At 32.4% G+C, this 72,089-nt stretch overlaps 1 protein-coding gene and 2 long non-coding RNA genes across 3 annotated transcripts; 1 reads left to right on the top strand and 2 right to left on the bottom strand.

The window, feature by feature from the left end:
• Positions 1 to 20,227: 20,227 nt before the first annotated feature.
• LOC145334900 (uncharacterized) lies at positions 20,228 to 26,764 on the top strand. Its single transcript, XR_013885044.1, has 4 exons — positions 20,228 to 21,138; positions 21,451 to 21,506; positions 25,320 to 25,376; positions 26,706 to 26,764. It is a non-coding gene; the product is annotated as an uncharacterized LOC145334900 (long non-coding RNA).
• Positions 26,765 to 36,401: 9,637 nt separating this feature from the next.
• LOC145304414 (uncharacterized) lies at positions 36,402 to 36,957 on the bottom strand. The gene is made up of 2 exons (XR_013874081.1): positions 36,933 to 36,957; positions 36,402 to 36,684 (listed from the first exon to the last, which is right to left on the bottom strand). It is a non-coding gene; the product is annotated as an uncharacterized LOC145304414 (long non-coding RNA).
• An 8,380-nt stretch (positions 36,958 to 45,337) lies between these two features.
• LOC145303782 (uncharacterized) lies at positions 45,338 to 50,452 on the bottom strand. The gene is made up of 4 exons (XM_080145393.1): positions 50,141 to 50,452; positions 49,507 to 49,647; positions 46,427 to 46,637; positions 45,338 to 46,228 (listed from the first exon to the last, which is right to left on the bottom strand). The coding sequence occupies exons 1-4, from the start codon at positions 50,198 to 50,200 to the stop codon at positions 45,414 to 45,416; spliced, it is 1,227 nt and encodes a 408-aa protein (XP_080001519.1). The 5' UTR covers positions 50,201 to 50,452; the 3' UTR covers positions 45,338 to 45,413.
• Positions 50,453 to 72,089: the final 21,637 nt, after the last annotated feature.

Here is a 72,089-nt window from a genome sequence, read left to right as displayed (position 1 = left end):
ATGAATCGCTTTGCGCTAATCTTCCAATTATAATCAAAAGTAAAGCATAACTGTTTTTCAATATTTTTTTAAGAACCGGACTTTAGAAATATGAATGTGATGGGTCATTTTACACTCAATAATTTGAAAGTATATTAGTTTAAATAACTTGAAAGGTGTTTAATCAATTTCGCTACAAAATAACTTACCAAATATTATGCAATTTTAATAACGAGCTAGTGACTTCGCCCATAACCTCTAGGGGCTTCATTCCATAAGAGGATAATTCAAGGAAAGTTGCACCATATATGTTTTGTTTAACAAAAAATTGTGGGGTTTAACTGTTTTCTTGGGGGGGAGAGGTGTAGGATGTTTCACCTACCAAGAGAATAGCCTAAAACCACTACAAGACAAGTATCTATTTCTCTGAAGAGTAGCTGTTTAATACACTAGTCCCCAAAGTTTTATAATAACGTTCTCTTATTCGTTGGCTTAACAACTTAGGGGACTTTGATAAATTTTGATTGGTTAGTTCATTAGGTTGAATGTCCAAACGTTTCAAACACTAATTTTCATCTACAGAAGGGGTAATTTTGTGTATTATCATTTAGTTTGTACAACAAATTATTGGGCATTGTCTTATCCCTTCCTGTATTTTATTACTAATTTAATGTCTCAATGTCTTATGATAATGTGGAAACATGTGGTTGTGATAGGACAACTTTGAAAATATATTAGTTTAAATATTATCCCATAAATTAGTTTATTAGTTTATGTGTGGTACTAGCGGCTACGCCCTTAGAGGCCTCTAGTGGCATTTAAATGTTTTTTTTTTTTTATCTTAAATATCTAATTTGAGAAATAATTTGTCTATGGTCAATCAGCTGTTAAATTCATGTATCTACGCAGCGCCACTACGCTACGTAGAGACATTCTTACGCTAGCGACACTATGCGGCAGGAATATTTCAATTTTTTCGATTTTATTGTGATTTCTCTTGGGAGGGTGGTGGTACCCTCCCCCAAAATAGTTTTAAACCTTCCTCAGGACCTATTAGAATCTACCCTGTTAAGGAGAACCCGATCGGTTCAGCGGTTAGCGAGATCCTTCGGTACAGACACACAGATACACAGACACATAGACACGAGACAAACAAACATCCTGTTACTTTAGTATAAGGATATGAAGGATAGAGGAATAGGGCAATAGAAGATAAATTCATTCTTTCCCTCTTTAAATCTTCTTTAATCATTGCCTAAATGCATGGAGGGAGAAGGCATTGGGCTGTTTATTATACAGTGTGTTTTTTTATGAGAACTTTTTTGAAAGCAATTTTATCCTTCTTATAGTTATCAGAATTTAATGATTAATGCCTTATTTTCTTCGTTTTTTAATGCAATTTATAGAACCACAAAAAAATATTTCAGTTTTTATTTAAAAAGTACAGTAAAATCTAAAATTCAAAACTTAGGTGTCAACATCTAAAAATGGTTTTAGCGCATTTTTCTTATTCTCAAATATTCAACCTTTTGCAAGAATGGCTGCTAAACACTTCAAAGTTAAGATATAGAGCTAAAAATGTATACAGATACTATTAGGGACATGTACTAGAACATATCAAAGTTTAAAGGTCATATCTCAAACAGTGAGGTAGTACTGGCCCCCCAAAGTCGACTACAGAAAATCTAATTTTTTTCTTGCAAAGGGTAGAAGATTTAGGCATAAGAAAAATACGCTAAAACCATTTTTAAATGTTGACACCTATGTTTTGAATTTTAGATTTTACTGTACTTTTTAAATAAAAACTGAAATATTTTTTTGGTGTTCTATTAATTGCATTAAAAAACGAAGAAAATAAGCCATTAATCATTAAATTCTGATAACTATAAATGGGGTAAAATTGCTTTCAAAAAAGTTCTTATAAAAAAAACACATTGTACTAGTCCCACATTTAGAAAAAAAAGTTTTCTTATTTGTTGCCCTGACAACTTTGGCTATTTTTATTGTTTCAATCATAAATTGTGATTTACATAAGGGATAATTTTGCATCGTATTATATACAGTTTTCCACGAATATAAAACTAGTTTTAATCTTATAATTGATTATTTTATATCCGAGGAAAGCTTTTTATAATACGATGTGAGAAATAACTATTATCTGATTGGGGATGTACATCAATTCATCCGCCATTGTCTTATCCCTTTAGATTCCTGGCCTAAGGCCCTTTTTTAAACATCAACCTTTGTTAGCTGTTTTATTTTTATATGATGGAATTGTCCTATCAACATTCAACTTGATTTATAAAAATGGTAAATCTAGGACGATTAGGAACAATGTAATATCTTCCATTTTTAGCATATTGGATTTTAATCAATTAGACATCAATTGACAGATTGACATCACGTTTTTATTAGACTTATGTTTAATTAGAAAGGGTGGGGATAACAGAAAAATAGCTAAAATCCATCCCAAGACTTATATTTTTTTTTTATCAAAATCGCACAACCATCCCCAGAACTATATGTTGTGAAGATTCCATAAAATGGAGAATTTAATCGGTTACGTAATAAAAATCTTAAGGCTCAAGCAACAGACAAAAAAATCCTTACTACTTTTTATAATAGGATATTTCGTTTGTCTCCTAGCCTACTTTGGGGACTTAAGTGAATTTTGATTTGATTTTGAATGGTTGATTCAGTTGAGTGTCCAAACGTTTCAACCGCGAATTTTGATCTAAAGAAAGAAGGTGTAATTTTGTGTATCCTTAGAGAAGTACATCAATTTATCGGCCATTGTCTTTTCCCTTTAGATCGCTGCAAATTGCAATCTATTTCCAAAAAATATGAGAAAATTTCAACTACATAATTGAAAAATTTCATCTCGATATTTGAGTAAAATAAATGATAATATTTTATCTTTACAGTATTATTGAAATAAATCATCTCTAAAGAAAAAGGAAATTAATACATGTTTTTTGTCTTCATGTTTAATTAAATTTGAGAATCTCTTTTTCCTTATCTTTACTGCATCCAAAACGACAACTCTATTTACTATCAAGCACAAACATTTTATCTCCAAATTTTATAAAATTGAAATACAAATTTTGTAAGTTTAAATCGATAGGACAATTCTGACATTCCTAAAATAAAATAAAAAAATAACTACAGCTATTTATGGCGTCAAAAATGTTTGATTGTTTCTTTAAAAAATACCCCAAAACCTAGCTCGTCCTTGATAGTCACTAAAATGGTAGTGAATTTAAGAATTCGATATTAAGGAATTTGAAATAGAATATTCAATAGTTTGTTCATTGGCCATTGTGTATGTGTATGTGTGTGTGCCATTATGTGTTAGTATGTCCTACTCATTTTTTTTTGTGAATGAAGCTACTCTACAAAACACCCTAATAGCATATTATTTTACAAGTGTTTTGGTCTTTCATATTTTATCATTTTTTTTATAATTTTTAATATCTAATCTTTCTTATCAATCTTTATTCTCTATCTATCCCATTCTTTCTCTCGACTTATTTTACTTAAATGTCTGTCCAATAGATTAGAACCGGTTCTGAGCCATGTTGAAAAATTATATATCGTAGTATTAGCTTACTTTTGCTTTTTGTATTCATTAGTTTTTCTTTCGTTTACCTCTTTATTTGGTACTAGCGGCTACGCCCCCAGAGGCCTCTAGTGGCATTAAAATGTTTTTTTTTATTTTAAAAATCTAATTTGAGAAATAATTTGTCTATGTTAAATCAGCTGTTAAATTCATGTCTCTACGCAGCACCACTACGCTAGCGACACTATGCGGCAGGAATATTATTTTTTTTCGATTTTATTGTAATTCCTCTTGGGAGGGTGGTGGTACCCTCCCCCAAAATAGTTATAAACCTTCCCGGGACCTATGAGAAGCTACCCTGTTAAGGAGAACCCGATCGGTTCAGCGGTTAGCGAGATCCTTCGGTACAAACAAACAGACATCCTGTTACTTTAGTATAAGGATCAACATAATATTGAGCATACCTAATAGGTGCTTATTTGATTAGCCTATAGAAAAGACACTGACTTTTATATTTACTACGAACTTTTGGACGTTTCTGTCTTTGTTTTATTTATTTTTCTCTAAACAACCAACCTTCATCCTTTCATTTTCCTATTGTGTATAACTAATGCAGGGAGGGAGGGGACATTGGACTACAAATTAAAACAGTACCCAGAACATTATATATACGTTTTCTCATTAGTAAAAAACTTGTAGTTGAATCTAAACTTTTGAAGCAATAATTTAATTCTACATAAGGTGTTTATCATCATTGGTGATGTTAATCAATTTTATCATGCATTGTCTTATCCCTTAATATCCCTGATCTAATGGGTGCTAATTTGAATGGCCCGTAGCTACGGCACTGTCTTTGCTATTCTCTTCTCGACCATTCACTGAATCAATCATATCAAATACAAATTATAATGCTCATACAGTACCGCCAATAACACCGGTTGCCAAGCTTTCACAATTCTTAATGCTAATAAGCAAGAAAAGGAAGCAGCTTATAGTGCTTAATAAAAAATGACGTCATACAATACAAATGACCAATAATAGGCCATTATACATTTATATTGACTAATAATAAAATGTATACTGGCCTATCATTGGTCATCTGTATTAAATGGCGCCATTTTGTATTAAACACTATAAGCTGCTTTAAGAAAAGTAATACTTGTTGTTGGGGAGGGGCTCGGCAAAACACTGCATTATATCTAAAGACATAAAAAGTGGTTGCTACAGCTGCTATGTAAGGTAAGTGACATTATTGTAAGAATAAGGGGGTCGGATACTTTTTTCAGCGTTATAATACCATCAATGAACTAAAACCTTTCATTATTGAAAGAGATGTAACTATAATAACAAAACGCTTACAAATGTTTTTTTTTTTTTTTGGGGGGGGGGGTAGTTTTGGTTATAATGTAGTGACACCGTTTTGTATATTAGTATATGATGATAATGGTTAATACGATTCCCACACACGATGCGAGATTAAACAATGGTCAGTCAACAATAGTTCCAATAACATTTTTTTCTTTTTTTCAACCCCCAACCATTAAGGGTTAAAAAAAATTAAAAAAAAATAATTGGATCATGGAAAGAAAACGAAGTAGCGGGTTTCGTTGTATTTTCACAGTAGCTTTTGATAGGTTATTTGAGGTTCATGAATGCCCCGCAGGTGCTAGAAAGAGGAGAATACGACAAAATCCGTTACATTGTTTTCTTTCCATGATTTGCTGATGATTAAAGATCATCCATATTAAATAATCCAAAGTAAGGCAGTTAATATGTTTTAGATAATTTATATTATACTTAAGTTTAGTTTGAATGACAATTAAACCGATAAGACAATAAATTGATGTACATCTCTAATTATGATACAAAAATAACCCTTCAGTAGTTTAAGGATGTTGAGCCAATGAATAAGATAACGTTATTATAAAATTTAGGGACTAGCGCAATAATTAGCCCATTGTCCCCTCTCTCTCTTTCTGCAATTAAACAACCTAATTATGACAAGTTAGGAAATAAAAAATCTCTATTTAGATATACATCAAAACACACGGTTTTTTCAAACAACCTAATATATCTAATGGATGGGTTGATGATATCATTTGTAATTGAAGATTTTTGCAACAATAAATAAATTGTAGTCACACCCTATAGAAGGCCCGAGTTCGGCAAATAGGCCCCAAATTATTTCTCACATAATCTATATTATCATGGAATTGCGTCCATACAGTGGAGCCAAAATTGCTGACAATTGCACAGATTGAGTTATTTCATTTATAGGAAGCTTTATTTAAGTTCAAATTCTTAAACTTAAGTCTTAAGTTTACAGTCCCCGATTTTCTAGAACTAAAAATTGATTTAGATAGAAAAAAGTACTAATTCATATTTCTGGAGTTAAAAGAATTTATTTCATTTTTAGATAAATCTTTTTATAACTGTACATTAGATTAAACAATAGAAGGGGAAGAGGTTAAACAACTGTATGTCCCCATCCATAGCACCCCAATTGAAAATCAACCAATAGTGTCAGAAATATCAACAAAGCCAATGAGCAGAAAACAATTTGCTAGCAGACGAAAAATGCTCTTGGAAAAGTGGGGCAGGTAATTATCTGTATATGCATCTATACTGTAGATCTGTTGACTGCACAATGCTTTAAAAATTGGCTCATTAAGCTTTTTACTTTTTTTCTATTCTGTGTTACATTAAATGAACATCAAAAGTTTATTATATCGGAATTTACTCAAATTGGACGCTATTACCATATTTCTATTATTTACTTCCAATTGCCCTGCGATATAGATCGATGTTTATTTATTTATGTATTGTTATTAAAATCAAAGCTTTTCTATATATATTACGGTCATTTCATCCGTCACGAACATTTAGCTTGTTTCGTTAATTTGGACAAGTTCCTATCGATTTAAAACTTTGCATGTAGATAACTTTAACAATTTAGGTACGATTTAGAAAGCGTAGCAACTGTATAATCGTTACTAGAAAGTCCGTACGTCCATTTAAAACATGTTGATGTTTTACCTTTTTGACAACAATTTTTATGTTATATAATTATCCTATTCATCTGATTTTTGTAATATTAATTCCTATTACAAGGTACAATGATAAAAGCAAAGTATATCTATAATCAAGTCCTATAAATATAAGTACGTCCTTAAACAGTGCTTTTTTATTTAGTTTTGCAACATTTACTTACAATTTTGTTTCGACTTATACATGTGTATTCTACTTATACAGTTCTGACACTCAAGTGTTAATGTTCGTTTGTCTACAATTTCAGAGCTCCGCTTTTATGGATGTTTTCATCCTTGTTTTTCTATGTATTGTTATTTAGCTAGGGTTTAATGATATACAAATAATCTTGGAATTTGCAGCGAATCTTCTCTATAGATCGGCATAATTCTTAGTTGGAAGGAGGTAGGGATAAGATAATGGACGATAAACTAATTTACACCCCGAATTATAATCATTATTATTGGTGAAAAAGCTTAAACACTACTAGTTTGTAAGACCTAATCAAAATTTAGTAAGCGGCTATAAAGTTTTTAAGCCATAAAATGAGAGAACGTCTTTATAATAATTTGGGAATATTTATTTTTTTATATTATTTTTAAAGTTTTGATGTTTTTTGTCTGTAATATTATTTTTTAATTTCTATTGAGTTGTCATCTAAGAGAAGCTTCACATGAGTCCATGAAAGGTTTTAAGCTATTTTATTTGTAGAATTCATTAGTTGGGATGGTTTTAGGCTTTTTTTCTGCCCTTATCTATCCTAGATGCTAGGGGCTTCTCAAAGTCCCCTCTAGAGCCCCTGGGTGTTAGGGGCACAGCCGCTTGTTCCTTACAGCATGGAACTTTATTTAAAACAAGCTAAACTTACTTATGTCTTAGTGCCTGATGAATAGATACTCTATTATTTAAATTTGAATTTAAATTAAAGGTTTACTTTTCTATTATTTATTGTTCAAATAGATTTTGTTCAAATTTTTGAGGTTTCATTTATATTATGCAGTTTATATAAGGGGATGGATGTATATGAAAGTTAATTATATTAAAAGATGTTATTATCAGACATACAATTACCATTAAGGGAGGGGACAACCTATATATAGAAAAATAGTTTTAAGTTTTTTTAATTAGTTTCAATAACTTTGAGTTAATAGTGTCATTGAAATAATAGGTTTGAATCTCATAACACCCATACTTAGTTAAGGTCCTGGAGTTAAAGGATTTGCTGTTTGCATTTATTTTTTACAGTGAAGCTACTTATAGTTTCAGGGGAGGTTTGAACTATTTTTGAGGAGGGTACCTCTAACCTCCAAAGAGAAAAAATGAACCCTCCCCTCCCAAAAAAAATCTAAAATTGAAAATGTGGGGCGTGGTTCACTTCCCCTCCTACCAATTTAAATGCCTCTGAAGGCCTCTAGTGGTGTAGCCTCTACTTATTGTATAAAGTACTATGTTTGTTTAGTGGAAAGTTTTTTTTATGACTTTGCTAACCATTATTGCTAATTGAAGTTAATAAATTAATATTTCTGCATTTGATTTATTTTTGCAAAAATAAATTAACTATTTATATTTGATTTTCATTAAGATTATTTATAAAGTATTCATATATTTAAAGAATTCAATTTATTTCAGAGATCTAAAGGGACAAGGCAATGGCCGATAGATTGATGTACATCCCCAATGATAAAATACAAAATACCCCTTTTATAGATTAAAATTAGTGGTTGAAACGTTTAAACACTCAATTTTATGAATCAACCAATCAAAATTCACTTAAAGTCACTAAAGTTGTTAAGGCAACGAATAAGAAAATGCTGTGATAAAACTTTGGGGACTAGTGTAATAAACAGCCCATTGTTCCCTCTCTCTCTCAGCATTTATTAATTTTTTATGAAACACCCCTTTGAATATTTCCATCATTACCTGTGTTGTCAGAGAGAGAGGGATATATGTATATATTGTATTTTTAAAAGCGAAGCCTTTCTATAATTAGGGTTGGTCCGTCCGTACGTCCGTATGTTCGTCCTTAACGGTTAGCTCTTTTCGTTAATTTAGGCGTGTTAGAATTGTCCTATAAATTGCAAACTTTGCAGGATGATTTCTAAAACAGTTAGTGCAAGTAAGAAAGCGAAGCAACTCTATAATTGTTACCAGAAAGTCCGTATGTCCATTTAAAACATGTTGATTATGATCTGTAATAAAACTGTTAATAATCTCATGATTTATATTTTATTCTTCGTGGAAAATTGTCTATAATACTATGCTGTACAAGTTTTTTTTCAGTAGGGATGATAACTGGTTCTAATCCAGCGGATATTAAACGGTTTATAAGCCCTACTCAAAAATCCTTTAACCGTGAATTATGGGATAAATATTTTTCCCAAGCTACAAATGATATATTTATGCAATATTTTCTATAATAAGCGGTGATAAATGATTTATTTTTGATAGCGAAGCTACTCTACAATTATGCTATGTCCGTACGTATGTCATTCAATTACAATTTAACAGGAAAACTATGGAACATCATGGATCTAAAGGGACAAGACAATTGCCGATAAGTTGATCTACCTCCCCAATGATGATGCTCAAAATTGCCCCTTCTGTAGATTACAATTAGTGGTTGAAACTATTGGGTACTCACTCAACTTAATGAAAATTGAATAAAAGTCCCCAGGGTGGTTAAGCCAACGAACAAGAAAACTTTTCTATAAAACTTTGGGGACTAATATGATAAACAGCCCAATGTCCCCTCCCTACCTGCTGAAATATTATATTCACTATATAAAAAAATATGATTTCTGTATATAAAGCTTTTGCTTCGCTTCTTATGTTCATAACTATTCTTGTTATACTTTTATTTTGAATAATATTTTGTCTTTTTTTTCTAGCTCTGAAATTCTTTCATAACAAAGGTATTTCCACACTAGTCGCCGGAAGGAAAAAGCAGTTTTTTGAAACAGGCTCTCTGAGATTATTACAGATTCTGATATATACATTATACATATATAGACTAATGAAAAATGCAAAAAACGAAATCAAAAGCGTTCCTTCTTGGGAGAAAATCCGGGAAAAAGATTTTAGCTAATTTTAACCTAAAATTTACATTGGCAAGCCTGCAAAAAATATACAGACATTTTAAACATGTCATTGCTCAGCATCTAGAAGTGGTAGAAAAATGCTACGCATACCATTGAAAAGCTTATAACCTCTAGTTTTCATATTGGTATATAACGTTTTTGTACAATGATAAGTTTTTGAGCTATCCTCTGAAGTATACACTAGTTTTAAAAATGCAGTTTTTTATGAATTTTAAGTTTGATACTTGTTACACAAACCTTTTAAAAAATCTTATTGCTTAGCTCCTAGAAGTCATATGATTATTATTTCATTAATTTATTCAAATATAACAATTATTAAATTAAAATTAGTATAAATAATAGCATAATTATTCTTAAAAATGTGTTGCAGAGCACTAGCAATGTACTAATTCTGGTAATAAAAACTTTTTAAAAAATGGCATTTACTAAAAACTGTTCACATTTTAAATACAATTTTTAAGTAAGCTAAAATTAAAAGTACCTAAAATTTAAACTAAATATACAGCAAAAAAATTACTTGGTGTTTTAATAACTGATTCATTTATTTATTAATATATGTATTATCAGATTAGGCAGCTATGATATCAAATTTTGGTATAAGCAAAAACATTAAACTCTTTCAAATGTTATTTTGAATTCTAGATATAAACAAAAATCTTTAATTATGAAAGCTTTAATCAACACAAGAACAGACAAAGAACAGACAAATCTATATCCTCATACTTGAGTAAGGGGGGGGGGGGAAAGTTCTGACACATTTGCGTAAACCTGGTATATAGGCTTTATCTTTGGACTGAGAGGATAGGTTATAAAAGGTAAAATCATTCTTATATGATGAATTTTCACAAGTTTTAAGATTTTTTGGATAGGCCTCCAGGTTCTAGAGCTCCAGGCCTCCAGGTGGTACAGGTAAAAATGAAAAAAAAATTTATGAATCAAAATATGTATGTTTTTTCTTCAAATATGTGAATAACAATTAAAAAGATGCATATTTTGTTTTATAAGTTTATAATTGTTATTCACATATTTGAAGAAAAAACATACATATTTTGTTTCATAAGCTGACTCTTCAAAACAATTTTTTTTAAAGTTTTACCTGTACAGAGACCACCTGGAGGCCTGGAGTTCCAGAACCTGGAGGCCTGGAACCTGGAGGCCTATCCAAAAAATCTTAAAACTTGGGAAAATTCATCATATAAGAATTACTCCAGTTTGAGGATATAGATTTGTCTATTCTTATTGTGTTGATTAAAGATAATTAAAGATTTTTGTTTATATCTAAAATTCAAAATAACATTTGAAAGAGTTTTATGTTTTTGCTTATACCAAAATTTGATATCAAAGCTGCCTAATCTGATAATACATATATTAATAAATAATGAATCAGTTATTAAAACACCAAGTAATTTTTTTCTGTCTATTTAGTTTAAATTTTGGGTACTTTTAATTTTAGCTTACTTAAAAATTGTATTTAAAATGTGAACAGTTTTTAGTAAATGCCATTTTTAAAAGCGAAGCTTTTCTACAATTAGGGTCAGTTGGTCGGTCCGTACATCTGTCCATCTGTAACAGATAGCTTTTGTCATTAATTTAGGCATGTTAGAATTGTCCTATCGATTTCAACTTAGCATGCTGATTCCTGTAGTAGTAAGGTACAATTTAGAAAGCTTAGCAACTCTATAATTGTTACCAGAATGTCCATTTTAAACATGTTTGCTTTTTGGAATACTGATTCCTAGGACAACAAAGTACAATGTTATAAGTGAATCATCTCTATAAAAAAGTCCTAAAAATGTAAGTATGTCCTAAAACATTATCCTGTATTTAAGCAATTTTTCAACAAATTTAATGAAAATTTTGATTTGACATTTATTATTACGTTCTGATTTTTCAGTTCTGACACACTACAAGTATAAATATTTGTTTGTCCTAACGTTTCAGAGCTTCGCTTATATGGATGTTGTCATCCTTGTTTAAATCGTTGTATTACCAAAATTAGAACATTGCTAGTGCTCTGCAACACATTTTTAAGAATAATTATGCTATTATTTATACTAATTTTAATTTAAAAATTGTTATTCTTAAATAAATTAATCAAATAATAATCATATAACTTCTAGAAGCTAAGCAATAAGGCTTTTAAAAAGGTTTGTCTAACAAGTATCAAACTTAAAATTCATGAAAACACTGCATTTTTAAAACTTGTGTATACTTTAGAGGATAGCTCAAAAACTAATAATAGTACAAAAACGTTATATAACAATATGAAAACTAGAGGTTGTAAGCTTTTCAATGGTATGCGTAGCATTTTTCTACCACTTCTAGATACTGAGCAATGACATGGTTAAAATGTCTGTATATTTTTTTGCAGGATTGCCAATGTGAATTATAGGTCAAAAATAGCTAAAATCTTTTTCCCGGATTTTCTCCCAAGAAGGAACGCTTTTGATTTCGTTTTTTGCATTTTTCATTAGTCTATATATGTATATATCAGAATCTGTAATAATCTCAGAGAGCCTGTTTCAAAAAACTGCTTTTTCCTTCCGGCGACTAGTGTCCAGAGAAGAAAATATAAGACAATAGCCGAAAAATTTGTGTACATCCCCAATGATGATACACAAAATTAACCCAATTGTGATTGAAACGTTTGGACACGTGGCTTAATAAAAAAACAATCAAAATTCAATAAAAGACCCCAAAGATGTTAAAAACACTAATAAAAGGTTATTATAAAATTTTGGGGACCAGTGTAATAAACAGCCCAATGTCCCTTGACTCCCTGGGTATTTCTAAGTAGTAAAAAAAGATTGATGAAAAAAACAAGGATAATCATATCCATAGATAGCAAATTATTGTTAAATTAAAATTCATCAAGATGAGTGTTCAAACGTTTCAATAACTAATTTAAATTTACATATTTTGTGTATCATCATTAGGGGTGGACATCAATTTATCGGTCATTGTCTTATCCTTTTAGATCCCTGAGAAATAATAGAACCTAATAACAATATAAATGTGATTTGGGAATTAAAACTTTAAGAGAAAAACGGTATATTATCCATTAGAGTAAGACAATAGAGGAAAAAGGGGTTATATAACTATATGTCCCCATCCCGTGGACCCTGTGCCGACTTTTAATTAGGTCTTTGAATATCAACCAATAGCTTCGTGAATATTAACACAGCCACGACGCTACAAAAGAACAAAACGCAATTTGAGAGCAGACGATAAAAGGTTCACAAAAAGTAGATCCAGGTAGCTGTCTGTTTATATTATAGATTTTATTTATTTTCTTCTCTTATTACATACTAAACTACGTTATTGCCCCAACTGCACTGGCTGAGGCTGCATATTATATTAATCATATTGTCAGATAAAACATTTCAGATGTATTTAGTACAGTCAAGGTAGTGTTTTCATATACTTTGAAATAAATGGAAGAGGCTTTCTTTAGGTAAAGCGACTCTTTTCTTTATTTAGGGTGTGTAAATTGATAAAATTTGGCTATGTTAAAGTCTTCTATTGTTTTTAAACCTTTCATGTAATTTTTATAGTAGCGAAGCTACTCTATAAATCACTTTGTCCGTCCGTCCGTCAGTCAGTCAGTCCGTCCGTAACGCTATGGGGGAAATGGGATTTACTCAGCTCCTATAAAAGATAGAATGCTAAAAATTTTTGACAACATTCCCATTATTAAAGAGCACAATTGACTATAAAAACATCATTGGCGTTCGGACCGATTTTTAGCAGGTTTTAGGCTATTTTTATATTTTTCACATTTTTCTCCATATCTTCAGTGTTTATGGTCCGATTTTCAAAATTTTTTCAGTTACAGATATCAAAATTAAATTTCCCGTCGTTTCAAGGAACAACCATGAAGGCCAGACTGCCTTTTTAGCAGGTTTTAGGCTATTTTTATATTTTTCACATTTTTCTCCATATCTTCAGTGTTTATGGTCCGATTTTCAAAATTTTTTCAGTTATAGATATCAAAATTAAATTTCCCGTCTTTTAAAGAAAACAATCATGACGGCCAGACTGCCTTTTTAGCAGGTTTTAGGCTGTTTTTATATATTTAACATTTTTCTCCATATCTTCAGTGTTTATAGTCCGATTTTCAAAATTTTTCAGTTATAGATATTAAAATTAAATTTCCCGTCTTTTAAACAAAGTAAACATGACGGCCAGACTGCCTTTTTGGCAGGTTTTAGGCTATTTTTATATATTTAACACTTTTTTCCATATCTTCAGTGTATATGGTCCGATTTTCCAAATTTTTTAAGTTAAGGATTAAAAAATTAAATTTTTTGTCGTTTTAATAAAACAACCATGACGGCCAGACTGCCTTTTATCAGGTTTTTGGCTATTTTTATATGTTTTACATATTTCCCCATATCTTTGTTTATTTTGATGCAATTTTCAAACTTTTATGGAATATCAGTATCAAAATAATTTTTCCCATTGTTATGAGCATCTTTATTATAATTTACTTTGACCATCGTCATCATGCAAAATAAAACAAGGTTTCATGTTTATTTTATCCAATAAATCTATTCTTGATTTTAGTAAAAACCTTTTAAATCTACCTGTACGTATTCCCATCGACGATTTTTTGTGCTTCGCTACTTATGGATGTTGTCATCCTTGTTTTATAATGATCGTACAATTGTTTTAGTGTTTTAAGTTTGAAACAGCTTATAGTGCCTAATACAAAATGACGTCAAACAATACAAATGACCAATGACCGTAGCCGCTAGTTAAAAGTATAAAAGAGAATAAAAATTTTTAGAAGTCTTGACAAAAATGTATTGATTTACTTGCATTTAAGATTTGATTTTATTGACCTTCGCTTACAACATTATATCTAGGGACAATTAGTTTTAATTTAATTTAGTTTTAATTTTTTTGGTGTTTTTTTTTGGGGGGGGGGGTGCAGTGGTGAGACATTTTTTCTAGGGGCGATTTCTTAGGAAGGTGGAAATACAAAATTGATATAAACTATCCTTGGACAGATAAAAAGCTTCACTGCAAAGAAGAACCATATCGGTTCAGCGGTTAGCGAGATCCTTTGCTACAGACAAAAAAGCGTACAACTTTTATAATAGGAGATCTGTCAATGTATAATGGTCTCTTATGTTTGTTTCTTATTTTTTCTCATTGGTTGGGCTTGGCTTTTGTCAGACAATGATGATAAAAAAAGGAATATGCCTTTTGTTGATTACAATCATTGGTTGAAAAGTTTGGACTCCATATTAGGAACCAACTTATTAAAATTAAAGCAACGAATAAAATAAAACTTTGGGAACCAGCATAATTTATAGTCTAATGTCCCCTCCATCCTTTGCGTTAGTAGATATTGTCATCCTTGTTATTACTATTTCATATTGGAGTAAAACACTAGAGGGAGAAGGGGTTAAATAACTGTATTTCTCAATCAAAGTCACCTTGTCTTTGAAAATCAACCAATGATGTCGGGAATATTAACACAGCCAGGTAGCAGAAAAAAATTTGCTTGCACACAAAAATGGTCATTGGAAAAGGATCTGTTTTATTATTGATAGAAAACAGCGGAGTTTACTTACGGTAACCCAACCATTTGAACCATGGTCAACCATTTTCAAATCTTATCAACATGGAGATACTGCGTTGCAAATAAAGGTATAAATAGATAGATAGATAGATAGATAGATAGATAGATAGATAGATAGATAGATAGATAGATAGATAGATAGATAGATAGATAGATAGATAGATAGATAGATAGATAGATAGATAGATAGATAGATAGATAGATAGATAGATAGATAGATAGATAGATAGATAGATAGATAGATAGATAGATAGATAGATAGATAGATAGATCGATCGATACATAGATACATAGATAAATTGAAAAATTGATAGATTGATAGATTGAAAGATTGATAGATTGATAGATTGATAGATTGATAGATTGATAGATTGATAGATTGATAGATTGATAGATTGATAGATTGATAGATTGATAGATTGATAGATTGATAGATTGATAGATTGATAGATAGATAGATAGATAGATAGATAGATAGATAGATAGATAGATAGATAGATAGATAGATAGATAGATTGATAGATTGATAGATTGATAGATAGATAGATAGATAGATAGATAGATAGATAGATAGATAGATAGATAGATAGATAGATAGATAGATAGATAGATAGATAGATAGATAGATAGATATATAGATAGATAGATAGATAGATAGATAGATAGATAGATAGATAGATGGATATTGATTTATAAATAGACAGACATAATAAAACTAAAGATTTGTTTTTATTCAGAATCTAACCTTAGCATTCTTGAATTTTGTTTCCGGAGGCGAGCCCATACTTCTCTTACAGGTTTAGTAACAATTTTAAAATATTGAACTTTATTTTTAAAAGGCACGTTTTTAGCATGTTAGAATTGTACAAAAATTTTCAAAATTGACAAAAAATCCAAAGACGATAATACCGCAACTTTTTCAAGCTGGTTTTATATGTTTAATAATCTTTAATCTACCTATACATATTAACATAAGTATTAGTAAAGAATCAATGGAAAGTGTCATGTGTGACATCATAAAAATACGTCTAATTTCATCTCTTTTTTAGGGGGTTTTCTTTCCCACATCTCGTCTCATCCCTACTTTTTAAACGCATTTTTATGACGTCACATTATGGCACTTTCCAGCGTTTCAATAATCTACCAAGATGATTATAATTAAGATGTGCCTGACAGAAGAAGAAAAAAAGAATTTGCTGTCTGCTGATTCAGGAAAGAAAAGGTGACCACTATTTTTGGGAAGCGCCGGAAAGTGTCATGTGTGACGTCATAAAAATTTGTCTAAAAAGAAGGGATGAGACGAGAAGTGGTAAAGGAAACACCTAAAAGAGATGGATAATAGACGTATTTTTATGACGTCACACATGAAACTTTCCAGCGCTTTTTTTGTCTAGATGCTACTCTACACAGTTTATCTTCTTCTACAGACAAACAAAAAGGAATAATCAGTACTTACATAAGGTTTAGTAAATGTCTAGTGGACAATACCCATGTATTTTTTTTCTTTATAAATCAAAAAATAAGGTGGTTGAAAACGAGGAAGAGTAGCTATTTATAGTGCCCTAGCAAAATGGAGATAAATGTCACTTTTTTGGCCTACCTTTTAAATTAACGTCAGGAAGTACCCTACACCCCATCTATTTTCCTGGTTTTTTCTCCTCCTTCCCTTTCTCTTACCCTCTTCAATGACGTCAATAGAATATGTAGGCCAAAAGTGGTGACATTTCCTAGGGCACTAAACACAGCTACCGAGGAAGGGGGCTTGGGTGGTCCAGAATTAGATTTGAGTGTAATCAAATTCTTATATTTACATTATCCTGGGTTATTTATAACAATGCAAACAATACATATTTTTCAACTCGGTGCAGAACCGGTTCTTATCCAGCGGAAATCATCAATTGAATAAAATATAATGTTCAGCATACTTTATTTTAGGTTGCAAAAGATAAATAATGTGATATCAAAGTGTCTCCCAATGAAACCATGGACAATGAGGTACTATTTCTTATAGTTTCTTATTTCTTATTTCTTTATAAAAGCAAAACTTTTCTATAATTAGGGTAGGTCCGTCCATATGTACGTCTGTAACTGTTCGTAATTACATGTTAGAATTGTCCCGTCGATTTCAAACTTTCCTACCATTTGGAGCTTCACTTTTATGGATGTTGTCATCCTTGTTTAAAAGTAAATCTACTCTATAATTAAAATTGTCTGTTTATTCGCCAGTCCGCAAGGCTATTGAGAATATTTATTTTTTTTGTCTGGTGTTAAAGGCATGTTGCTGATTTTTCTGAAGAAATATGAAACTTCGTTCGTCCATCCATGATTTATTGAATCTTTGCTGTCATCCTTGTTTATTTTATTATAGCAGCTGCACCCCCTAGAGGCCTCTAGGGACACTTGAGGAGGGTGGAGTTGAATTCGATTACCCATTTTTTTTTGTAGATTTAAAATAGTTATAAACCTTCCCAAGATTTATTAGAAGCTACCCTGTAAAGGAGAACCATGTTCAGCAGTTAGCCAGATCATTCGTTACAGACAGACAGACACATAAAGATCCTGTTACTTTATTTTAACCCTTAACGGTCGGGGGGGGGGGGGCGTTGAACGCCCCCCCATCCGGTTTTTTCTATCTCATTTTCTGTGTGTGAAAGATAAAGAGCCCAAACTGCTTGACTTTTTAAGTATGGGTATGACACATAACTGAGAGTTGGAATTTTTTGAATATCTCCATCCTGGCGGGCACAGGATGCCAGCAAACCTGGCAGGGTCATCCAGGTAAAGAGCAAAATATTTTTTTGACTAAAACAAAGCATTTTATCAAACCGAAATACTAAAAAATCCTCTAGTAGTACATCCTTAAATGAAATACAGGTGTTCAAGTCACTTCCAGGTTCCAGGTATGATCCTGCAGGTCCTGATCCTCCAGGTCTCCAGAAATCTTTAAAAGGCTCCTGTGGCCGCAATTTTTGACTTAGAGACTTCAAATTTTAAACTTAAGCTTTTCTTACATGTCTACATAACGTATTAAAATTTCATGAAGATCCGCCGCCGTTTTCCCGCCGACCGCCGACTGCGGCGGCTGGCAGCTGCCAAGTACAGCTGCGGCCGCTGAAATTTGTATTTTGATATTTCTAATGTAAAATTTACAAAAAAAAATTTCTTCTAGCTTCAAAAATAAGAAAATTACAGCCGTTTGAAATTTTTAAATAAAAAAACCTAAAAACCTAAAGGTTGTTAAATAAAAGGGTGAAGGAAGCGAAAATTGACTTAGACTTATAAAAGGTCGGAAATTCATTATCAAACAGGGGACTTGCACAAAAAATTTAACCCTCTAGCTCTAATAGGAACTGAGATAATTAGGGGGGGCGTTGAACTTCCCCCCCCCCCCCGACCGATTAAGGTGCGGCAAGGGGCCCGACTGTAAAGGGTTAAGGATTTAATTTTAGAAAAGAAGATAAAGTTAGCATGGAGATAGAACTCACTACCAGGAGGACACTTTCTTTTTTGTCAGGTAAATATGTTCAATATAGATATATAATAGTTAAAACTAATTGTCCAACTATATACTTTGGAAGCCATTATATTATGTTATTGTATTTATTGATTTATACTGGTAGCTACGCCCCTAGAGGCACCTAAATGAAAGGGAGGAGGATAAAGCCTGCATCTTTTTTTCAAGTTTTACTTTTAAAAAGAATTTTAAAAAAATTTGGAGGTTAGGTATTTTTTCTAGGGGCGATTTATCTTGTTAGAATGGAGGTACCATACCCCAAAATAGTTATGCACATTTCATGGACCTTTAAAAAGCTTTATTGAAAAAAGGAGAACTTTGTCGGTTCAGTGGCTTGCTTGCGAGATCCTTTGCAACACAAAGACTGACAGACAGACAGATATATAGAAATCCGGTATCTTTTATATTAACCCCTTACAGTCGGGCCCCTTGCCGCACCTTAATCAGTGGGGGGGGGGGGGCGTTCAACGCCCCCCCATGTTATCTCAGTTCCTTTTAGAGCTTGAGGGCTAAAAAAAATTTGTGTAAGTCCCCTGTGTTATGATGAATTTCCGACCTTAGGTAAGTCAAGGTCAATTTTCGCTTCCTTCACCCTTTTATTTAACAACTATTGTTTTTAGGTCCTTTTTTACTTAAAAATTTCAAACGGCTGTAATTTTTTTTATTTTTGAAGCTAGAATAAATTTTTTTTGCAGAAAATGTTAATCTTTATGTAAATTTTATACTTGAAATATCAAAATATAAATTTCAGCGGCCGCAGATGTACTTAGCAGCTGCCAGCCGCCACAGTCGGCGGTCGGCGGGAAAACGGCGGCGGATCTTTATGAAATTTTGATACGTTATGTAGACATATAAGAAAATCTTAAGTTTAAAATTCGAAGTCTCTAAGTCAAAAATTGCGGCCACAGGAGCCATTTAAAGATTTCTGGAGACCTGGAGGATCAGAACCTGCAGGATCATACCTGGAACCTAAAATTGACTTGAACACCTGTATTTAATATGAGGATGTACTACTAGAGGATATTTTAGTAATTTAAAAAATCAATTTTTTTAAAGTTTTGTAGTTTTTTAGCTAGTAGTAAATATTAAGATAAGATGAGGAAACTGTGTACACAATCGGCAACTCAAGTTCAGCTGACCAAAAATTAGTTTTTATCAAATCTTTTTTAGGTGAACTGAAATTAGTTTCCGAATGTGAACACATTTTCCTAGGTGTTTCCCAATCCTATCTCAATATTTGCTACTAGCTAAAAAACCTTCAAACTTCCAAAAAAAAAATCAAAATTTGAAAAATTAAAACTTTGAATGTATAATGTATAAATCGTTAATACATTCAAATTTTGATTTTTTTTTTAAGTTTGAAGGTTTTTTAGCTAGTAGCAAATATTGAGATAGGATTGGGAAACACATGTTCACATTCGGAAACTAATTTCAGTTCATCCTTTTTTAAATATATACAGGGGGAGATATAATTCCTTTACTGGATGATATTTTATATGATTCTGAAAAGGATGTTTTAGCTGGTAAATACAGGTATTAACAATCCTCTATAGAATGTATGTTTGTTTGTCTGTATGTACCAAAAGATCTCGCTGACGGTTAGATACATTGTATACATTTATATTGAGGAAAATGGGTTGTATATTGTATATTAGCTATAACTATTAAACCTGGATATTATTGTATTTTTGCTAACGAACGACTTAGAGGTCGTCTTAGTATAACCCTAATTTTTTCTTTCTAATGCAATTTTACTTTTATTTATTTGGTTAATGGCAAATCTATCTTAAATGCTGGTATGTTAGTCAGGCTGTCCTTCTGTACCGCATTCTTGCAATTTGACAGCTTTTATATTAAGTTCACTCTCTCTTTTGTTACCGAAGCAGTTTATAGTGCCTATAAAAAAAATCACGTCATACAATACAAATCACAGGCCATTATACATATGGTAAAATGTATACTGGCCTATCATTGGTAATTTGTATTGTATGATATCATTCTTTAAAGTCACCATCCTCATAATTATCTTTAGTTTGTTAATTCATACATTCTTAGTATCTAATCTTCCATTCCGTGTTTAATTTTGCCAGGGATCTAATGGGATAAGACAATGGCCGATAAATTGATGTACATCCCCAAAGGTGATACACAAATTCTCTAGGTTACAATTGGTGGTTGAAACAAATGAACACTCAACTAAATGAACGAACCAATCATAATTCAATAAAAGTCCCCAAGATTGTTAAGCCAACGAATAAGAAAATTAGGGTCATAAACATTCAATGCCCCCTTTCTTCCTGAATCTTTCAGAGTTGCCTGTGAGCTTTTGGGAGAGGCTGTCAAGTGTTGGAAACCGAAACAAAAAATTGAGGTAGCATCGCATTTTGTCCAGTATCGCTTTGAAACAGATTAATAACCGGTGGATTAGAACTGGTTCTTAGCCATACTGAAAAATTATGTAAAGCATCGTATTGATTATATCCAGTTTTCTACGAATATAAAAATATACAATCATAGGAATAAAACCAGTTTTTTTAGCCCGTTCCTTCGGCATCTTGGGGCAAATAAAAATGAGTTGCCATCAGTTTTAGTTTATTACTACTAAAGGCAGAAACTAGATTATGATTTATTAATTGTTTATTGTTTCTTCTTTCTTCTTATTACTCTTTGTTAATTTTTGCAGGCTTTGAATGTAATGAGGTTGTCAGGTTTTAACCAACAGGACCTCAGAGATTTAGGGTAAGGAAATTTTATTTACGCTCTGCTCTTTGCAGAAGAAAGTTGAGCATATTCCTTTAAAATGTCGACGAAGCCCAACTTTTGCACCACGTCGTCTTCCTGTGACGTCATAAAATGAGGGAGATGAGAGGAGAAGTGGGAAAGAAAATCCCTAAAAAAGAGTTGGAGAATATGACGTCACAGAAAGACGACGAGGTGTAATGTATTTTGGGGTACGTCTAAAATGTGTTGTCGAGCATATTTTGAAGAATTTAAAATACTGGGGGGGGGGGAGAATTTATAGTTTTTCGTTTTGATTGTTTTTTTGCCTTGGCTATTGGGTATTAGGTCGTCTCCAGGGATCTAAAGGAATAAGACAATGGCCAATAATTTGATGTACATCCCCAATGATCATACACAAAAAGGCCCCTTCTGTAACGTAAAATAATAAACAAACTAATTGAGATTCACTAAAGTCCCTAAAGTTATAATCCAACGGATAAGAAAATGTTATTAAAAACTTTGGGAACTAGTGTAATAAAAAAGGCCCCTTATGTAACGTAAAATTAGTGGCTGAAACGTTTAAACACTCAACTTAATATACAAACTAATTAGAATTCACTTAATTCCCTAAAATTATAGGCCAACGAATAAGAAAATGTTATTAAAATCTTTGGGCACTAGTGTAATAAACAATCCATTGTTCCTCGCTCTCTGGTTGTCTCCCATAGTTATACAACTAACCCTTTCTCTAGTTTTCAATTTACTTCAAAATCTATTAATAGCAATTGGAGTCTGCATGTTAGCTTTATGGGATGAAAAAAAAATACTACTAAAAATCATTAATGTCTATCAAAAAAGAGAATTTTAGAGATGTCATTTTACCGTTATAGAGATATTTTTATGATTACATACTTATGTCGATATTATGTTAAAAAGTTTTAAAAATGCAACTTTAATCTTAATTTTCTTTATCATAGTTAACTTTTGAAAATTCCAATTTGACCTATGACATGTTAACTATTTAAATCATCTTAAAATTCCAAAACGTTCCAATAACCATATTTTTGTCTATTTAGTCTTTTTACTTCAAAAGATCAAAGAAAAATCACCACAGAGTATCTTTAAAGATTGGGGTTCCTACAAATTGAGAAAAATTTAATTTAGCATATAAATTTCATAAAAACTGAAGTATATGTATAATGTATAGTTAATTTAGCTACACTATGGCTTTACCTTCAAAAATAAATATATTTTCTAGTGAAAAACAACATGATTCGTGATTTATTGACAAAACTTGTCAGCAAATTAGCTTTTCTAAGTGTTTATATTAAAAATCACCAGTTTACAAAAACTCCAATATGTGTAAAAGAATTTAAGTTCACTTAGGTTTATGCCAATACCGTACATGTTCCAATTATGAATAACATGAATTCTTTGCGAGGAAAAAATATGAATTGTAGGACAAAAACCAACAAAAAATTGCCACAACGATTTTTAAAAAAATATCTGCATTAGGTTGGGTTGATTTTGGATATTTTTATCTGAGACCATAGCGGGAATGTGCACATCATTCTTATAAGTATAATACACCTCTGGATGATTTAAAATATATCTTAGTCAAAAACCGCAGGCGACAACACATTAAATTGTATAGCTATAAGTGAATGGGAGTAAAAAAATTATTGAATCAGAACTATGGCTTCATGGTGCTCCCTGAAATGGCCTTGATGAGTAGAATCAGGTACTTTTGTCTGTTTCAAAATATGTCATTCCTAGCCTTAGAAATGACAAAAAAATCCACCATTTTTATTTTTTTTTGAGTATCGGCTAACCCACTAGAGATTTTTGAGTCATTACTAAGGAAAGGAATGAGATATTTTGAAAAGGACAAAAGTTTCTGAATCAACTCATCAAGGCCATTTCCTTGAGCAACAATATGCAATTGTTTTAAAGGGAACCAAACAACAAAATGTATCACTTTTTTATTTATAGCTATTTTTATTTTTATACTTTTGTTAGCTATTTCTCTAATGGCTTTTTATCTAACAATGAACCATTGATCTAAAGGGTAAGCTATTTGTTTGTGGGCTTTTATCCAACAATTATTGATAATCTGTTGATGTAAAGAGAACCAAACAAGTTCCGAATTTATGAATTTTATTCTTGGTGATTGTTGTTTTAATACTTTTGTTAAATATTTCTATTTTGGGCCTGTTTTTCCACAAACTGTTGATGTATACAAGAGCTTGTCAAATTTGAATACTTTTTATCCAACAATTACCAATGCTCTGTTGAAGTAAAGGGAACCAAACAAGTTCTAAATGTATGACTTTTTTTATTGATCTTGATTGTTATTTTGAAACTTTGGTTAGCTATTTCTTTAAGGGCTTTTTATCCATCAATGATAATTGTTGTACTGGGAACCAAATAATTTTGTATTAGAGATTGATAATTTTTACAACAGTTAGCTATTTCTTTGTGGGCTTTTATCCAACAATTACCAATATGCTCTGTTGATGTAAAGGGAACCAAACAAGTTCCAAATGTCTTTATATTCATAGCGATTGTCATTTTGTTAATTTGGTCAGCTATGTCTTATCCAATAAAGAGTATTTGATGAAAGAGAACCAAATAATTTTGTATTAGAGATTGATAATTTTGTTACAGTTCACTATTTCTATGTGGGAATTTATCCAACAATTACAATGCTATGTTGATGTAAAGGGAACCAAACAAGTTCCGAATTTATTACTTTTCCAGCGGGTTGTTAAGGTTAGAACGTGCGGGGTAATAAATATGACGGAATTACAAACGAGTATAGACAGAACAAGAATTATCATGTCCAAAGTAACGCAGCTAAAGCCTTTTAAACTTTAAATTTATTCTTAGAGTAAGATTAGGTACCTATTGCTGCACCCCTAACCTCTAGGGGAGGACTGATATGTCAGAAAAATAGCCTAAAACCACCTAAGACATATATAACCCTACCTTGAAAAATATTACCCATTTGGACCAGCCATTTCAGAGATCTTCAGCTTCAGACAAAGATTATTATATATTGATCTAACCTTTCTTAAACTGTTGTAAAGTAGAAAAGTGTAGCGACTTTAGCTATGTCAGGCTCGTGACATTAAAAGAATATAAGAATGAAAGGATATAATAAGGAAATGCTTGCGTTTCATCTATTCAGTACCATATACAAATATGACAATTAGATAAAGTTTGTACAATATAAAAAGGCGGGTTAGGCCAAATCAAATAGGTACAAATACTAGTACAACTAAATTTTAGTTGGATGTAGAGAAGCTTTGCTACACAAAATCACTTTGAATTGGCATGAAATAGTTGATTTGTAATACATGGTTGTTACAAGGCAAAAAAAAGTAATGCGAGGGAGAGAAAAATTAACTGAGGCAGAGGGAAATACAATAGAAGGGAGAGAGAGGGAGAGAAAGTTTTTAAAGGGTCAAAAACAATTAATAAATACACATATAAAAGAGAACAGGAAAAGGTGAAAAAAATTAGATAAAAGTGCAGATAGTAATATCTATCAAAAGCAAAATTGCTCTACAGATAGGAGCCCAGAATATGATACTTCTAAAATTTAGTTTAAAGCATAAGACAGGAATACGAAATAACCAACAAAAAACAATAAAATTTTGTAATCATATAAAGATCGTCATAACAACTAATACAAAGTCCCAAAAAAGCTAAACACACAAAATATTTTGTCAGTTTTAAGTTACAGCTGCAAAAAAGGGAAATTGGGATTCTGCACACATAATAAAAATCCCTAAAGTTAAGAAACATAATAACAAAAAATATGTTTAGTTGGGTGTTTTCTTCAAGCTTATGGAAAAGTGTTAATCATAACAGACATGTAAAAAGGTTAGTCAATAATTTTTATGTTTTAAAAAGTAAGTTATAACAGTTTAAGTGCCTGAATATAAGTATAAAGCAAATTGTATATCTATGAATTTATCTTTCTATCTATAATACAAAGTAGAACGATGTCTGTCCGTCTGTCTGTCCGTCCGGATTCTACTCTTCAGGGAATATACCTACTGGTCCTGTGGTGGTTTTAGGCTATTTTCTTGGGGGGTGGGACACCCCCAACCCCCCCTCAAAACAAAAAATCCTCCCCAGTTTTTTTTTTTTTTTTTTTTTTTTTTTTATTAGGGAATTTCATTGGTCCTTTTACGTATTTCGCCCAATTTTTTTTTATAGGCGAAGCCGCTAGTCTACAGGTCTTACATAGATATAAAGGACTATGTATGTCTTAGAGACCAGTAGGCTATTAAAGGACGCCTGCAAGAAATAACACGCTTTAACTGCTGAAAGACTGCCACAAGAAGACCCAATACCCCAAATTTAAAGCCTTCAGCTTCAATAACAAAAAAGTTCTAGGCATTTCAAAATAACATTTTATGTACAATCGAATTGTTGAAAGATTTCCAATGCTTATAAAAGAAAAAAACAATATTAAATTACGTCGCCTAGACACAAAATTATAACCTTATCTTTGTCAGAAACTTAGATTGCATGTAACTAATTATATTTTTACAATTAAAACACCACATTTCATAGTCAAAATCTATGAAAAAAATTCGATTTAAATTGCATTTTTAAACGAAAATCATAGCGGAAACAAAGGGGTAAACTAATACAAGCCTAGCTGTGATTGGTTGTTAAGCTGATTCAGCCTTCTGATTGGCTACAGTACATTCGGTACAACGCAAATAAAACTTGATTTTTTTTAATGATTTTGACTATAAAAATGGGTATTTTTATTGTAAAAATATAATTAGTTACTGGAAACCTAAATTTTTGACAAAAATAAGCTTATAATTTTGTTTCTAGGCCACGTAGTTTAATTTCAAAGTTTTCAACATGAGCATTGCAATTCTTTCAAAATTTTCATTGTACATAAAATGTCATTTTAAAATGCCTAGAACTTTTTTGTTATAGAAGCTGAAGGCTTCAAATTTGGGGTATTTGGTCTACTTGTGGCAGCCTTTCAGCAGTTAAAGCGTGGTATTTCTTGCAGGCTTCCTTTAAATAATACTTTATAACTATATATAGAATTTTACTTATTGATTCATCTATATTTATGTTATGATTAGTTCCAACTTTCATGTATTGATTGAGATTGTTTATCTGTCTATATTCTAATGTAATACTTTTTTCTTCCTTTATTAATCTATCTTTTCATGATAGACTAGCACCTGTACCAGAAGAGGAAAGCAGCTCTAGAGTTAGTTCTTCTTCTTCTAAGGTAATGCTACTATGTCAGGAATGTAATTTAGGTAGTAACGAATTAGAAGAATGCCTTAGCACAAAATCAGACACAATTCAATTATTTTATGCTCACAGTGAGCCAAATCCTATTTAAATTTTTAGGATAGCCAAGGAGTTAGGGTTTCCTAAGTCATACATATTCCTTTATGTCTATGTAAGGCTAAGGAATCAATTACTTCTAGGCTGGCCATGGAAATTATAAAGGATTTTCCTTACAAATCTTATAAAAGCAAAAGGTTGGTTGTCTGTTATATTTCTCTTATAAACCTGATAAGCATCTAAAATATGTAATTATCATCTAAGAAGAACAAAATTATTGAAATTTAGATGAATTTATTTAGGAATTAAAGCCAACAGGAGATCTAATGAGAAATCTGGTTTTAAGATTGACTAAAATCAAAGAACCTTATTTCTATGAGGTAATACAGATTTTATCATTTTAAAAAATATTTGGATTGTAAAGTTATTATAGGAAAACAGAATTTGGTATCTAAACATTTTTACCTTTTTGTATGTAATTTGTATGTTTTACATAAATTTTAGAAATTACCTAAAAGTAAAGAAAATGTAACTGGCTTAATAATGATTAGGAGAAAGAAAATTATAGTTCAGATGATGATAGTGATCAAGAAACTCAAAATCCAATGTTTCCATCAATAAAATAAATTTAGCTGTTTACATAAACATATTACATATATACAAAGTATAATTATAAAATGTAATTGATTTGTAATAAAATTAAACATTGAGAAATTCAATTGAATATTTAAACATTTAAGTCTTTCTGAAATTTGATTTACAGAATAAGGTTTTAGGTATGTGTGGGAGAGCTGAAGAAAATTGTGTTTAAAGAAATTGTTAAATACATAAATGAATATATCTTCTTCATCTTCTAAAGGAATGTGAAGAAAGGCGCTCAAAAAATCAGCATGTAACGTCATAAAAATGAGGGGATATCCATCTCTCTTTTATGTGTTTTCTTTCCAACGTATACTCTCCTCATCCCTCATTTTTATGATGTCAGAATTTTTTGAGCGACTTTCTTTACATACCTTCTAATGGCAACATTTTTTTCTACTTGAGACATAAATTTCTAGAATGTTGTCAAAAATACTTAGGGCAGACAGACCCAACCAGAGTCCCAGGGCACTCCCTAGATCAACAATCAAATGCCACAGGCCAAAGGCAAGTACTTCAGTATGGACCTTTACATTTTCCATGATTTGTACCTTTACAGCATTAACATGAGGTCCGTTTCTTAGATGCCTTCTCAGGTTGTAGTTCAGTTCCATTGTTGTGCATGGGGGTAAACACTTCTTAAAGCTATTGAATTCCAATCCAGTAACTAACTTGATGATTTCCTGTTGCATCTCATAGTACTCATGTTTTTCATCAAAATGTTTTTGATGATTAGGAGTGCAGGTAGAGTCAGATGAATCGTGAAGCCAAGATGGGTAGCATCCAAGCCATTGTAGAAACTTACTTTTAAGTTTGTCCTTGATACATTCTCCATAACTAGATCCAATTCTATCATAGTCAATACAAGTTCTTCCATCATTTATTCTGTAATCATGCATTGTGATTTCAACCTCATAGATGTATGATTCAAAGCTATTAAGCAAATGACCAAAGCTGAATGTACCAAACCTAATTCCAGAAATTCTCAAATCATTATCTAAGGCAGGATCAACAATAATCAAAACTGCTGGTTTAGTTGAGACAGCATAGTAGTAATCTGTAGGATTAGTAGGCTTTAAACAGTTTCCAAAAGGCATGATAAAAATTTCATTGGTAGTAGCATTTTGCCAATCATCATTTTTAGTTTTTGAGGAAACAATTCCAACTGATTTATTATCAACATCAAAAATAGCAGATTGTAGTTTCTTAAATGTGATATTTCTAAACTTCCCAGTCCAGGTAAAGTTGTTTGAGTTTTCTATTTGTCCAATAAGAAGTTGCCAAAGAGAGTAATAACTCATACTCTCAGCATAGGTGTAGTTAAATTGGGCATCTTTGCACAGGTAGATTACAGGATTCTCAATTTCATCAAGACCTACAGTAGAGCTTTGCTGAGTCTTGGGTTGGGCAATATATTTCTCTATAGAAGAGTACATTTGAAAACAAAATATCCCAATAGCTACAAGTTGAAACACAGTTCTAATAAACTTGAAATTTGTCATTTTGAAAATAAAATTTCTAGTTTTAAAAACTGTTTAGTCAGTAATCCTCTTCATAGTTATATTACAACTAAATTGGAATATTGGTTATTCAAAAACATGTAAAGTAATCAAGTAAAATCCAATATCCTGAATATGTAAATTAATTACTTTTTCTTGCCTATGACACATAATCAAACCAATATATATTTCTTTTGTGTAATGGAAAGTAACAGGGTATTTTAAACAGAGGTATGACGTCATACTCAGGGTCCATATATTTTTGAAGTATAGGGCTGGATTTCTTTAACCCTTAACAGTCTTACACTCTGTAATGTTTGTTGGGTGGGGATGTTATATCAGCTGCTATTAGAGCTAGAGGGCTAAAAAAATTGTGTAGGTTTACTGTTTGATTAAGAATTTCAAATAGTTAGTCAAAGTTATAGATTGCTTCCATTCAAAGTTTGCATGTGACCTGGAGGTTCTGGACCTACAGGATCATGCCTGGAACATGATATTGACTTGGATACCAATTTGCACTACTAAAGGATATTGTACTTTTATCATATAAAATGCTTTGTTGGAGTCAAAACATATTTTTGCTCTTTACCTAGACGACCCTGCTAAGTTTATTGGTATACTGTTTAGTTTATAGGATAAAGATATTCAACAATAAAATTTAACTCTCATAATTAATAATTATAATAATTTAATTAATTATGTATAATCATTAGATTTAAAAAGTCAATTATTAAAGGTGCATGTAATGTTTAAACAAAAAGTGTTGGTACCACATTTAAATTCCAAAATCGATTTACCCTAATTCCTAATGTAAGCATCCTGTATCATCATAGTAACTTGTGATAGATATATATGGAAATTTTTTCTAATATTAGATTTGTTGTTACTCTTAACTTGTTTACTTTGTCTGATTTGTTGACAATCGCTTTTATGAATATTATCATGCTTGTTTACATAAAATGAGGAGTGAAAGGTACAAATTTTATTACCAATAATCCAATTAAGTAAATTTGAATAGATTACTTATGTAAAGAAAAATTGCCAATATTTGAAAACAAATTTTCTTTTTCATTTGAATAGAAATATAATAAATGAGCATAATTTGTATGTTAAAGAAAATGATTACAGGCACAATTTATTGAAATTTAATATAATTTAGAATTGTAAAAACTATATACATCTATAATTTTAAATGTACATAAAATAATTGGCGGTTTCCCTAAAAGTGTCTATTGCGCAATCAAAACCCCTCTACCTTTTTTTAAAAATAAAAAAAACAGGTAGGTAGGGATTATTTTTTTTCATATTTCTGCGGGGTGTTATAACCCGGCGAGACCTATTCATGCGATGTCTTAACCCTGTCGAGCTACGCAGTATAACCTAACCTAACCATCCGTAAGTTATAAACAAACTACTACTTACCCTAATTTTAAAAAAGGGGGTGGGGGAATCCTAATAATATAGTTACTTAATAAGACGAGACTTTTTGTTTTCTGCTCATAGGACCTTTAACAAACATCCAGGTTGGAGGGGGGGAGGTTGGGAAGATGAAGTGTTTTTTTGCTATTTTTAAGCCCCTTCTAAACAAAATAATATGATCGCCCTTTATGTTATGTTACAGGAACCTAAAGGAATAAGACAATGGCCAATAAATTGAAGTTCATCTCCAATTAAGCTACACAAAAATAAACCTTACTGTAGATTACAATTAGTGGTTAAAACTTTTGTACATTCAACTTGATGAACCAACCAATCCAAATTTGTTTGGTCAACAAATAATAAAACTTTGGGGACTAGAGTAATAAACAGCCCAATGTCTCAATCCTCATTGGTTAAAAGTTTCTTATTTTGAAATGGGAAAGGACTCGAACTCCTAGACCCAAATCACTGTAAGACATCCTACTATCCTATAAAGTAGTAAGCTTTTTTTTGTCTGTAGCAAAGGATCTCGACAACCGCTGAACCGATATGGTTCCTTTACAGTGAAGCTTCTTATAGTTCCTGGGATGATTTTAGACTATTTCCTAAAAAGTCTGAGTATGGTTTTAGGCTATTTTTCTGCTCTTCCATATCCCTTAGAATATAGGGGTGCTGCTGCTAGTAAATATATAAACCAGTAAAATTAGAAATCACTAAAATTTTTTTCCACACAAAAAAAACGCAAAAAAGCAATAATGAAAATAACCCATTTCTAAAGTTAATGGGATCACGTAAAAAGTATCCATACAAAATTACAAAAAAAAAATTGCTGAAAAATAGTTATAAAAAGAGCCATATTTCAATGTTTGAGACATTTTAACAAGGATGACAACAAAGCTCTGAAACGGTAGGACAAACGAACATTACCACAGTGTCAGAACTGAATATGCATAATATAAATATTAATAAAAGTTTTGACAAAATTGAAGGTAAATAATACATAACTATTATGTGAATAATCATGAAAAGATTGAAATCGATAGGGTAATTCTAACATGTCTAAATTAACGTAAAAAGCAAATTTCGGACGGACTGACTCTAATTATAAAAAAGCTTCACTTTTAAAGATATACAAGCCAAAAAATTTTAATCAGTTTGTATGGACGTCTCACGTATACTCTTCCCATAGCCCACAAATGATATGTGGCTTTTATACAAACATTTTAATATTTACAATATTTTTAGTGTCTAATCGTGGATTTTATTTTAGTTTGAGCATTTTTTTTTATCTGCTTGAGCTTGAAGCTTAAGATCTCGATAACCACTGAACCAACATGGTTCTCCCTAACCATAAATATTCCTAAAGGTCCATGAAAGGTTTATAACTATTTTGGAGGAGTAAACCTCTAACCTCCCAGGAGAAATTACCCCAAGAAAAAACTTTCCTAAAACATTAAAAAGATATATTATAAAAATCCAGGATATGACCCATTTCCTAAATTTGAGCTGGATGTTGGGTGTACGTGCTTGAAATTCTTTGCTATTCAAATAATTACAGGTTATATATTAATACACATTACACATTGATATATATACATTAATATAAATTTTATACAGGGTGTTCCCAGATATTTACAACTTTATTCTTTACTAGCCGCCTCTAGGAACTTTTCAGGGGGAGGGCTTGTTGATTTCGACTACCCATTTTTTATTTCCCAAAAATAGTTATAAACCTTCCCAGGACATTTGATAAACTGCCTATGAGAATCATATCGGTTCAGTGATAAGCGAGATCCTTCGTTAGAAATAGACAGACAAACATCCTGTTACTTTATTATAATGATTTCTCTGTTTATTATATTTTGATACTACCAATCCTAAGCCATAGAGAAGTATACCCGGTAGAATCTTAATTGTAAATGGCAATACAGATAGTTCCTAAATTTAGGAAAGGTCGGGTTTAGGCTGATGGTTAGAAACTGTAAGCAAACGAACATTAACACTAAAATTGAGTGTCGGAACTAAATAATCAGAATATAAATGTTGAGTCTAAACAAAATAGTTAAATTTGTTAATAAATTAAATTTGTTGCAAAACTGCTGAAATACAGAATTATGTTTAAGGACATTTTTACATTTTTATGACTTGATTATAGAGATGCTTCGCTTATATTATTTTACCATGTTGTAATATGAATCATTTCTCCAAAAATCAGATAAATTGTTGTCAGAGAAAGACGGACTGACCCTAATTATAGAAAAATTAGAAATCTTTTTTTTATGGTTCGTTTTTTTGGGGGAAACCTTTGAATATACGGACGATAAGTTGATGTACATTACAAATGATGATAAATAATCTGAGGATAGGATTAGGGTTGGGCCGGATATCCGGTGGGGCCGGATATCCGGCCGGATACCGGATATTGAAACTATCCGGCCGGATATCCGGCAATATAATCTTTTATATTTTACAACAAAAAATTCTGGTTTTTTAAATCTTAAATGGCTGTAATTTTCTTATTATTGAAGATAGAAGAACAATTTTTTCTGAATATGTTTATCTTTATGTAAATTTTATATTAGAAATCTCAAAACATAAATTTTGGCGGTGGCAGCAGTACTTGGCAGCTGCCAGCCGCAAACCGACGGTTTGCAGGTAAACGGCAACGGATTTTATGAAATTGTAATATGTCATGAAGATATATAAAAAAGCCTAAGTTTAAAATTTGAAATCTTCAAGTAAAAATTTGCGGTCACAGGAACCGTTTAAAGATTTCTGGAGACCTGGAGGTTCAGGACTTATACCTGGAACCTGAAATCAACTTGAACACCTATATTACATATGAGGATGTACGACTATAGGATATTTTAGTATTAGATAACATGAAATGCTTTGTTAAAGTAAAAAAATATTTTTACTTTTTACCTGAATGACCTTACCAGATTTGCTGGCATCCTGTGCCCGCCAGGAAGGAGGTATTAAAAAGATTTCAACTCTCAGTTATGTGTCATACCCATATTTCAAAAGTCACTTAGTTATAGCCCTCTACCTTTTATACACAGAAAATGGGATAGAAAAAAACAGAGGGGGGGGGGGCAGGCATTCAACGCCACATCCCCGCCCATCCTCCAACCGTTAGGGGTTGTTATTACAGATTGAGGGAAGTAATAGTTCATTGGATTTATTTGCTAAGAAGAAAGATCATTTAATACTTACTTAATTTTATCCTATTATACAAAGTAGTAAGCTTTTTTTGTCTGTAGCGAAGGATCTCGCTAACCACTGAACTGATATGTTCTCCTTTAGAGTGAAGCTTCTTATAGGTCCCAGGGTGGTTTTAGGCTGTTTCATTTTTATAAAAAAAGTCGTTGTAAGGTTTTAAATTATTTTTCTGCACTTTCATGTCCCTTCTAATATCCCTAGATACTAGGGACGCAGCTGGTAGTATAATACAAAGTAGAACGATGTCTGTCTGTCCGTCTGTCCGTCTGTCTGTCCGTCTGAAGCTTAAGATCTCAGTAACCACTGAACCGATTGGGCTCTGCTCTTCAGGGAATATACCTACTGGTCCTGTGATGGTTTTAAGCTATTTTCTCAGGGGGTGGGACACCCCCAACCCCCCCAAAAAATGAAAAATACCCCCCCCCCAAAAAAAAAATATATTTTTTTTACTGTTTCTTAATAAATCTAAAATACAAAAATTAGATTGATCAAACCTCTTGGGGCTAAGCCCCTAGAGGCTAGGGGCGAAGCCGCTAGTATAATATAAAACACTAGTTTATGATGAATTTTTTTTTTGCGGGTATAGTCCTCTTTGTGGCAACGACCCTTAAGGAGCGATTATTCGTATTTTCACAGTAGCTTTCCTCCTATTTCTAGCCCCTTGCGGGGGACTCTAACCTTGCGGGGCCAATTGCCTAACCCTGCGGGGCAATCACCTAACCAAATATAACCTAACCTAATCTAAAATAACCTATTAAAAGCAATTTTAAAAATACAACGAATCGCCCCTTAAGGTGCGTTGCCACAAAAGGGACTATATCCTTTTTTGATACTTTAATATGTAGTAATTTGGCCGGTTATCCGGCCGGATATCCGGTAATTTGGCCGGATAACCGGATATTTGCCGGATATCCGGCGTTCGCCGGATATCCGGCCGGGTACCGGATATCCGGCATTTGAAATAAGCCGGATATCCGGTATCCGGCCAAAAAAATATCCGGCCCAACCCTAGATAGGATAAGATCATTGGTTAAAAGTTTGGAACCAACCAATCAAAATTCAATATAAATACCAAAAATATTTGGTATAAAACTTTGGGTACCAGTGTAATTTATAGTCCAATGTCCCCTCCCACCCTGCCGATAATTATATCCTGTGTATGATCTTTCAATATAAAAACTTCAATAGGGTATCAAACAATGTTACATAATAAACAAAATAGCAATAATTTTAACAAATTATAATGATTCATAACGTGCCAGTTTGCTGTCGTGGAGGTGTTGAGTTCGAGTTGAGTCTTTATAGTATTACTGCTATGTCAGGCACGTGATATCAAAAGTATGAGTTGAGGGAATGCCTTTGCCCTTAACAGGCGAAACTCATTTACATGTACATACATTGAGGACTCGTATTCTGTTAGGTGTTACTTTACATAATACCCCGGCCTTTTTGACATAAAAAAAATAATTGTTCTTTTTATGTATCCTTGATTGTTGGACTTGATGTTAAAGTATCATAGAAAGCAGCCTTACCCCTAGAAGAATATCGGTAATAGCCATTTGAAGATTCATAAACCTCCAAAAATGAAACAGCTAAAGATTTTTTTTGAATTCACAAATGTTTTAATAGTTAACTATCACATCGTAATATAGACAGATTGCCGAAAAAAAATCAAAATTATAACTTCAAAACTAGTTTTCAAACTAGCTATGTTTTTGAGGGGTTTATAATTCGTAAGAATTTGTCTACAATACGATACGATACGATACGTGCTTTTTCAGTATGGCTAGGAACCAGTTCTACTCCAGCGGATATCAATTGGTTTCAAAGCCATATTCGAAAAAGCAAAAGGCTTTCCATCATGTTTTGATTACAATCCAGAATAAGGAACGTGTCAAAACAGCTTCAATTGGGTATTAAGAATTGGTTTCATTGCCGGAACTCTGAAATTGACCTTTTGATTTGTGGGAGTGAGGGAGAGAAATCAGATATGGTAATCATGGCCTACGAGAGAAAAGTGAATTATGACCAGGGGATAAGACAATGTCTGATAAATTCCCAATGATAAATTATAAAGTTCCTTATTTTTAGATTAAAATTAAAGCTTGCAACGTTTGAACACTCAACTTAATGAATCAACCAATCAAAATTTCCCAATGTTTTCAAGCAAAAAAAAGAACGTTATTGTAGAACTTTGGGGACTAGTGTAATAAAAAGCTTATTGTCCCCGCTCTCTCTCTCTCTCTCTGATTATGACCAGAGATCACAAGGGATAAGACAATGTACGCGACGATAAATTGATGTACATCCCAGGTGAATTTTGGGGGGTATTTTTTCCAATGGCTGACAACTATTTGGGGGGTCCTAACCCTGCGTTGCCTCTACCTACATTACCCTAACCCTGTGGAGCTACCCAGTACCCAATTAAACCTAACCAAACCTGACCTAAAGTAATCAATAAGTAATTTGGTAATCAATTTCATTTTACGCATTTAAAAAAAAAATTTTGCATAGATTTTTATTTAACAAGAAACAAAGCTTTATTTCAGTCATATTGTTCATCAATAATTTATAAATTTACTACTAATCGAAAGAACAAATTATTAATTAACATTTTGTTTTTGGAAATTTCATCGGGAATGGAAAGCTGGAATAATCAGTTTTTATCTTATATTTCGTGGAAAAATTCTCTATAATTATAGATATAAATACAGTACAAGATTCTAAGGAAGACTAATAACCTATTTTAATCAAGCTGAGATGAATTGGATTTGGGTCTTTGGATTATTTTTTTAAGTCAACTTTTGGGGACACAAGGACAGGAGCCACGGCATTGGATCTGAGGAATTGGAGAGTCACATAAACCTTTGCATAAACGGGATTCAGGTTTCTTTTTACAGAGTTTTTCTATTTTCTGACATCTTACTTTGTCAAGCCAATTACTGTAGAAGAGATAGCAAGGATTTGAGTATTCTCTGCCATTTGTAGCACAGACTGGGTCCAGAAAATTAGAACACCAAGACTCGGCACTGCTACAGATAACACCCATGCTGGCAATTAACAACAAAACTGTTTTCATCCTAAAAAAATTTAACTATCATTATGTACAAGTAACTGGATGCCCATTAGTTTGTATGTCTGTCTGTAACTTACCGCTGGACCGAAATTGAAAAGTGAAGCTTTATATAGGTCAAGAGATGATTTATAGCTCAAAAAAAATTTTATTACTTAAAATCTAAACCAAATGGAAAGTAGATCGTTGACCTAGCCGCTCAGTGAAATAAAAATCAAATAAATCTTAAGATTAAGAATTTGATCTAATCTTTACCTGATGTTCTTTAGTCCAAGAGAAACTGAATAGGACTGTTGTTAATATTCAAAATGCATCAGTTTATATACTTTTATAAAGTTCTCCCCTACCTAACTTTTATCCTGCTATATTTAACCCCAAAAAAACTAAGGTCAAAGAAAACATAAACTGGAAAAAAGAGGCGGAGATTTTGCTGTAATCTTTAAGAATGGGCGGAGTTTTTGCTACATTTGTTATATTCATGGTAACCATAAAGGGAAAATGATAATACCATTATAATCAACCCCCCTTCGCCCCTTTTTGCTCGCTTTCAACCCTTATCAAAAGTCAGGTATCAGATTAAAAAAAAACTAATTTCAATACCCACTTGGATACTTTTGCGTGAAAGGCTCTAAATTACTTCAAAAAACAAGGATGACAACATTCATAAAAGCGAAGAACGCTGGTAAGAAAATGAACACTTAATCATAGAGTGTCAGAACTGAATAGGCAGAATATAAATGTATAAAGCTAAACAAAATTGTAAGTAAAAATGTTTTAAACTGTTAAATTACAGGTTACTGTTTAAGGACATACTTACATACTTGATTATAAAGGTGCTTTACTGTAATATCAATCAGTATTCCAAAAATCAGATGAATACGATAATCAAATCACATAAAAATAGCTGTTAAAAAGGTTAAAAAGCATCAATGTTTTAATTTTAACATTTCTAAATTAACAAAAGAACTAACTGTCCGAGACGGACTGACAGACCGATCCTAATTATAGAAAAACCTCGCCTTTAAAAACACGAGTAAGAAAGAAAGACGTACACACAAAAAATTGTCTACTTAACAGAAACATGGAAGCTTAAGTCAACAAAACGCGGGGAAATAAGGAAAGTTTACAAAAAAAGATCTGAAAATCTCAACATATTCGTATGATAAAGTTTTGATTCTAATATGATAACCTTGCCCACTGATTATTGTAACAATGATTCCCCAGACAATCACCATGCAAAGTTTGAAATCGATAGTACAATTCTAAGCAGTAGAAGTTATCAAAAAGCGCTAACTGTCCGTGCCGATCCTAATTATAGAAAAACTTCATTGTTAAAATGCTGAATACTAATTTCAATAGAGGCAACAGTAAAAATCCTAAAAAAAATCCTAGGATACCCTAGAGGTTAAGGTTTCCTAAGGTTTAAATAAATATATACATATGTAAGGCTAAGGAAACCATAACTTATAAGCTAGGCTTAAGAAATTTGTATATGGTTTGGATCAATGTAAAACGCACTGAAAATATAGCTTATTTTTTGAAATTTAGTATCATTTAGAGTTAGTTACTAAATCAAAGTTAGCTATCAATCAAGGAAGTTGGACTTTTAATTATTATGGTACTAAAAAATCACAAAATCATCATCTTTCCTTCGCATACTTAGAAATGCATTAAATCTCGATTTGTTGGTTGAAATTAGTAGTATCAAATTTTTAACTAGTTATTTAGAATAGGTGTAGTTTAGCTTATCATAATTGGGGATTTCTTAACCCTCCTAATCTAAGAAATAAAACAAACAACCACATATAAATATCATAAACGCGGTGAGGAACTTGAATATACTGTAGTTAAACTAAGCAAATCAAAATTACTATTTATCAAAAGTGTTTCCAATGTAAAGTTTAGATATTTATTGATGTATTTTTTTCTAGGGTTCATTTCTCCTGGGAAGATGAAGGAACCCCTCCTCCAAAATATACGTATATAAACCTTTCCTGGACGCAACAGATAGACACACAGACAGATTAGACATCCTGTTACTTTTATCTAATAATAAATTAACCCAATAGCCTCACTGCAACAAATTAAAATTCAGAAGAATTTTGGAAGAAGTGTACTGATTCATCAAAACCTCGGTTGGATATCCGTCAAAACTGTGTAATTTTGATGGGCGCGTCTCAAATTTGGCTGCTTTTAGAAATTGCTTTCTTTGATAGATTTTCAATAATGTTTTACAAAGATAGGTAAATGGAAGTTAATTTTATCATCTCTCAAATATTAGCATTGGCGATTTTGAGCATTAAAAGGGTTAAAAAACAAGTTTATTGATTTTAAAGACATGTTTAATCCTTATAATAAAGTAACAGGATGTCCCTCAGTTTGTACCGAAGAATCTCGCTAGTCGCTGAACTGATATGGTTCCCCTTTATAGAGGGCTTCTTAGAGGTCCTGGGAAGGTTATAGTTATTTTGGGGGAGGATACCAACAATCTCCAAAGAGAAATCGCCCCTAGAAAAATTATCCCTTCCAGAATTTGTTTTTACTTTTCTTTTTAGATCTAAAACAAAATATTGGGTTATCAAATTCAATCTCTCCCCCCTCCTGAGTTGCCCCTAAAGGCCCCTATAGGCGTAGCCTTTAGTAGTTTAGAAACCATTTAATGCGCAAAAATAAATTAAATCTAAAAAACAATATTATGTAAAGGCGTAGCCTTTAGTAGTATAGAAACCATTTAATGCGCAAAAATAAACCAAATCTAAAAAACAATATTATGTAAGTACTTAAATGAATGCGCGAAAAAAAAGTTTACCTACTAAGATATGTGTAATATGTTTCTCACCCAAGGCGAATTCTACCGTAAAGTTTTCAGCAGCCAATTGATTCAGGAGTTAGTCAAAAACCGCAAATAAAACTTTTTAGCAAAATATACCATAATTAAAATGTTTTGTTAACCACCTAATAACAAGGTTTTCCTTAACAGGAAAGCTTATTATATGTCCTTTATTTTTTTATGTTGTTATGGTCTGCGCAGGTATACCACTTGAAAAATATAAATTCTAGTGGAAGGAGGGGGGAGTAATGGAGTGTTTACTTTCCACAAAATATCTTGGGGTGCCTTAAATTTTTTTCTCGTATTCATTCGAATCCGGTGGATAGGAACCGGTTCTCATCCATACGAAAAAACTATGTCTAGCATCGTATTATATCCAGCTTTCTACGAATATAAAAATGTACAATCATAGGATTAATTAATCTCATAATTGTACATTCTATATCCGCGGAAAGCCGTTTATAATACGATGAAAGAAATTACTATTATATTATTTCAAAGCCCTTAGTTTTTATAAGTCGTCTGAAAAATTTTAAATATTTTACAACAGAAAAATAGAATACCACCCCCATAAAAAAATATTTCTTATTAAGATATTTCTCATAGAATTAGGTTTAATTTTTCAATCTTTGCAAAAATTGCTGTATCATAGGGACACCAATTACATATTAACATTTTTAACAATTGATCTTTCAAATTAATTCCACCTTTAAGCTTACACTTTATAATTTTTAGGCTTGCCAAAAAGCCATACGTTACTGACTAAATTTATTAGATATGGTTTAATTTACACATTTTAGGTAAAAAAGGATGACAACATCCATTAAACAAAGCCCTGAAACGGTAGGTCTAACGAACATTACACTTGTAGAGTGTAAGAACTGAATAATCAGATTATAAATGTATAAAAGTCGAAACAAAGTTGATAGTAAATTTTTTTGAAAATCTGTTTAATTTAGGGTAATGATTATGGACTTACTTAATTTATTTCTTAGACTTGATTATAGAGATGCATCGTCTAAAACATTGTACATTGTTATCCTAGAAATCAGTATTCCAAAAATTTAGATTAATCGGATAATTTAACACATAAAATTTTGTTGTTTAAAAGGTTAAAAATCAAAATATTTAAAATTAACGTATGGACATCCTGGTGACGATTATGGAGTTGCTACGCTTTCTAAATCGCATCAAACTACTACAGGAATCACCATGTAAACTTTGAAATTGATACGGCAATTTAAACATGCCAAAATTAACGAAAAAAAGCTACCCCTCTTGGATGGACGTACGGACAGACCGACCCTAATTATGGAAAAGCTTCACTTTTAAAAATAGACAATTTTCAATACAATATTTATTATCACTAATCAACTAAAATAGGAAAATTACAACAAAATAAATAAATCACAAAAAAAACATTAAACAATAAAACAATTACACTAAATCATATTTAAAGCAAGAAATAGGGAATTATAAGGAGTTGAGCTTAAAGCTTGTTACCATAGTTTTAAACCTTTTTAAAATAGGTTTTAATTTATTTTTAGAGATTTTTTAAACACTAAACTAAATTTTGTTGTTGAAAATAGTAATTTTTATCACTATCTTATATAGTTTACGTATAATACATTAATAAATAAATGATACAGGGTGAATTCAGAAAAATGTTATAAAATTTAACTTTCAACACAGGGATGTAGGGGACATTGGAATGTAAATTACACTGGAACCCATCGTTTTAACAAACTTTTCGAAAATCAATTTCAACCCACAATTTGTTGTGTATATGGTGCACCTTTTGCACAATTTGCTTATAGTACCAGGGATCTAAAGGGATAAGACAATGGTCGATAAACATATGTGCATCCCCAATGATGGTAGACAAAATTATTCTTTCTGCACCCTAAAAAAGTGGTTGAAACGTTTGAACACTCAATTTGTTAAACCAACCAATCACAATTCACTAAAGTCCCCAAAGTTATTAAACAACGAAAAAGAAAACTTTGGGGACTAATGCAATAAACAGTCAATTGTCCCTTCTCATTTTGTTGTGGCACCCTGTAGCCTAAAACAAACGTGGGAATCGCACCTTCGCCGCTTTTTATCACTCTAGTATACTACATAGAAAACATCAGTTTTAGCGACACAGATAATTACTCTGATCATAAATCAGATCAGACAAAGATTCAATATTAAAATAATGATTTATAAAATGTTTAATTTGATATTTAATTTTAATTTAAAGGCAAAAATTACCAATAAAAATATATAGGTAAACAAACACTTACATTGTTTTTATATTCAGTAAAATTAAGTAAAAGTGTATTTTTATAACTACAACCCTATGTTGATATGGATGAATCTATTTTTTTTTTTCAGTATAATTATCACTAATACAAACTGCATAAAACATAGAAAAATGTAAATTTATATTGAAAGGTCTTAAATTGATGAGGCATGCTGAGATAAATAAAGAGAGAGGGAAGAAAAAGAAAAAGGAAAAAAAGAAAGAAAAAGTGAGAAAATTTATCCAGGGGCAAAATAAAAAAAAACAGAATACAATGATTTATTGAAATATGGATGGATGGATGGATGGATAAATGGATGGATGGATGGATAAATGGATGGATATATGGATGGATGGATGGATGGAAAGATGTATAAATGAATTAATGGATAGATTTATAGAGGAAAAAATAAACATATGGATAGATGACAGATAAATAAGAAAGTTCGATAGATTGATACACAGATATAAATATCGGTAAAGAAAACGAAGTTGCGGTTTTCATCGTATTTTCACAGTTTAAAAGGTTATTTTAGGTTAGGTTAGGTTCAGTAAATGTTAATGATTGCCCTGCAGGGTTAGAGCCCCTCGCAGGTGTCAGAAATAGTATAAAAGCTACTGTAAAAATACGACGAAACCCGCAACTTCGTTTTCTTTCCATGATCCAAAATATCTATTGTATGGATAGATAGATTGTAGAATAATGAATTAAAAAGGTACATAAAACAATTTTCTACTCTGTAAAGTTTTTGTCATATTAAAAGAAGCTGGTAGTGTAAAAATCAGGCGGCTAAAATCAATCACCTTGTGTGACAGATTGCGTTTCACACAGTTTTTAACCTTTGGCGGGTTTTAGAGTCTCTTTTTAGGTTAATATAACAGTACAAAAAGGGTAGTATAATTTAAAAGTCAAAGCTGTCGGTCGATAAATTGATTGTATATATTGACTATTTAATTATCAGAGAGAGAGGGCACAATGGGCTGTTAATAACACAAGTCCCCAAAGATTTATAATAACGTTTTCTTAATGATATTCATTTTCTTTACAACTTTGGGGACTAGTGAATTTTGATTGGTTGTTTCGTTAGGTTGAGTTGTTAAACGTTTCAACTACTAATCTTAACCTACAGAAGGGGTAATTTTGTGTATCATAACTGGGGATGTACATCAATTTATCGGCCATTGTCTTATCCCTGTAGATCCCTGTAAATTATAATAGTAATAACTGATATATTACCCACAAAAGTCATGTAATGTTAAAAATGGCTCATTAAGACAATTTGCAAAGAATTGATATACATCCCAATGATGATAAGGTAAATTACCCTTAAATTTTCAGTCCAATGTAAATAGAATGTTTTTTTGTCAGTGAGGGCAACTTTTATTGATGTCACTTAGTCGAGATAAATACTATTTTGTTGTCAGTGTATGAAAAGCATGTCGACAAAATGTCAGTATTGATCATAAAGAGAGTCGCCATAAATTATTGGAATTACTACAAGGTCTTTACTTTAATTGTAGAATTGTTCTCCTAAACTTTATTCCAGTATTGCTTCGAAACCGAGTAATATCCGTTGGTTTAGAGCCGGTTCTCAGTTAGACTGGAAAATCAAGTATCGTATCGTATAATAGACAATTTTTGTGAATAATAGAACAAAATCATAAAATTAATACCAGTTTTGTTTTTATTTTACTATCCATGGAAAGCTGACTATACGTAATTAGATGCGATAAATATATAATAATGATGTTGCTGTAATTTTATAAACATCATTACCTTTAGAAATATCTTAGATTTCTTATTTACAGTATAGGAAGATAGTTTTCTTGTTGCCTTTTTAAAGTGATAGATTGATAGATGTAGATATGTATAGACACAGTTTTTACTGAGAATTTAATAAGCAATACTTTAGTTAGCCAAGAAACATGACTAACAATTTTGATAAAGATTAGTTTTATTTAAGTGACAGAAAAAAGAAGAGAGAGAGAGAGAGAGAGAGAGAGAGAGAGAGAGAGAGAGAGAGAGAGAGAGAGAGAGAGAGAGAGAGAGAGAGAGAGAGCTTAAATATTACTTGCATCGTATTGTTGACTTTTTAGACAAATAAATTTTAGAATTATCAAATGGAAGACAGTTCACCAAAGAAATAACACCATGCAGTGTAGGGTGGGTAAGAGAGGGGAGGATTCGAATATCCATTTAGGATGAAATCGTTTGATAAAATTAAAACTCAATAATTTCACTTTCTCTCTCTCTTTCTCTCTCTCTCTCTCTCTCTCTCTCTCTCTCTCTCTCTCTCTCTCTCTCTCTCTTTTTTTTTCCTCTCTCGGTTGGTTTCTTATATGTCAAAGCAAATAAAAGTTAACAATTGTGTTCAATCTTTGTATAAGGTGTGTGTTCACTTCCCCATAGCATCACATCCGAAGGATCTCAATAACCGCTGAACAAATTCGGTTCTCCTTTACAGTGTAGCTTCTCATTGGTTCTGGGTAGGTTTAGAACTATTTAAGGGAAGGTACCACCACCCTCCTAGCCTGTAAAAATTACCCCCAAACCACAAAAAAAATAATTTATTAAAACTTAAATTAGAAATGGGGGCGTTCCTGCTGGTGTATAATTAAGTAAAGCAGAAGAAAAGCTTGTCCTGTTTTAATATTATGTCGTTTTACTTATTAGTTGATATATATTCATGCGCGGAAGTGATCGAAAGTCCGTTGTTTCTGACTAAAAGCTATGGACAGGGATATACCATATGAAGAAAAACTATTCCTACCCCAGTTAAATCTCTCCTATTTGATAAAGCAGTAAGGTTTTCAGTTTAAGTTTCTCCATTTTATCTTTATGGAAGTTTTATGTAGATCCTAGGATGGTTTTGGTCTATTTTTCTGCTTTCATTCTCAATAATAGATGTAGAGACGCAGCCCTTAGTTGCTTTTAAGACAAGGAAAAAAATAAATGATCAATAAAAAGTGTTATTTAGAAAAAAAAAGTTTGTTTTCAGGTTTTATATCCCTCTGCATTCTAAAAACCTTCTTCATCTACAAGTGGGTGAAGGTTTCTATGACAAATATTCTAAAATAGAATAAAAGACAAAGCAGACATTCATCCATAAGACTTAGAAGGACCTTAAATGAAAGATAAATTGATCAAATCATTAACAAATATTACCCCTTATGTAGATTAGAATTATCTGCTGAAAAGATTAAACCCACTAGTTTGAAACCAACCAATCAAAATTCAATAAAATTACCTGGAGTTTTAAGCCCATAAATAAGATAGCGTAGTTATTAAAATTTTTGTACCAGTTTAATTTTAAGTCCAATGTCCCCTCCCTTCTTGAAAAGAAAGATAGATAGATATTCAAGATAGGAAGAAAGAAAAGGCAGAAGAAAACAAGCAAAAAGGTAAAACAAACATTCTAAAGAATTTTTAATCAGCAACAATTTTATGACTTTAATAGTAAAAAAATGTTTGCCTTTCTCTTTAAAAGTACCACATTAAAAGTGACTAGAAAAAAATAACTATTAGAAAATTATAATAAAGCATTAAGATTTTAACTATTTTATATTCAGTTCATTTTACTAAGAAGTCTGTTATAACAAAAAATTAAATTTAGAGCCATTATTTGCAAGACAAATCAATGGGTGCCTCAGTTGGTTTTGGTGGATTTTCCACGTCAATTTTTGTATTCTCATCATCAGCATAACTATCCTCGGACTTTGTCTCCTCGTTTGCATTAATATCAGTGTCGGTATCAATGATGGAATCATCCGACGATTTCATGGCCTCAAACATGGCCCTGCGTTGTTTGAGCAGTTCAATTTGTTGGGAAAAATCAAATTGTTTGAACAATGGATTGGATTGAGCTGTGGCGGCTAACAGCAGCGGATGAACGGCCAGCAGGGGGCTTAATTTGTACAGGCTGGCCTGATCAAGCAGGCTCGGAGGCGGACTCGAACCGGATATATCAAAGTTATTTGCCGACATTGAGGGTGGGGAGAGGTGGGACATCAACAATGGATGTAGAGACGAGGGGTTAGGAAATCCGGGGAAGGGTGAGCTGAACAACGGCGGCATTCCGCCGCCGGAAGGCGGTGATACCGGTGCCTCGGGCGCTAGGCTGCCGCCGGAGGCGGGTGACGGACTAGATTGGATTGACAACGTTTCTGTGGACGTATTGAGTGGTGATGGGGACCGTGAAAGGCTGTGAAGTTTGTGGCCGCCGGTTAGTGGTAGTTGGAAGCCCCGCAGGGCTGCTGCTGCGGCCGCAGCCGCAGACGAGTTCACTGAGTGTTGCTGTTGTAGGCTGGAGAGGCTGAGTAGGCTGTCGGCGAGGCTGAAGCTGCCAGGGTGTGAGGATTGAGATGTGGTTATTATACCTGGGTGCTGCAGGCGGCTGGGGTTCTGTGAAGGATATGGCATGGAGGTGGGAATACCTAAAATAAAATAATAGTTATTTCTCGCATCGTATTATAAACAGCTTTCCGCTGACATAAAATGTTTATTTAAGAAATTAAAACCAGTTTTATTTAGCCCCGAGATGCCGAAGAATTTTGTTTTTGTGTGTTATAAGGTAAAAAGGGATTTAGTGCTTGAAAGGCATGTTAAAGGGAAAGCACCATTACTACTATTACCTGAACTTATAGAGCCGTTATTCGACAACTTTCTGCCGCCTCCATCCGCATTCTTCTGCATAATACAGTGGATTTTAAACCAGTTGGACCGGCGGCCATACCGACACCCAGATTTGGACATACCGACCATCAGGCACTTGCGCAGTCGGCAGGCTTTGCAGGCCGTCCGGTTCTTCTTGTCCACCACACATCTGTAGTTGTTCTTACATTCCTAGATAGATATAGAAATAGATAGATAGATAGATAGATAGATAGATAGATAGATAGATAGATAGATAGATAGATAGATATATAGATAGATAGATAGATAGATAGATAGATAGATAGATAGATAGATAGATAGATAGATAGATAGATAGATAGATAGATAGATAGATAGATAGATAGATAGATAGATAGATAGATAGATAGATAGATAGATAGATAGATAGATAGATAGATAGATAGATAGATAGATAGATAGATATGAATGCTTGTTTATCCTAAAACCAATATTTATCTTGAGTATTGAGTCAATTTATATGCGTTCTGAATTTTGCATGTTTTGCCACATTTATTTGCACTTTAGGGAGGGTGTGAGAATGGGGATGAGTGCAATTTTAAACACTGCACTTTATAAACTGCATGTTTGGGGGGTCTACAGGTGAAAAAGGGGAGAAGTTTGGGGTGTAAATTGCAACTAAAAGTAGTAAAGCTTATGGAACTCTTTCTTATAATATAAAATTAAAAAAATATTTTTGCCATAACTATGTTTATTAGAAGATTTCCTATTTAAATATATCATTGCCTAAGTATGACCTTAAATTTCAAATGTAATTTCTGTACAACAGATTATTGTGGTTTTTTTATAATTTTGCTACACTACTCCTCGTTATAACTTCTAGTTTTATAAGCTATACTGTAAACATGAACCTACAGTTATACACTGCTCAAATTGGCAGTAAAATGTAAAAATTGTATATTCTTCTGCGAAGCTTAATGGTCAAAGATTCCTAGTGTGAGTTCTAGGATTTGATAGTCACACAAGAGCTCTACTAGTTTGTACTCTTGCAATCGCTGGAAAGTGTCATGTGTGACGTCATAAAAATACGTCTAAATCATTTTTTTAGGGGTTTCCTTTTTCACTTTTCCTCTCATCCCTCCTTTTAGATGTATTTCTATGACGTCACACCCGACACTTTTGTCTTAACTTTTTCTTTCTTAAATTAAAACTGAAAGTAAAGGCTAGACTTAAGTATCCTTATAATTAGATTAAAATCGTTTTAAAAAGTAATATTTTCCCTAAATATGCTATTTTTACTTCATAAACCTACCCTACAAATAGTATTTCTTGGTCCGTCTGTATTTAAGTAAATTATAAATTAGAAATTACATATAAACAAACTGTTAGAACTAAATTATACTTTAGTGTATTTTGGTAATCCTCAGTAAAGTTATCCTGTTAGAATACAGAATCTACATATATGCACAGTAAAGGCATGTATACAACATCAATGCTTTTCTCGTATTCATTCGAATCCGGTGGATAGGAACCGGTTCTCATCCATACGAAAAAACTATGTCTATATCGGAAAGCCGTTTATTATACGATGCGAGAAATAACTATTCTTGCATTAAAGTACATACTTCTGAATTAAAAGTAAAAAAAACTAGAATTGTTAGATTTTCATGTTTTAATATTTTCTGCCTAATGTAATTATTGGGGGTCGATTTATTGGAAGTTTAATTTAGTCTATGGTCTTTTAATTCCTACTTCAAATTGAAAATTTAAAGCAAAATATATTTCTTTCGATGCCCTAGCCGTGTCCCCTGAAATGCTTTGAATTTGGTGAAAATATTTCTAGGATTTAATTTACATATGTAAACTTATGCTCAGTAGTACAGGGATAAGTTAATTGATGATAAAACAATATCTTAGGGAAAATTTTTAAAAACTACAAATTTTTAAATGCGAAGCTTTTCTACAATTAGGAAAGGTCTGTACGTCCGAGACGGATAGCTTTTTTCGTTGATTTAGACATGTTAGAATTGTTCTATTGATTTCAAACTTTGCATGGTGATTCCTGTAGTAGAAAGCGTAGCAACTCTATAATCATTACCATAATGTCCGTACATTCATTTTAAACATGTTGATTTTTTACTTTTTTTAACAACAAATTTATATGTGATGTAATTATCCGAATGTTCTGATTTTTGGTATACTGGTTCCTAGGATGACAAAGTACAATATTATAAGCAAAACAACTCTATAAGTCCTAAAAATGTAAGTATGTCCATAAACATTATCCTGTATTAAGAAGTTTTTCAACAAATTTACTCACAATTTTGCTTTGACTCTTATACATTTATATTCTGATTATTCAGTTCTGACACTATACAAGTGTTAATGTCCGTTTGTCCTACCGTTTCATAGCTTCGCTTTTATGGATGTTGTAATCCTTGTTCTATAATGTATTTACTAATTTTATCAACTTGAGATAATTCTCTTAAAATCTCAAAAAATTTAAAATAAATAATTTACATATGTATATTTTAAACATCTTAGCTGTGTATTTTTTGCTTAAACAGTTTAATACATAATAAATTATATTCTTAAAAGAATGACATACAAATTTACTTTTATAAATAGAAAAATTTGGGAAATCATTTTTCTTGCTTTTCTTATTTGTAGAAATTTGTGCTTTTTATGATATTTTCTTGCATAGTTAACAAAAAGGCACAAGCCATTTACTTTAATTTAATTTTTAACGTTTTTGAAACTTTTCATCAAGAGAGTTCCTTAAAAATGTAACAGAGATTGTCAAATCATAAATTTGAGTGTAACTTTCAAACAATGGGCTGATTATTACACTAGTCCTCAAAGTTTTATAATTACATTTTCTTATTCGTAGGCTTAACAAATTTGGGGGCTTCATTGAATTTTGATTGGTTGGTTAATAAAGTTAAGTGTTCAAACGTTTCAAGAACTAATTTTAATCTACAGAAGGGTTAATTTTGTGTAACATCATTGGAGAATTACATAAATTTTAAGTAAATTGTCTTTTCCCTTTAGATCCCTGAATAAATAGATAAACATTTACCTGGATAACAGTTTGATTGTTGCAGCTCCGGCCAAAAAAAGATTTGCAGCCCTCACAAGTAAATGCTCCAAAGTGGAAGCCGGCTGCCGGCTCGCCGCACACACGGCAAAGTTGGTTTTCCAGCGGATCAATTGAATTCAGCTGAAAAAAATAACAACTTATGATTGACTATTTCAAACAGAACAAACAGAATTGAATTTTTATAAAAACTTAGTTACAAGATGACTTTTTGTTTATTTATATACCGAGAAGCTATGATTAAAATATTTAAAAATGTATTAAAATACGAAGATAATTTTTAGAAGTATTTATTTTATAGTAGATATTTAAATGAAAGAATAATTTTAAGCAATGTAAGTAATCTTAAGGAAAATTGTGTTATGTTTTAGCTTTAAGAACTAAACTAATTCATTTATTTATATATAATTATATTAAAATCACAATTTTATTTATTTGTTATACTAATTTAAATTTATATAAGTTAATATTCTTACTACTGTTTATTGTATTTAAAGTTTAGGATAACTTAATTTATGTACTAATAAAATGTTTTCTATTTAAAATAATCACGCAACTTTACGCATTTTTTTGCAAAAACTGTGCAAAAATGCGCTAAAAGTATATAAAACCTCACCTTCTCTTGATCAAAAATTGCAGAAGTATTTAGATTTGGTATATTTGACATAAGATTCATTTTCAGGTTTTTTTTAAATTCTTTTTTCAAAGAATCATATAAATCTTTATAAAGATTTAAACGGCTGATACAGCTATAGCGTTTTTAGTCACTGTAATTGAGCTTAATTCACTTTAGCTCATTTTTTAAAGTCTTTTCGGAGATTTTTTATAAATAAATTTTAAATTAATCTATTTTTAAATGCGCGTCTACTCCAAAATTAAACTAGATGAACATAAAACTTATAAATAGCGCAACTAGGTGTTGGTTGGAATGTTGAATTGGTCAACTGAAGGTTACTTTCACATACTCTGGTGGGGCTAGGAGTGGCCCCACTATCCTATAACCCATCCTACACCATCCCACAAATACCCCCCCCCCCCCCTTTACTAATTTTATAATGAATGAGGGATTGATGGCTTAAAGGGGATAGGGGGGCTCTAAAAGCCCCCCTTCTTGCCTAAAAATAAATATATACCCATCTTCAGTTGAGATCATCTTCATTATAAAGTCCCAACACCCCCCCCCCCCCCTTAAAATTAGTTTAATGTTCTATCCCCTATTTTTTCTTCCCCCCTCCCCTTGGATATCCATAAAATCTTGCTATGTATACAAATATAATATACATGTGAGAGATGTATAAATAGCCGCTCCGTTCCATTCGTGGTCCAAAATCTCAAAAATTCAGATTGTCCAGAACAACCGTATTATGACGTCACAAACAAACACGCACACACACACATACACACGCTGGAGCGGCGCGCTCAATAAAATATAGGCCCCGTTTTGTCAAGCCGTGCGTTGGGCAGCCATTTTGGGCTCCTCTTTCCTCTCTTTATTTGCGGAAGATGAGCTTTAATTGTTCGGAGGGAAAGGGGGGTAGGGGAAACTAGGTTAGAGCCAACGGAAAGGGGAAAGAGAGAAGATGGTTTGGCTGTATGAGCAAAATGGCGCGAGGGGGCAGATGAGCGAAATAAGAAGATGAGTAGATCACGCGCAAATACAAGGTCGTTCATATAGGGGGCGCCGAAATTGAGTTAGGGGGGAAGGATAAAATATAATATATATCAGAGAGAGAGGGGATGATGAAATAGTTTAGTTTTTAGAAAGGGGGCAGTTCCGGGCTAACACAACCCCCTTTTTGAAAGGTAGGATAGGTGTGAAAGGGGAAGTATGTATAGAATGTAGGGTAGGGATGTGAGATACATTACTAAAACTCGAGTATAATACACTTACCGCGTATGACATGGTCGCAAAATTGTTGGACCGCGTAGGGACTTGAATAGTTGCGTAGAGTCATGAATGATAATATGCCTTAAACCGCGTATTGTATTAAAATTTGACCATCAGTTTTATGAGTTTTAAATTAAATTTTGGTTAAATCTTTGAAGAGACAAAAAACTATATTAATAAAAGATAAATACAATGTTACTATTATAAAAAAGTCAAAATAAAAGTAAACTTCATGGTACAGCTTTTAAAAACGGTAGAAACAAGGATGACAACATACATAAATAGCGAAAGGCAACTAATCTTTGATGGTCAAACAGACAAAGTAAATTATATAGAAACCAAAATATTTACGCTCTTTGGAACAGGGAATTTTCACCAAAAAATAGGTAATTAATCTTAAATAGCAGCCGAGCAAATCACAATTCCATATAGCATTATGGGATTTTGATTTTTAAGTTAAAGCTTCGCTACTAAAAATAAATTAAATGATTTTAAATAAAAATTTTTTTTATTTAAAATGAATTTTATATTATGTGTAAAATCTTGAAAATAACAAGGATGACAACATCCATAAAAGCGAATCCTTGGAATGGAAGGACACACGAACATTAAAACTTGTAAAGTGTCAGAAATGAATAAGCAGAATAGTAATACATAAGTCTTAACAAAATTTATTGCAAAACTGCTTCAATAATTCTAATGTTATAGGAATCATCATGCTAAGTTTGAAATCGATAGATTAGATTAAAACAAAAGAGGGAGAAAGGGTTAATGACTTGTATCTCCCCATCGCAACCGTCTTGTGCAACCCTTCTATTGGGTCATTGAAAATTAATGAATGGTATCGCTTATATTACACAGCCAAGTAGCAGAAAATAATTTAGAAGCAGACGAAAGAGTTCTTTGAAAAATGAAGGGAGGTAGTGTCTGTATGTACATCTATACTATAGATCTGTTATCGATGGAACAATTCTAACCTATTTAGATTAACGAAAAGAGTTATCCGTTACGGACGGACGGACCGACCGACCCTAAATATAGAAAAGCTTCGCCTTTAAAGATATTAATCAAATAAACAATTTCTATAAAATAAATAAATACAAGCCAAATAATCTAAACATTTAAGACACTTATTCAACAATAAACTGGATTTTAATGCGGTGTTATTGGCCTAGAATGTTAGCCGGGGTGGGCTGTTAAATTGCTTTAATGGCCTTTTAATTAGCGCCCCATTTGCCCGCATGTCGTAAAACTTTATCCGTCTAAGAATGTTTCCAATACGATTTGTCATTTTAGGACCTGTTGGATAATTTATAGGCTTAGCCTTAGAGGAATTTTGGTATTTACATCACTATTACATTGTTAATTTACATATTTTTATCAAGAAATAGAGAAAATTATATAAATTAATAAACATATTAGTACCCTTTGAATATTATCTTTATACCCATAGATCTTAAGCAATAAGACGATAAATTGATGATAAACAAAATTAACCCTTTTGTAGTTTTATATTATTGGTAAATAAGTTTAGACACTGTTTATAAAAGTTTGAATTCCAGTTTACTTTTCAGTCCAATGTCCACTCCCTCCCTAAATTATACCAGGAGGACTAGGTGTTCATAAACAACCAAACGTTTGATTTAACAACCTTTCTAATGAAGTCTTTTCATAGTGTATTTAGTAAATGTAATAAAAAACCTGTTTTTATGGCAAGATATTTCATATCTTGCTGCTAACGTCAATTGCCTGAAATAACAGCAAATGGAAAACTTTATGCTTAATTTGGACTGGGAATCAGAGATAAAGAATAAGAATTATCATTGCTTTATAAGAAAGTTTCAATAGGGAATATCATGTATCTTCTAATAACATATCCCTGTATCTCTGAGCATGTGATAATTAAGATCATTATTAGCATGGCGTTGTAATTATAAAGTATGATAACATATAATAAATTCTTACATCCATATGAGAAAATTTATAAGATTTTTAACTCTTTTTTTCCAAAATAAAAATCACCAAATCTATTACTATTTTTCTTAAAAATAAATCTATAGGAAAGAACAGTAAATTTATTTTGATTGTCAATATTTATTGTAAAATTTAGCAGGGATCTAAAGGGATGAGCTAGTGGCTGATAAATTGATGTACATCCCAATTGATGATACACAAAATTACTCCTTCTGTAGATTGCAATTAGCGGTTGAAATATTTGGACACTCAACCAAACAAAATTCAGTAAAGGTCCCCAAAGTTGTTAATCCTACGAATAAGAAAACAATTATAAAACTTTGGGGACTAGTTGTAATAAACAGCCCAATGTCCCCTCTTTCCCTGAAAATTTAGTCATGTAAAGTTTTGATTTTATTTTTCTATATCAATTTAATACGTCAATAAAATACTTATTTTAAGTTAATTTTACTTTTTGATTTTACTATCTTTATACTTTTATTAGCCATCGCTTCAAGGGCCTAGTTAAGCATTACCCCCTCCCCCCAATTTTTAAAATAAATTAAAAATGATGGGGTGGGGTAGTTTTTTATGTTTGTTAGTTATTTTAGGTCAGGTTAGGTTTGGTTTTACTTAGCCATGTAGGGGTAAGGGCACCGTCGCATAAAAAGTTTACTTTTTTTCTTTGAGATGTTAAATACCCCATACTCTTTCCTCTGCACGCCCTTTATATTAAACCCTTTCTTCAAATATTTAAGATGATTTACTTTATATAAAAATCAAATCTTTCTATAATCAATATAAAAGAGTTAAATATTAATAAATCATAGTGTAAAGCCCCCCCAAAAGAATGTACTTTCACATTTTTAAAGTAATTCTGGTATTTAACAAGTACGATTAGATCCATAAGAAGTATTTAATTTAAAAATCTCTTGTTTTAATATCGGCTTCCCCCTCAAGCATCTGAGGTATCTGTATTCAAAGGTGTAAGAAGAATCAAGAAGATAGCCTAAAACAATCCCAATGCTTAAATATCAAATAAGAAATCGAAAATCATCCTGGGACCTTTGTGAAGCTTTCTTAAAAAGGAGAACTCAATTAGTTCAGTAATATTTTAAATCTTAGACTTTAATCTAGAAAAAAAAACTTTTTACTTTTTTAAGTTGGCTTTATAGGATATGAAATTTATAAAAAATTGCTTGTTTTGAAAGGCAGAAAACTAGGAGGCCAGTTTTTTTTTATGTATTATTCTATATTACAAAATTTTTACTGAAAACTGACTGAAATATACAACATTCTTTGAGAGTAGATTCGCTACTAAAAAGCCTAATCAAACGGTTTTCTATTTCATTTTTTTTTGTATTTTTATCTGCTATTGATAAAATCCTTGAAAATCAGAGTGGGCCGAAAATTGAACCTTTAAAATTTTTAATCTTCTCTCCTTTGAAAAGTATAATCCTTGTTAAAAGAACTTGTTTCTAGCCCAGCAGGGCTCTTCTAGACCTTACTTACCTAACCAAATTATAATGATTTTTTTTTTTTGGGGGGGGGGTATATGCTTCAATACTCGAGTTTTTATTAATGTAATATAACTCCAAACATACCTTTAACTATTTTTATCCGGCGCATAGCTCTTATTTATATGTTATTTTTTATTCTCAATTATTTTCTTTCCTAATTTTCTACCTATATTTTTATACTTGTCCATTTTCTTCTACCTATCATTATTTATCTCTCCCTCTATCTATTTTTATCTCTCCTTTATTTGTCTATTTCATCTTTTCTACTTTTCATTCCTAGTTCTTCGTATATTTTTATTTCTCTTTTGAATATTAAGTATCTTGTTATTTCTTATTGTTAAATCTCCATCTCTGAGTGTGCCACCAATTTTTCATTCTCCAATCTCAAATTCCAAAATATTTCAATTTTAAGAATCATGTTTCAAGTTTCCTTAGAGTAACAAAAGTTTTTAAAAAATGTAGCCATATTTTTGTTAATTATTTTACCAAGGGATCTAAAGGGATAAGACAAAAATTGATGTACATCTCCAATTAAGATACACAAAATAACCCCTTCTGTAGATTACAATTGATGGTTGAAGCGTTTGGACATTCAACTAAATGAACCAACCAATTCCAAATTCAATAAAAGTCCCCAAGGTTGTTAAGCCAACGAATAAGAAAACATTATAATAAACATCTTTTACATCTTTTAATAATCCAAGACATTCCCCCTTCGATTACTTTTGATGTCAATTCTTATAAAAAAACAGAATGTCTGTATTTAGAGAAGGTGATTTAATATGGTTCTTCTTTAGAATGTAACCTCTCAGCAACAGATCTATAGTATTAAAGTACAGATAACTACATACCTCCCTTTCGTCTGCTGGCAAATTGTTTTCTACCACTTGGCAGTGTTAATATTCTCGACACCATTGGTTGATTTTCAATAACCCAATTAAGAGTCGGCACAAGGACGTTGGGATGGGGAGATACAGTTATTTAACCCCTTTTCCCTCTAGAGTTTTACTTTAATGGTCCAGCGAAGGTTTATAACTTTTTGGAGGGGAAGGTACCATTCCCCTAGATGCTAATGATTTCAAATATCTGCAAAAGGTACAATTAAACTTTCATGACCATAAAGTTTTTTGTTGTTGTTTAGAATGGACGTTTTAGACATTTTCTACCAATATCCGACCAATTATCATCAATTTATAAGGTGAAATATTACACATTTTAGTTATTATACTATAGAAAGATAGATCAGGAGAGAGAGAGAGAGAGAGAGAGAGAGAGAGAGAGAGAGAGAGAGAGAGAGAGAGAGAGAGAAAGAGAGAGAGAAGAGAGAAAAAAAAGTAAGAGAGAGTGATAGAGAGAAAGATAGATAGAAAGAGAGAAAGAGAAAGAAAGAGAAGGAGATAGGTATATTTATCGCATCGTATTTTAGACAGCTTTACATGCACAGTAAAATAAAAAATCATAAGATTTTTTCCAGTTTAGTGGGCCAAAAGGAAAATAGGCCCTGTTATCGATTTTAGGATTTTCATTTCCTAATTTGTGGAAAGTTGTCTGTAATGCGATAAGATACATGATTTTTAAGTATGGCTCAGAACCGGTTTTAATAATTGATATTAATCTTTTTTTCTGGCTGAAATATTACAGGCAAAAACTGTTTTTTAAATGACGAACACCTTTCAGAAAAAAATAGAAAGTCAATTTTAATATAAAAATTAAATTAGCTCATATAAGTATCAAAAAGATGTATTGAAATCATATCAAATTTTTTTGAAAATCATTTTAATGAATATAAAAAATATGATAATAGGACAATTATCTATTATGATACTGGTTTACATGTAAACTAGCAGATTTGGCCAGGGATCTAAAGCCATAAGACAATGGCCAATACATTGGTGTACATCCCCAATAATGATACACAAAATTACCCATTAGCATGACAGCTTAACACTCAACTTGATAAACCAACCAATTAAAAGTCACTAAAGTCCCATAAGTTGTAGAGCCGACGAATAAAAAAGCATTGAAGACTTTAGGGACTAGTGTAATAAACTGCCCATTGTCCCCTCTCTCTCTCTCTGGGATTTCTTCCTAATGATGGAGTTGTGTTTGGTAGCCTCAGATATAAAATAGTTTACATTATCTGATATTAATATAAAGCTTCTCTAAAATGATCACCTCAATTAGTCCAGCAATCACAGAGATCTAAAGCATAAACTATAAGAAGTTACATTTTCCACCTTTATTCTTAATATTTTGTTTTTAATTGTTTGCTTTTTTAAAAAATAAATTGAAAATAAGGTGCAGGGGCGAAGTTTTTGTGTTTTGCCTATCGATTGGTTAGGTTCTTCGCTTTAAGAATTAGGTGGGTTGGGGGTTCTGTGATAAATTATACATAATTGTTCTGTCCCTGTGAAAATATTTGTGACCTATTGATTTACATATGTTTGTCATAATGATAACAAATCTCAGCCCCCCTTCCCCCCCCAACCCGCCCTGCTTCAGAGAAGGATATGTGTTTTCTCATATTCTAAAGTAATGGGATGTTTGTCTCTGTGTATGTGTATGAGTTTAAGACTGTTCATGTTTTAGGCTATTTTTAATGTTCTTGGAACTATTTGCTGGTTTTATTACCCTTCTGCTTTAAAAAGCGAAGCTTTTCTATAATTAGGAACGGTCCGTCCGTACGTCCGAATGGAAAGGTTAGCTATTTTAACTAATTTATACATGTTAGACTTGTCCTATTGATTTCAAACCTTGCATGATGATTCATCTAACAATTAGGTACGATTTAGGAAGCGTATCAACTCTATATTTGCTTATTTTGTTCTATCACCATTGTTCTACAAGTGTTAATGTTCGTTTGTCCTACCGTTTTAGAGCTCTGCTTTTATGGATATTGTCATCCTTGTTTTGTAATACTTGTCCCTTTATTTCAATGGTCATACTTAACCCCAAATATATGAGTGTTTGATAAACAAACAAAACAACGAAGAAAATTTCTTGTTACAAATGGCATTAAACATGATAAATTGCCCTAAATATTGAAAAGGGAAATATTTGCAATAAAATTAAAATGGCAGTTTAAAAAAGTAAGTGTCTAATTTTTAGGGGTGTAAATACTTATTGTCTTTGTGCGCTTACCAGAGCTTGGAGATGCGATCCCCAATTTTCAAAATTCTTTGAACGTACGCATAAGACTTTTACAGAAATGCTTCGCATCCAGACTATCTACCTATGTTTGATATAAAGTTTACACTATATAAGAGTAGAATCTAAATATTTGAATGACGTGCCCCTGCAATTATCAAGCACAACTCAGGCACGAGACACAATTACTTTAGCTAGGCCCGAGGCATTATTTGTATACTTTTATGCATTTATAGGCCTATCTTTACCAATATACTACCATATATGGGTAATGCTAGCCTAATCATGGTAAATTGTATGTGATTTATTAATGTTATATGTTTATTAAAAACATTATGTTTATTGTTAAAGTAATCATGTAACCATTTAGTTCAAGTATGTATGCCTACAACCATGCCTGATTTACGTCACAAGTTAACATACAGACACTTTATTAAACAGACAAACGCTTAGATCCTTATTATAAGTTGATGTTATAGCATGCACTTCTTAAAATAAGTTAGTTATTTATTGACTCTCCTACCATCAAGTTCTTCTGGCTTTTAAAGGTAATGACTTAGTTGTTTGGCATGCATTGTAGTTTAAATTTAGGACCCTCAGTACTTAGCATGAATTGAGCTTAGGCCTTATGTTAGAATTCTGACACTTAGCACAATTCACTGCTTGGGACTTAGGGCACTTTTCTGTCCTACACTACTTATGTTTATTATCACTTATCCTGTAAATATTTTCATACTTAACTTATTCACTTGTAATGTAAATACACTTTATAAAATCATTTTCCTTCTTTAGTACTTAACCCTTACAGATCGGGGGGGGGGGTCATATTGACCCCCCCCTCTAGTTTTTTCTATGTCATTTTTTTTGTAGGTGAGATAGAGAGTTGTGACTTCATGACTTTTTAAGTTTAGTAATAATACGTCGGCAAGAGTTGATTTTATTAGGATATCTGGTCTGTGTCGGTCGTGGTGTCCGGTCAAAGTCGGTTGGGTAGCACAAAAATTGAAAAAAAATTCTAAATAAATCTTAATTTCTACATTATGACTTTTGTGTATAAGGTAGAAACCTAAATTTTTTTTGGTGAATACTGACCTTATGAGAAAAGTGGTGTTATGACTGTTTGACCGCACCCTGACCGACTTTATGACCGATTTTTGTCCGGCTTTTACTACAGACATATATCATGAATATCGTGGCTTCTATTACAGCTAGAGACCTATAATTTTTTTTGGTAAATCCTTGAGCAACAGTAAACAGATAAAAATATTAATTGGTGCCGCCAACCGCCGTTTTACCGCCGTAACCGCCGAAAATGGCGGTTTCCGTTATTTGCCGTTTTTCGGCGATGATCAGAAAAAGTAATTTTTTTGTTATGAAAAATAAAAGTTCGTCCTAAAATTTTGTCATCCTAGCTGCAAAATTGGCCGCTCTACAGCTGTTTTAAAATTTAGCGGCTGGCCGCTAAAAAGCGGCTAAGGAGCGGCCTGACTGCTATGACTAGAAAAAGTAATTTTCTCTAAAAATAAACATGAACCACCAGAAAAAAATTTTATGTCTTTATCTGTAACAGAAGCCGAGATAGAGGGGGGGGTCAATATGACCCCCCCCCCCGATCTATTAAGGTGGGAATTGGGGCCCGATCTGTAAGGGTTAATATACTTATATAATTCCGACCGAATATCATAACCAACCATTTATTCTTAGTTTAAAGCAATATAATACTTCGCGTGGGTCTTTTGTTGAGCTACCACCAGCTCAACCAAATTCGTATTATACTTGTGGGAATAGAGGGATAAGCATTCTAAATTGACGAACCGACGATGAGAATGTCTATGTGTATTGCAGTAAAAGTAGGTTTTTAGTAGTACTCATAGAAGAGCAATCTCCATACCACAATATTGGACAAGCGCCCCATTTGCACTACCAAGCTGGATCTTTAAATCATTTAGTGCTGCCCACAGCCACTGACAATGCTGCCAATAAAACATGGATCTTTAAATCTTTGAAATGGCAGTGGTGCGCCAGGAAATACTTTGGAAACACCCACCGGCTCAGTGGCAGTAGTCATATTGCGATGCCAGTGAACCATTGGATGTTTCCAAAGTGTTTCTCGGCTCACCACTGCCATTCTTATTTAAAGATCGCTTTTAAAATCAGTTCACTATAGGTATCTGCAAAGGCTTCGCTATAATTTAAAAATCGAGCTCAGAAAACATATATATTTTGTTACATTGTAGAAACATAAGTGATAAGTGATCTTTTGGTCATATTCTCAAGAAATATAGATAATAATAATATGAACCATATCACCCAACAAATATGTCATTCAAATATGCATACAACTGAGTTATAAACAAGTTTTCAAGGGACACTCATTGACTGAGGGTTATTAAATTTGGAGATGAGTAAAATGCAAATCTATATATGAGCTATGACAAAGTCAAACAAGTTTTAAAAGGGACAGTCTTCTTCTTGAAGGTATATTAGAGCATTTAAGTATGCTGAATACAACTGAATTATAAACAAGTTTTCAAAGGACACTTATTTTCTATTGGATATTTGGTTTACTGATGATTAGGAGGTAAATCTGTATATGATTTAAAATAAAGTCAATAAGTTAAAAACATTTACCGTCTTATTTATGTTAGCCTATTAGATCATTCAAATGTGCATTGACCCCTTACAGTCGGTCCCTTGCCGCACCTTAATCAGTCGGGGGGGGGGGGGGGGGGGGGGCGTTCAACGCCCCCCCATGTTATCTCAGTTCCTATTAGAGCTAGAGGGCTAAAACTTTTTGTGTAAGTCCCCTGTGTTATGATGAATTTCCGACCTTAAATAAGTCAAGGTCAATTTTCGCTTCCTTAACCCTTTTATTTAACAACCTTTGTTTTTAGGTCCTTTTTTACTTAAAAATTTCAAACAGATGTAATTTTTTTATTTTTGAAGCTAGAATAAAATTTTTTTTTGCAGAAAATGGTAATCTTTATGTAAATTTTATATTTCAAATATCAAAATATAAATTTCAGCGGCCGCAGCTGTACTTGGCAGCTGCCAGTTGCCGCAGTCGGCGGTCTGCAGGAAAACGGCGGCGGATCTTTATGAAATTTTAATACTTAATGTAGACATGTAAGAAAAGCTTAAGTTTAAAATTTGAAGTCTCTAAGTAAAAAATTGCGGCCACAGGAGCCATTTAAAGATTTCTGGAGACCTGGAGGATCAGGACCTGCAGGATCATACCTGGAACCTGAAATTGAGTTGAACACCTGTATTAAATATGAGGATGTACTACTAGAGGATATTTTAGTATTTTGGTAAGATAAAATGCTTTTTTAAAGTCAAAAAAATAGTTTTGCTCTTTACCTGGATGACCATGCCAGGTTTGCTGGCATCCTGTGCCCGCCAGGATGGAGATGTTCAAAAAATTCCAACTCTCGGTTATGTGTCATACCCTAACTTAAAAAGTCACGCAGTTTGGGCTCTTTATCTTTCACACACAGAAAATGAGATAGAAAAAACCGGATGGGGGGGGCGTTCAACGCCCCCCCCCCCCCACCAACCGTTAAGGGTTAAACTGAGTCAGGTTAGGACTTCTGGGTCTTACAATCAATGGTTAGGTTGTCTGAAGGACGTTTGGAAGCAGACAAAGCCCAAATTGTGTTAAAATTGTGTCAAAAATGATCCATAATTAAAATGAGGGATTATCCATCTCTTTTTTAGAGGTTTTCTTTCCCACTTTTCATCTCATCTTTTAACACAATTTGGGCTTTGTCTTGGAAGCGCAATCATGCATTTCATTAGCAAGATATTATTTAAAATGAACTTATGGTTTATCCCGTCCTTTAGAAGTTTACTGTAGGACTACATAAAAATTTAACATAAATACAAACTACAGAGTGTCCCATTAAAGTCCATTTAGTTGAGCTGTATGCATGAGATATCACGGAGGAAGGAGACATTAGAATGTTTATTATACTAGTCTTGAGTTTTATAATAACTTTTATTGTTCCATATCTTAACAACGTTAGGGACTTCATTGAATTTTTATTGTTTTTGTTCATTAAGTTGGGTGTCCATTACTATCGTTATCTACAGAAGGGGTAATTATGTGTATCATCATAAGGAATGTACATCAATTTATCGGCCAATGTCTTATCCCTTGATATCCCTGATGAGATATGGTATGGTATTTGTAAAATTATAATTATCTAATGAATGAATTATTTTCCACTGTCATTAACATCTTCTCAGGCTCGCAACTTTGACATAATGGCAATATAGCTGTCAATTGTTCTCAAGAAGGTTGGTGCAGTATCTTTTAAAATTTTAAGGCAAGTATTCTTTTATAAAGTAATAGGATGTCTGTCTGCCTAACTGTGTGTGTGTGTAGCAAATGGATACGCTAACCACTGAACCGATTTGATTCTCTATTAGGTAAAGGTTTCCAAATGTCCAAGGAAGGTTTAAAACAATATTAAGGATAGTACCAGCACCCTCAAAAGAAAAATAACCCCTTGGAAAAATTCTTTTCAATACTTAAATGAAAATCTATTAAATCTATTATTGCAGAGATTAATTAAATAGATAAAAGATTTATGGTTTTAATGCTTAGCCACTGCTGGTTTGTACAGCCCAATCAGCCTACATGATGTTTACAATTTTTTATGGGTTAATTTCCCTGAAGTGAGTGAAAATATCTGGGGCTAAATTCTTTGAGGCTAGATGAAAATTTTTAGCTTTCTAATTATTAATATTCTTCAAGTATTTCTAAAAGGGTTTCTTTAACTGTTATAAAGCTTTTTAGGTAATTTGTCAAAGCATTTAAAAAGCACATCATAATTTCTGTTAAGTCACCCTTACAGCTATTATAAACGAAGCTTTTCTATTAGTTCTATAATCATAATATAAAAGTAACAGGATGTCTGGGAGTTTGTGTGTCTCTCAAGATCTTGCTAACCACTGAACCGATATGGTCTTTTCAAATGGTTGGTTGGTTATCTATTGCTTAGGTTAAAATCAATGAAACTTTGGCCACTGATTTAAGAAAAAATCTGTTAACTGTAAATTTACCTAACCCTCTGATTTTATAAACTCGTTCTGCTATTCGTTAACTTAAAACATTTGTGATTGAAATTAAATCTTGCTTGGATTGCACAAAAAAGTGTTCTTAACCATACAAGTTGACAATTTTAACCTACAGATTGGGCTATTTCATTTATCTTATTGGAAGAAGGGAGGGGGGGGGGGGGTAAGTATATTCATTAATCCTTCATTAATGCAGCTGCGTGGTATATGGATGCAAAATGTAACGTCCTTGTTAAACTTTCAACTCTTCAATGTTGAATGCAGGAAGGAAGGGCTGTTTATTACACTAGTCCCCAAAGTTTTCAAGATGTTTTCTATTCGTTGACTTAACAACTTTGGGCACATTTAATGAATTTGATTGATTGATTTATTAAATAAAGTGTCAAAACGTTTCAACAAATAATTGTAATCTACAGAATATGGAATTTTGTGTATCATCATTGGGGAGGTACATCAATTTATCGGGCATTGTCTTATCCCTCTAGATCCCTGTGTTGAATGACATTCCTATGTTAGGAAATTCCTAGATCGTCGTCGTAATAACTCAACAAATGCATCCTTGGTGCGGTATCCTTTAATTAACAGTAAAATTGATTATATAATACACTTATAAAAGTAACAGGATGTTTTTCTGTATGTGTCTGTACCGAAGGATCTCGCTAACCGCTGAACCGATCAGGTTCTCCTTAACAGGGTAGATTCTCATAGGTCCCAGGAAGGTTTATAACTATTTTAGGGGAGGGTACAACCACCCTCCCAAGAGAAATCACAATAAAATCGAAAAAATTGAAATATTCTCGCCGTCTAGTGTCGCTAGCGTAGTGGCGCTGCGTAGGGACATGAATTTAACAGTTGATTGACCATATACAAATTATTTCTCAAATTAGATATTTATAAAATAAAAAAAAATTAAATGCCACTAGAGGCCTCTAGGGGCGTAGCTGCTAGTACATATATAAAAGTAAAAGGATGTTTTCCTGTATGTGTCTGCAACAAAAGATCTTTTTTTCAATGAAGTTCTTTAAAGATCCTAGAAGAATTCTAGTTACCTATTTTTGGGGTAGATTCCTTAGGCATCTTAAAAAATTATCTTTAAATTATATAATTGTAATAAAAATCGTTTGTAACAAAGGAATCTTGAGGGATTAGACACTGGATGATAATTTGATACACATTCCCAATGAAGATAAACTAAATTATACCTTCCATACACTAAAAGTTTAGATTCTATTAATTTGAAACTAACAAATCAAAAATTAATTAAAGTACCCATGGTTTTCAGAAAATCAAAAGGATAAATTGGTTATAAAACTTTGGGTACCAGTGTAATTTTTAGTCCAATGTAAAGTATCAACCAATCAAAAATTAATAAAGATACCCAAAGTTTTTTGAGAAAATGAAAAGTATAACTTGTTTATAAAACTTTGGGTACCAGTGTAATTTACAGTTCAATGTCCCTTAACTCCATGCTTTTGCCTGCCTATCCAAAAATTAAGGAAATCGAACCTTTGACACACCAGGATACGTAGGAAGCTTTAACTAAGGTGGAAATCAGAGAAACTGTATGGTGATACAGATCTATACATAACCACCAAACATATTAACCAATTCATGGTGTCCCTGCGTTTCAGCCGAAATACTAATCTTATTTAGCAATGACCTGGGACTGTAGCTTAACACGTAGCTCAAAGCTACTTTGTCAGATGCGCAACATTAATAGTAAGAGAAAGGGAGATGTATTGACCCAATACAGGCACAACTCATTGCCATTTATAGTTAGGTTTGACAGACAAAGGTCTGGCAATCAACATATCTAAAGTATAGATGTATACACAGACAACTATCTCCCTTCCTTTTTTAAAGACCTCTTTCATCTGCTTAAAAATTATTTTCTGCTACTTGGCTGTAGACACGATTGGTTTATTTTCAATGACCCAATAGAAAGGTTGGAAAAGGCGGTTGCGATGGGTGATACAGTTATTCAACTCTTTCTCCCTCTATTGTTTTACTCTAATGGGCAATCAAAGAGGTTGTTGTCTGCGCTTGTTGGGATGTTATTCTCCAGATGTATGAATCAGGTATAAAAATATCCGTCCGTACCTTAACCCATAACAGAATTTAAAGGGGTTAAAAATTAAGAAATTTTATCAAATAATCAACGAACTTTTTAACAAAATGATTAATTGACAATACCTGCCAGTTTGGTGTGAACACCCTCCAATCCTGATGGGGTTAACAAAACTATTTGTCATACCTTATCCCCAATTCATACTTTTCATGGATGAATGGATAGATCATTGGATTTGATACTTTTTAAAGGAGGATTTTTTGACCAATAATAAAACTATTATAACTTAAATTTTACTAATTAAATAAATTTTATTTGAGAAGGAAGGGAGGGACATTGGACTGTAAATTACACTGGTGCCATAGACGTCCAAGCTTTTTATTTTGGGGGGGGGGTGGGGGGGGGGTAAAAAATTGTTAAGGGGTTTGTAATTCGTTTTTCGGGGAGGTAAAATGTCGCAAAACATTTTTTTGTTAGAGATTTTTTATTTTGGGGGGGGGGGTATTTACCCCCCCCCCAAAAAAAAATGTTTGGCGGGGGTAAATACCCCCTCCTAAATGTTTGGGCGTGCCTGTGGCACCCCCAGGGAAGGGGTAAATTTTAAATGGGGGGGTTAAAATGAAAAAATATTTAGGGGTGCCTACGGCAACCCGAAATTCGTTTTGGGGGGGGGGGGTAATCACCCCATTACCCCCCCCCCTTGGACGTCTATGACTGGTGCCCAATGTAATATAATCGTGTTATCTTATTTGTAGGCTAATAAACTTTGAATACTTTTATAAAATTTGATTGGTTGGTTCCAAGAAGTGCTAAACCAATAGTTTAATCTACAGAAGATTTTATTTTTGTATTCAAATTTTGAATGTTTATCAATTTATCGTCTTTTGTCTTATCCCTTTAGATCCTTGGAATTGAAAAATACTAAATTATACCTTATTGTCTTGTCCCTCAATCCATGAAACATCCATAACTTTTGTAGATTAAAATTTTTGATAAAACTTTCAAACATTGTTATACTAAACTCAATACAATTTCACATTTTCTATTTTATAACATAATCATATGTTAAATAATAGTTATTTCTCGCATCGTATAATTAACGGCTTTCCGCGGATATAGAAAGTACAATTATGAGAATAAAACTAGTTTTTTTAGCCCCGAGGTGCCGAAGGCACCGGCTAAAAAAACTGGTTTTAATTTTATGATTGTACATTTTTATATTCGTAGAAAGCTGGATATAATACGATGCTAGACATAGTTTTATTTTGTATGGATGAGAACCGGTTCCTATCCACCGGATTCGAATGAATACGAGAAAGATTTTTACAATTTCTCAAAACATCTTTATTCAATTTTTTCCTTAAAAAGCCTTTTATTTAACGATTTTAAACGACTTTAAAAAACTTTATAGGTAATAAAACACTATAGAATAATTCTTGCGAGCTCAAACTCAAACGTGTCCGTATCAAAAATCCTACGTTATCAATTCAAACTGACGTGTTAGGTATATATAAAATTTTGTGGTAGATTTTTTTCCAGGAATTTGGTGGATTTTTTTGGAAAATAATAATTTTATCATATTAAAAATCCAACTTCAATAAAAGTACCCACAGATTTAGAGCAAACCCCTTAGATAAAGTGGTAATAAAACTTTGGGTACCAAAAGTTAAATGTATCCTGCCTCCCTTTATTTACCTAAAGATTTTCATGATTATTTTCCTGTATATTACTTGAATGTCCTTTTTCCCTGTAAGTTTTTGATAAACTATTATTGCTGCGCTGCGTATGGATTTTATTCTCTTTGTTAAAACAACATTTTCAATTAAAGCCATCTCTATCTTCCTGTGAATTGATATAAGCATTCCAAGATGTCTAAATTTAACTATACTCAAGGATTTTTAGACCCCCAAAGTCATGGAATTTTAAGAATAAGGCTCTAAACAGATTATCAAATAAGCAGAGTGGGTATGACAAATGAAGAAAAAACATTTTCTTCATTTTAGAAAAAATCACTAAAAAAACTTCAGATTTTTTGGTAAAATTCTAACATTAAAAAATCAATTTAGAGTAATAAAAGACCTACAGCAAATTTAAGATATATTTACATATGTTTAAGTTAAGGAGCTTAGCTACTCTTTGACTATTGTTTGTCCGTACTTTCGTCTTTACCACTATAGCACTATTATATCATAACCTTTTTTCAATATAAATATCTGGTGCTTTCAATTAAACCTATTTCTTGTCCACAGAAACCCCTACTCCCTTATTTTTACTTTTAGAAAAGGCTTATTTATATCTCATTTATGGGGCTCTAAATCTGTGGGACCCTATTCTGCCAGATAAGTGCCCAAGTAAAGCTCTAGTCCTTTCTTAACCTAACCTAACATTAAAAATATGTTATTTCACCAATAACTTTGTTTGTGGGCCAAATGTAAAATGAGGGAAACCGATAATGATTTCTTTTATTATTTTTGTTTCTTGACCTTTTTATTGTGCAGCCTTTGTCTGCAGGTCCTTTCAAATATTCCTCGATGTACCGATTATGAACAATGATTATCCTTGTTTTGGCATAAAAGCGCTGATGTTATCATTTCGCACTATAAAGTTAAATTTACAATATAAAACTACCTAAAATCTTGTACTAAAAGTCTTTTTATTGACCCAAGAAAAGAAGGGTATAGTCCCTTTTGTAACATCGCACCTTATGGGGCGATTCATCGTATTTTTCACAGTAGCTTTTCTTCTATTTCTATCCTCTGCGGGGGACTCTAACCCTGCGGGGCAAATTTCCTAACCCTGTGGGTCAATCACCTAACCCAATATAACCTAACCTAACCTAAAATTAACCTATAAAAAGCCATTTTTAAAATACGACGAATCGCCCCTTATGGGGCGATGTTACGAAAGGGACTATTCCCGAAAAGATTTCCAACCAGATAACTCACACAATAAGAGACGCAAATTTTGGTTTCATATCAGGGATAGATCACTAATAAATAAAAAGATAGAATTTTATATTTTTAAGTAAAGTAAACCTCTTATAATGTTTAGTTGTTTAGTGGACCTTTACCCACATTTAGGTTCTTCACAAAAAAAATGATTTGTGTGTGGGGGGGGGGGGGTCGAGTTATGGACAATTTTAAAGTTCTCTAAAATTAAAGACCTGCATGATTCAGCCGTTTTAGAGATCGAAAGTAATGTATTAAAATAGACAAAAATTTAGCCGATAAATTTTTAAAACTTGTGTAATAAACTTGTGTTTCCTCTCTCTCTGTATTTTTTTCTCAAGTTTAAATCCATTCACATAAAGTAACTTTAGTTAATAGAAAATACAGTCTTGTGATTTTATCTTGCAGTACGGTTTTTTTCTTAGGTTTAGAAATTAGGTTAGTATCATTATCTTTTTTGCCAATATTTTATATCTATTGTTTTTTTTTCAAGAATGACGTTGGTCAGTTGGCTTAATTTGATGGGAATTGGGTTAGGATGTAATCCATATATTTTTAAAATAAAATAAAATATGAACATATCAATATTTTTTTTATAATGTTACTAGCGGCTACGTCCCTAAGAAAGGCCTCTAAAGTTAGGTGGAGGGGGGAAGTCAACCTCTGCTCAATTTTCATTTTGGTTTTTAGAAACATGTAAAAAAATTTAGTTGGAATATTTTTTAGTTGTGATTTCTCTTGTGAGGTTGGTGGTACCCTCTCCAAAAATAGTTTTAACCCATCCGTGAAGCTACATTGTAAAGAAGAACCATATCGGTTCAGCGATAAACGAGATCCTTCGGTACAGACAGACAGACTGACGGACTGACGGACAACTTTAGAGTGAAAAGAACCCTAAAATCATTTAAAATTGTTGTCTGAGTGGCATTTTTATTTTTAATTATTATTCTCATTTTTAAAGCATCGCAATATCTTCTAGACCGTTACAACTATCCATCTATATTATAGTTTTAACTATCTATCTATCTCATACCTTCAACTATCTATCTATGAAAATTTTATTGTATTTTAAACGTGAGTAAACTATCTTAAATATAATACTTGCAATTTTCAGTTTCCTATTAACTTTATCTTAGACCTCTTTTCATAATTCCATTAACTTTATTTTAGACCTCTTGTACTATTTTTCAATGATATCCATTTTTTAGATTTTGGATGTTTAAATGCCTGTGTTAGATGTATATTTGTCAGCATACCTACGATATACAGCAAATTACTGTCGAATTTACATCCAGACAAACAATTTTGACAAAAATACATCCACTGTATTTCTGCCAGTTGCAGGAACGGCAACGTCCATCCCAGGATGATGACCATAGGGGTTTGTGATGCGTCGCTTCGGGTACAAGTCAACTCCACGTCACCTTTGAACATACTCTGTATTTTCAATTACAGTGTAACGCACTCAAACGCGCCTAGTGTAACATTCATCAGACAACCAACACTTTGATTGTACGACCTTTGTCTGTGAAGTCCTGAGGATGGTAATGAGTTGTGCCAAGACATTCCCTCTAGTCTAACTATTTATGTCGCACATCTGACATAGCAGCAGTAGGAACCATTTTGAACGTCATTATTCATGACGCGGTGTCGGCACGAAATTCGAACCTATCACCTCCCGGACGATGAGCGGATGCCCTAAATGATTAGATGATTAAAATTAAAAATAAAGGCCTCTAGGAGCGACGACTATAAGAAATTTTAAAAAGAGGTCCAAATTTTCACCTAATTTGCTTTTCTCAAAAGATCTGGCCAATGTTTTGAAATGTTAGTGTGTGAATGTCAGAGAGACGAGTGAACAAGAATGATGTAAATACAAAACAGCGAAACTTTTAAAAAAAAAATTGGTTGATTATTGATGTGGTTTTAGAGTAACTAAAATTATAAAGTATATACATATACTGGATGAATATATTACATGAAATCTTCACAAGAGACGTATATCTTGAGTAACAAACTGACGGATTGACGGTCAAACGAACGTACAGACAGCAGGATTAAGAGAGTAGCTTTGCTATTAATATTATAATCTTTGTTTTGGTAAAACACCTGAAAAGCCGGACAAAAAAATATCAATAGAACCGATTTGAAAATGGACTGATAACCCCACCAGATAACCCCTTTTATACACAATTTTTTTAGTTTATGACTGATAATAAAATGTCGTTTCTCGTGTACGTACGCGGTCATACGCAATGTTGGAAGGGTAGCGCACATTTCAGACCTCAGTTTTTCGGTAAAGATATTATTTGATTTCATTATTTTCTCTATAAGATAAAAGCGACACTTAAAAGCGATTTAATTCGGTATGATATAAAGATATATTTTTCAATTTGCGAAAACTGATATATGAAATTTGCGTCACCCTTCCAAAAATGCGTTTGATCGCGTACGACTATACGTAACGGCATTTTCTTACCTGGCATCTTTTAGTTGGGTGCCTTCACTTCCACATAAACAATCACAATCGCAAAGTATTTTTTAACCAGAGAGAGAGGGGAAAATGGGCTGTTTATTGCACTAGTCTCCAAAGTTTTCAGTTCAGTTCAGGCGCGTCTCTCTTTTGGACTGTGGAGTCCAGAGAATACGGCCACCCTGCTCCTCCATGAATTCCTTTTTTTGGCAAGTGCTTCAGCTTCTCCCCATGTTAATTCCAAATTAAAGAGGTCCTTTTCAGTGCTCCGACGCCAGGTCATTTTTGGTTGTCCCCGTTTACGTTTACCAGTGGTGGGGTTCCATTTTAAGCACTTTTTTGGAAACCTATTTTGTTCCATTCTAAGCACATGTCCTAGCCACCTTAGTCTTTTAAATTTCACTTCTGCTTCAATACTATTGCACTTGGTCTTAGCATACAGCTCAATGTTTGATATTTTGTTTGGCCAGAATATTTTGCAAATTCTTCTTAGGCAGCTATTGTGAAATGCATTAAGTTGATTTGATTCAGTTTTCACAGTTCTCCAGCATTCAGCTCCATAAAGAAGAACTGATTTCACATTACTGTTGTAAAGTCTGATTTTTGTTTTCAGAGCAAGTTTCTTTGAATTCCAAACGTTGTGTAGACTGTTGAAAGCAACCCTAGCCTTATCAATCCTGGTTTTAACATCAGCTTTTGAGCCATTTTCACTGCTGATAACACTCCCCAAATAGGTGAATTTGTTGCTTTGTTTCAATTGTTCACCATTTATTGTTATAGTTTGATCAGGGTTTGTAGGTATATTCATAATTTCAGTCTTCTTGACATTAACAAAGAGCCCGACTTGTCCTGCGTATTTGACTAGTCTATCTGTCTTAGCTTGTAGATGTTTAATTGTTTCTGAAATCAGTGCCAGGTCATCAGCAAAGTCCAGATCTTCTAGGTGTCCTAGTATGCCCAGCTGGAGACCACGTTTTTTGTCCTCTGTGGTTTTCTTCATCACCCAGTCAATGACCAATATAAATAGAATAGGTGATAAAATGCATCCCTGTCTAACTCCAGTGCTTATTTTAAAGAAATCAGATGTCTTATTGTTTCCAACTGAAACACAGGCTTGGAAGTTGTCATAAAATTTAGATATCATAATTATCATCTTTTCAGGTATACCATAACTTCTTAGTATTTTCCAGAGTGTTTGTCTGTGTATGGAGTCAAAGGCCTTAGAGAAATCAACAAAATTTACATGGAGTGGCTTGTTAAATTCAACACATTGTTCAATAACTGTCCTAAGGGTGAAAATTTGGTCAACACAGCCTCTTCCAGCACGGAATCCAGCTTGTTCTTCTCTTAGTTTATTGTCAATTTTCTCATCAATTCTGTTTAAAATAACTTTACATAGGACCTTGCTTGGGATAGAAAGCAGCATAATTCCTCTCCAATTATCACAATTGTTCAAATCTCCCTTCTTAGGTAGTTTTATGATAAT

The sequence above is a fragment of the Acartia tonsa genome, chromosome 13 (genome assembly GCF_053477335.1).
Source record: "Acartia tonsa isolate MP-2025a chromosome 13, ASM5347733v1, whole genome shotgun sequence".
In the NCBI taxonomy this organism is placed as follows: Eukaryota; Metazoa; Arthropoda; class Copepoda; order Calanoida; family Acartiidae; genus Acartia; species Acartia tonsa.
Note: the sequence above shows the minus strand (reverse complement) of the source record. Positions and strands in the feature narration are given on the sequence as shown.

Coding starts and splice junctions, on each gene's coding strand:
- LOC145303782 (XM_080145393.1), bottom strand. CDS start 50,200: ATGAATCTTATGTCAAATATACCAAATCTAAATACTTCTGCAATTTTT. Junction 49,648..50,140: donor CAATTTTTGATCAAGAGAAG/GTGAGGTTTTAT, acceptor TATTTTTTTCAG/CTGAATTCAATTGATCCGCT. Junction 46,229..46,426: donor TAACGGCTCTATAAGTTCAG/GTAATAGTAGTA, acceptor ATTTTATTTTAG/GTATTCCCACCTCCATGCCA.